The sequence below is a fragment of the Lontra canadensis genome, unplaced genomic scaffold (genome assembly GCF_010015895.1).
Source record: "Lontra canadensis isolate GAN:19392208 unplaced genomic scaffold, GSC_riverotter_1.0 scaffold5, whole genome shotgun sequence".
NCBI lineage: Eukaryota > Metazoa > Chordata > Mammalia > Carnivora > Mustelidae > Lontra > Lontra canadensis.
In genome coordinates, this window is record NW_022630999.1 from 25,504,212 (window position 1) to 25,576,300 (window position 72,089).

The following is a 72,089-nucleotide window of genomic DNA, read 5'->3' on the forward strand; positions in this document are numbered from 1 at the left end:
TTCTACTTTTTATTTTATTTTGTTTATTTAAGAGAGAGAGAGAGAGAGAACACAATGGAGGTGGGTGGAGTGTGTGCAGGGGGAGGGGCAGAAGGAGAAGCAGACCCCCTGCTGAGTAGGGAGCCCAACATGGGGCTTGACCTGAGCTGAAAGCAGATGCTTAACTGACTGAGCCACCCAGGTGCCCCAGGAGCATGGAACTTTTAGATGCTTCTTCTTGAACTAGTGATATGTGGGACCATTTCAGAACATACTATGTTGGAATAATGGGAGCACAGTTTTCTTGATCTTCCACTTAGAAGGGTTGCTCGAGGAAGGTGGAAAAGGATTATTAAGGTAATAAGTATAGAAGAATGGTCAAGTAGAAAGTTGAGTGAAGATTCCAATTGATGACAGAAAGTGCACATAGTGAGGTAACTATTTAATAAAATAGGCCCTTGAGAAACCTAAATAATGGAGAAATTGAGAATTTCATGGAGAACTTTTCATGATGCAAATTACTATAATGTCAAAGCAGAATCTTGTTGATCAGTCAGAGTTATGACTTTGAATTGAAATTGTAAGTAATTACGTGTGATGAGATTGATCAGGCCAGACAGTCCCCATCCTCTGAAGTTTCATGCTTCAGGCAGCAATGATTTTCAGGGTTAGGGGCAGGCCCATAATGGGGATGAATTATTGGCCCACGTTGTGCTCTCCTGTTCTCCAATCATTTCCACGCCTCCCTCAGTCCTTTGTCCTTGCTTTTGCACTTCTTTACTAAACTCTAATCTTGAAAACAGGGAGTCAAAACTCTCTGGGCTCTGTTGACAGACAGCTGATGCATCGATTAGATGGCCAGGAGTGATAGAAACAAAGCAATTGTTGGGAGTGCAATGAGAGGTGTAGATAAGTGCAGAGAGGGAGGGAACTAGAAAAAGAGACAGAAAACCAATGTTATGGAGTAGGAGAGCTCTTCTGTACTCACTGGAGCCAAGCTGCAGGGAAATTTATTTACAAAGCTTTGTGAATCAGGATTGAACAATAAACATGGGGTGAGAAATACTGGAGGGAAGCACAAAATTTGAAGAGATAAAAAGTGTTAAGTAATCTTTTTCTGACAGTTTCAAAAAGAAACATGTATTTAATTTTTTTTTCTCCTCATGACTATTACAAATTTGAGAGCAAAATGTTGACACTTCCTGTCAAGAAATAAAATAAAGATATATTTTATAGCAGACGTGACAGGTTTAAAAGCCTAGAAAGTCCAAGTAGATGATGTCAGTGGTTGGAGTTGGACAGAGATAAACTGGGGAGATAGGGGATAGTGGTGAGTGAACCCGAAGGCACAGGTCCCATCAAAAGCACTGAAAGCGAGGGAGTAATCTGTAGGTAATTGTTGCCTTGCTACAATGGGGATCCAGAGTCACCAAATGTTCTAATTTATTAAAAAATAATAAAAGTCATAAATGCACATCTTTTGTGTAAATTAATACCCCTTTGGGCATCCTATGTGGGTCTAACTAAACCATCATTCAGTAGTGTGTGAACTCTGTCTCAGAAGACTATAGGGAGGCAAGATTGGGAATGTCAGCCTTGGAGTCAAAACCTAGACTTAGATCCTGGTGACCTGGAAGTTACTTAATAACTAACTTAACATTATCAGTAGGATGGGGGGTGTGTGATAATATCTACACCACAGATTTAAGTGGCTTCATAATCAGTCAGTCACTACAGCAGAGTAAGGTTTTGCTGTTCTTCTTTGGGGTATAATCATTTCTGGGTAGTGGTTTTCCTACAGTGACTACATTTTCTAGTTCCTGCTTATAACCAGATGTGGCCTGGTGAGTAGTTCTCAATGATGGAGTCAGAGCAGAAGTGACACATATCAGTTCTGGACCAAGGCTGTCAGGAAGTAGGGATGTCTTCTTCCGCCTCTTTCTGTCATCTGAATGCATGTGATGCTGAGGGTGGCTGAGACACAAGATAAAAGAAAGCTGGGTCTCACTATTACCACGTGGAGGTCAGGATGTTCCTGCCACCAGGAACATCCACTTGTACTATTAGATGAATAGTAAATGAATTTCTATTTTGTTTTGAACTTCTAGACACTTTGAGACCAATTTGTCACTGTAGCCTGGCCTAGCTTAATAGTATTATCCTTGATACATAGCAGGTGCTGTGTGAATGTGAATTCCTTTTCCTTGAATTATGCTCATAATTATGCTCAGTTACCTTCTCTTCTGCATGTATTATGTGTGCAACACACTCTCAGTCTCTTTACCCACACAATGTCATTCCTCACTACCGTTTTGCTAGGTGGATAATATCACTTAAATTTTATAGATGCAGAATCAGCAACTTCGAGAGGGGAAGTTATGTACTCAAGGTGACCCAGCTAGTAAGTACTAGAGCCGTGTAAACTATGTCTGTCTAATTCCATACCTGGGCTCTTCCTTGTGAACCACACTGCGGCATTGGAGATGAATGACCCTAGAGATGAATGGAGTATAATGGAGGAAAGATTCCACATGTCCCTAAATAGCATGCTCAGAGCTTTTAGTCCCTTTTCTTTCTTTACCAATAAATAGAGCATAGACAGCTTCAGGAAACATTTCAATAATTTAGACAGATCTGTGTGACTCCTTGCTGGAACCTAAAGAAAGTACTTTTGCTTATCCAAATTAAACAAAGGATGTGACTTTCCAAAGAAACTTCACGCTGAATTACTCTATGACAATAGTATCAGACTGGACTTGCTCAGCCACATTTAAGATAAGTGAAAAGAAAAGACTTTTCAATGTACCAGAGAGAGTATGGTCTCATCTCAAGTTTATCTGTGTATCCCTGGGGCCTGTGCAGTCTCTAACATAACCAGGCACTCAATTATGATTTGGAAGGGAGGGGAGAAAGGAGGGAGAAAGGGATGAAAAGTGGCAAGAGAAGGAAGAGGTCAGAGAGATTAGGGAAGGAAGGAGAGGATGGAGGAATAGAAGAGAAAAAGTCAGAACAGGCATCATAGTGCTAAACCACAGTCGTGTGTTCTATTTTTGGTTGAAGTCCCAGCGCTCGCAGTAACCAGCTTTATAAACTCCTAACATAAATTTAGTATTGAAAGTCACCTTGAGTGTCTTGTCTGAGCTTGTCTTTGAAGACAAGGAATTTGAGATTCAGAGGTTAGACAAACTTTACAAGGTTTTTCAGCTAGTTAATTGTAGAACCACTATTAAAACCTCATTCTCTTGACTCTCACTTATACCAATTTTTAAAAACCATCATCATACAATTGCTATGATGATAAATGTGGTTGAAATGAAAGCACAGGGACTTTTGGGCAGAGAAATCAGGAAGAAAAAGTACATATGTTTATATAAGTAGTTTCGTTATTCCCAGTCAGTGATTTATAATAAGCAATCTGACTAAATTTCACAGGCAAATTCAGTGAAGTTCCAACAAACATTGAATTTTGACAATTTTAACTCCAGAAGCTCAGCAATGAAAGTCAGAAGCAAAGAGGGAGGTTAGAGTTTAAATAATGCGGGTGACTTGCCTATTACTCTAACATACAGCCCAGGCAGCCTGACACAGGAGGTATGGATCTGCTGTTCTTCCCTTAATACTAAGTTCTCTCATGCTTCCCATGGAGTGAGCATCTCACTCTGCTGAGTGTTTGGTGTTTAAAGATACATATTTTTCATACAACATTGCCCCTGAATGCAAGCCAACTCACCACTTCATCTGGTGCTCAACTGAAGAAAGAGCAATCTGTTTCAAAATAGGAGCAAATGTAGTCTGTGTTGGATATGCTTTTAGTATTACGATCGCTAAGGTAGTGCCTCTTGTGGGGTGTTGAAGGATGATTTTGACTATTTTTGGTGTTTGCTTTAGAAGCTAATCCTCTGTTGAGATGGGATGTCCTTGTATTGATCTCTACAAGGGGCATTCAGTGTCCATCTGCTTGCTACTCTGACTTTAACATGGACAAACATTATGTGTTTTAATTACAAAATTAGTGACTTTTTAACTTTGACTCAAACTGTATTATCAGAATACATGTTTGGATGATGGGAAATATTTAAGATTCCTAAAATACTGGGGACCTATAACACAAAACTGGTAGGTCTTTTTTTTTTTTTTTCTAATAGTAATATTTAAGATTTCTCTCATTGTAAGGACTAACAACAAATAGTACCCCCTCCCCAAGAAAGGAATTGTATAGACTTAAAAGAGCAATGGATAAGAGATCTAAGACCACGAGTTTGAATCTTCGTCTGCCATTAATAGATAGGTGGTACCAAGCATGTCAATGATACTGTCTGGGATTTGATTTTACCACTTAAAATATGTGTAGGTTCTTCTAAGAAATGGTGACCAAGAAGAGTTAATGTCTCTTCAAAATCAGAGAAAAAAACACTATGATCTTGAGCTTGTCTTTTCTTCTCCCTAGGCAAGAACAGTAATGAAAACCTTCTGTTCTAGCCAAAACACAATATAGAAACATAACATCATACCACCTTTTGAATTAAACAAGGAAAAAAATCATCAAGGAAAGGGCAAAGATGAGAGGACACAAACACTAAGGAATGGGGAGGAGAAATGAAAGATACCAATAGTTGAAAGATTAAAAAAGGAGAACAAAGCTTCAGATGAATGAAATGGCCTCTCTTTTTTTGGAAGACCTCCAAAGAGATGAGTGGACACCAAATGAAAGAGAATGGAAACTCATGAAGGGAAAAAAAAAAAAAAACCCAAAAACAAAAAACGAAAGTATAGTTGATTCTAATAAGAAGACACATTTGCAGATCTCTGAACTTTGTTTGAGCTATTAATATGGAGGATGCCTCGCCTTAGGACCAAGACATGGACATGCTTTCTCATGTCATAGTGGAGTATGTTCTTTGTGTCTGTCCTCTTCACCTAACTGAGAGAACTTGAGGGCTCATACCAGGCACATAGTACATGTTTTCCTTTATTAAACATTATTCTAGAATATATCTACTTTAACTGTCCTCATCTTAAGATAGTAAACTAGTTTTTCTTTTGTAGGCACAGAAACAGGATAGAAGAGAAGGTGAAGTTTAAGGTCCTCTGTTATAAATATATTTATAAAGAGTAATTTTAAGTGGAAAATCCAATACAGACAAGAGCAAAGATTATAGGCACAGCTGAGCAAACTAAACAGAATGATATTAAGTTAAAAGACAAGCAAGAGTCAAGCAATTCCAAGTGAAAGAAGGAACATAATAAGAATTCAGAGATAGGGATGAGGACTGTGGGTTGGAGCTTTGTGTGGCGTTCAGCTGCCAGAGTCCTGAGGAGAAGAGAACATCCTACATAACAGTAGCTGTAGTGTGAGAAGCTGGGAGGCTCTTATACTTGCACTGCCCTGGTCTTAGGCTAGAAGAGCCAAAAGGGCCCAAATCTCCTTCTTCCATCAGGGGGAGCCATGTTGCCTCAATAGACCATCTCTGGCCCCTGGAGTATAGAGGAGAAAATACAAGGACTTCAGAGATTAATGTACTCACTTGCTGTATTTAAAAGCCCTGATGCTTCATAATAATTAGTTTATCAGAAGTACCTCCACCATTTGTTTAATAACAAACAAGCGTAAGTGCAAGCAATATTCCAAGTGCAAAAGGGATGTGGTGATTAAAAAAAATGATAGTGTATAATATATTTAATTTAATTTTTAAAAGATTTTATTTATTTATTTTAGAGAGAGAGAGAGCACTTGTGAGTAGGGCAGGAGGGCGCTAGACAGAGTGAGAGGGGTGCAATCTCGAGCAGACTCTGTGTTCTGTGTGGAGCCTGATGCAGAGCTCCATCCCATGACCCAGAGATTGTGACCTGAGCTGGAACCAAGAGTCAGACATTCAACTGACTGAACCACACAGGCATCCCAATATTTAGTTAACTTTAAAAAGCCAAAATATATTTCTGAAAGACTGAGAAGATTCAGACGATCTATATTCTGTCTGGGGTATGAATTTTGCCTTGAATAAGAGGGCAATGGAGAATTTTGCTGAAGTTTTACTGTGGGCCAGACATACACTTTTCTAAGAAATTTTTAGGGCTTGTTACCTTCAATCCTCACAAAACTATACATTATAGACTGGACTATTGTCGGACTGATGTTTAAAGATGTAGAAATGATACAAAATGAAGTTATAAAAAACTGCCGATAAGTACAGGAGACAACACAAAAACCTGGATGGACTGAGTTCAGTGTCCATATTTTCAGGAACTGTTCATAAAGAGAGCTATCTCTTATTGTGACAACTATTATATTGGATGTTTTAAATGTATCTTATTTAAATAACTCCCTGCCAAAACACTAAAACCGAGGGAAGTGATTTGCCTAATATCATGTAGCTAATTAGTAGATGAGACAAGTCATTTATGTCAAAGCCATATTTTTGATATAGGAACTGGGTGGGGGGAGGATATAGAAAAAGAATAGATCTTGATTCCTCTCCTCTAGAACTTTATAGTATCATAGAGGATACAAAAAGCAATGGATAGAAAACAGCAAAAATTAGGTTAAAATTCTAGTTCAAAATATGAGGTTTAGCAGTTGATTGTGAGGGCCAGGAGGAGTGAGGGACAATAGGGCCTCGGGGGCCTAAAATCTCCTGGAAGAGAAAGCCTAGTTCTGGAACTGCAGAAAGCCTTGTCAGTCTCATTCTAATCATCGCCACAATCTATCTGTTTCTTCTCTATGGATCTTGAAATAAACCTCTTGTCTATTTTCAGCTGAATGATGCCATGGAGACAGGCCTGGTGTCCAGGAAGTAGAGATCTAAGCAGTCTGTCCTGGAGTGCCTCATGACTCCCAATCCAGGGCCATGGGAAGAGCTGTCTGTGTTGCAGGGAGCCAGCTTGTGTGTGGTTGGAGTTAGCAGTGCAGCTGTGAGATGCGAGGCAGGTCTCAGGTATGGGTTTTGGAAACTGGAAATAAAGGCTACCAATTACTACCATTTTGTCTGAAGAGACTTCCGCAACAAACACTTGTAGAGAAATATATTCAGTGCAATTGTGTGGAAAGATGGACCAAAAAGATGATCGTAAGACAGAAGAAAAAGACACGTCTATTACATATTTTCACACATTTTTTTAGTTTCATAGAAAACTATATGAAGTACTTTGTGTTGAGTATGTACTATGTGCCAGGTACTCTAAATACCTGATCTCTATAGAATTCCTATTTAACAAAGGGTACAGATGGAAAATTTAAAGAAGTTAAAGTAAAATCACCTATCTTTGAGCCCAGATTGGCCTGAATCCAAAGCCCATGCTTTTTGACCAGACGTTCAAATATCCTACACGTGTTCCCAGAATCCGTTATCTCAGAACTTCTTCTTAAATCCAGGAGCAAGTCTGTGTTGTAATGTATATATACATATACATATATACATACACACACACACGCATGCACACACACACACACATAGATGTGTGTGTGGGGGGGAGAAAATAAGAGGTGGTAGCTATGTACATTGAGATTGGATCTTCTTGCAGACACTATAGTGGAGGCTCTCCTGGAGCAGCTGGGTGAAACTTCTACTCTCTATCTCCATCATCATTGGTCTAATTTGTGGTTGATACTTGCAGTAGAGCTTCCATAGCACAGCACATGGGATGACTGGACTTTTCTCTTAATTGCATTTGATCCTGATTTAGTAGCATCCCAGTATGGTTCCCAGAAATCATGTAAGCTTATAATAACCCTTTTCTGTTTGAACTAGCCAAAATGAACTCTGTGGTTTCCAAAGGACTCTACAACTTATTCTATAGTCCATTTGTTAACTGGGGAAATGAAGCCTCAAATGATATGATTTGCGAAACATTCCTTCCATCATATTCTTTTTGCGTAGATATATGTTTCTTATACAAGTCCTCTATGGATTAGCCTGTCTACATGGCTTTTACCTCAGTGACTGTTACCATGTGGTATTATTTTAGGCAACATATGGAATTCTCTTTCTGACCTAACTTTAAAGGAATAAGAATCCTTAAAAATACTATATGACAGGAGGCAATATATGGTGCACTAAAAATGTAGGTTGTAGGGATATGTGTTGTTTTGCCAATTCAGCAGACTTCTTTTTTTGGTAAGAGCTGCCTGCTCTTCCGTTAGATAACTGTTTTTCCTCCCTCCAAGTGATTTTGATGGGAATGAATCAAGAGATCCCTGCCAAAGGGCCAGCATGTTTCTCAGATTGGCCAACCAGGGTGCCAGCAGGGTCCACATGAGGGCATATGGCCCAAGTGAAGTCAACCAGAGCCAGTTTTGTGGTTTGTTTCGACTTTTGAGAGAGAAGGAAAGAGGGAGGGAGAAAGAGGGATATTCCCAACACACTCTATGTTTCCATAAGCTGGGAAGCTTGAAACTTCAAGGGATGATCTTGCTACCATATGGAACAAACTAATCTGAGAATGAAGTTTAAATAGATGGAAATAGAGCTGATAACAGAAAGAGGAGATCTAGATGGGGCAAAACATCTAGAGAAAGAGAGGCAGAGACTGAGAGACAGAAAAAGGCAGAAGGAGCCAAAGGAAGACAGAGAAAGAAGAATTACTTTAGGCATCACACAGATACAAACACACAGAGACAGGGAGAAACACACACACACACACATACACACACACATGCAGAAATATATATACAGGGACTCCATGACACTATCACTTGATATCATTTGAAGTCCTGTGGCCATCTCTGCCTAAGACAATATCTGTTCTGTGTACTTCCTGGGTTTAAGAGCCAACATTGCTTAAGCCAACTGAGGTTGGAGTCCTGAAGAATACAAACTAGGAATCTGCTGTTTCTGTTTCCATTTCTGTCACTTAGCCAGCTATGTGACCTTACTGTGTCTCAGATTCCTCCATTTTCTCATCTTTAAAAATGAAACAGTGATACAGCTTTGTCTTCCTCCAGTGTTGAGAGAGCTGATAGGATAAGGCTATGGAAGGGGTTTGAAAGAAAAACAATGTTATACAGATACATGGTCATCATCATGGAATGTCTGTTCATGACAAAATTGCCATGGTAGGAGTTTGAATGTTGTTTTTTGATGCTGCAGTTTTCATAGTGGACAAGGCTGGAAAAAAAGCTAATTCACCCAGGTGATGCTTTTTGAGGTAACAGAAAGCAGCTATTAAAAGGTGTCAAACATTGGGGAGCTGATGTGTCTAATGGGAGAGAACTGCTTTGAACAGAGATGATTGTTACTTTTAAGGACACCTTGAGGAAATGACCCAGAAAATTAGCATGATCACCTACTGCAAAGTGGTTCTTGCATCTTCATTTGCTTTCGGAAGATAAGAAAATGGAGGGAGGACACGTAATTCCATTTCAAATCCATTTTTTAAAACTGATTTTGCAGAGAGTTAAAATCTTTGGTTAAAGATAAAATAAAATTTTATCCTCATGTCTCTCTGATGAGAGATGTTTTCTTTGTGATCTGTTGGGTTCCTATAGGCGCAATAATGATGTACTATTTTTTGTGTTAAAGAAACAAAGGATACATGGTAGTTATGTTAAATAGGTTACCACCTAAAAGCAAGCTGAAATTTTCTGTAGAAAATCATCTCCAAAATATTAATCCAATTACTATATTGTACAGCTGAAATTAATATAAATACTATATGTTAAAAATAAAATTTATTAATTCAAAGAGAATATTTAGTATGTACTGAATGCAGTTCAGTAAAATAGGTATTTCATATCCTTTATCTTCTTCAGTACTCATACATGAAATAGGAATTGGACCACATCTTACAGATGAGGACACTGAGGTATAGAGAATATGGGGCAGAGGCTCTCAAACCTAGTAGCACATCAGCATCTGAAGTATTTGTTTAAAAAGAGATTCTTTGGCTGAAGTGCAAGTGACTCTGATGTGTGAGGTCAGGTTGGGAAAAAATCATGTTCAGTGAAGGCTAACATTGTACTGATAGTTGATGGGGCCAGTATTTGATCTAAGTCTGTCTGTCTGACTCTAAATTCCACATTCTTTCTGTTTCACCATCTTTGTTAATGATCTTTCAAGGTGGCTTAAACAAACAAAAGGAATAGTAGACATTCTTTGTGTTGTTCCCCATTCCTAAAACATTTCATCAAGACATAGGAAATAACAAATCCTATTGAGTCTGCACTTCTGGAACAATTTTTCCTCTAGTGATGGTCTTGTCTATTTTAGACTCAACACAGGGCTAATTAAATGCTTGCTGTCTTTTGCCAGATTTGGCGAGTGACATTGGAGTGGCTATCTGTTTGCTGGCGAAATTAAGAGAACAAAAACACATTGACTTGAGTGTGGAAGGTCAGTTCTCCTTAATAAAGGGTTTGTAGCTTTGCGAAATTGGAAAAGAAATGATGTATTCTGAAGCTATTTTCATCCCATTAACTTAAGTCAAGAAGAATAAAGGCAAATGCAGTTTCAAAGATTAGCCTCCAAATCTGATGTGCACTTAAGAGGCATAACTGACTTTTTTCTCCTACCACCTCTACTTTCTCTGTTCCCCCCAGCTTAGAAACTTGAAACTGGAACATTCACAAATGCTGAGTATACTTGTACTTTTCATGTTTTTCTTTGACAAGACATAGATTTTCTGAGCTCAGGGTCTATAAATCTGTTGATCCTTAGGGAAGGAATGAATTCTGTTTCCTTCTCTAAGACCAGAAACCCCCTGCACCATTTATCTTTAGGACAGAAACCAAATAAATATGGGACCCTGATGCCTTCTAACATTTAATTCAGAGTTGGTGGCAAACTTGTTTTAATTCACGTAATCAGGTTAATCCAACTGGTCTATGTTATGATTTGGGACATTCTTCCCTAGAGGTTATGGCTTTTTGAGGGCACCAAAATAACAGAGAAGGGGATTTGAACTAGGGAAAGCATGACCATAGCTCAAGCCCTTCTCACAAGAGTAGAGACCATAATACCCTCTAGTTCCGCAAAAGCGCACAAGGCACAAGGGAGGAGAGGCATTTCCAGAAAGTGATATTATCCAAAATGGCATATACATACTTTATGTATACATAATCTTTCTGGTATTCACAGTGAACAGCAGAAATTTAAGATTTTTCCAACTACCCGATATTCTAAGATGAAGACAAGAATTTCACTTTTAAAGACCCTGTGTTGTCTAGTTTTTTGTTTTGTTTTATTTTGTGTTTTAAACTTGAGAAGTAAATATGGATCCTCATCAGAGGAACAAAAAGGTCAAGGTAGAAGAATGAGAGAGAGAGGAAAGGGAAGCCTCAAAATGTGCAGATGGGATTTTTGACCAATCTGTCTTTAGCAGTGAAATTCCTAGTGGTACGTGGGATGTGGGTGAATGGGGAGAGTGCTGCATTATGAAGGATGCTATTTGTCTGAATGAATTATTCCTCTTGATTTTAGTAGAATGCCTCAATTATTTTAAGACCCATTACTCTTGTAAAGAGGAATCCAAAGCTATCTCTGATAAAAATGGTGCTTTTAAACCAGCCCAATGAATCCATCTTCCAGGCAGTTCACGTTCCATAAGAAGGGGTACCCCAATGGTATGATCATGAAAACTCTATTCCTTGCTGGGCCTTCCCTGGCTTCTTACTTTGTCTCAAGCTTAATGGGAATTTTCTCCCACCTCCAACCACCTAAGTTAGGCAGATTTGATTTTCTCAGGTTGTTCCTCTTTTCCATAGAATCTACACTTGATCTCTGACTTTTCTCACACTAAGACATTCTGGGAAACCACTTGGTTCACTCCAAACCCAGCTTCCAGGATGCTTCCAGATGTAACAGCTGATTTAGTTGGCATTCATTTATTCTTGAGATTTTTATGAGAGGCATCATTTCACTCCATTTTCTATCAGTTAACCAGATAACCAGATCTCAAACTCCATCTGACTAATTTGCTTTGTGGCAAATGCCTGTTGGAAATGAATCTGAGATAAAAGTTAACGGTGTTGGGTCTCTGATGGCAAAACCCCAAATCACCAAATATTTGATCATCTTTTAAGCATAGTTACTACTAACCGTATCACCCTATCTCTCTTATTCATCGAGGAAGACATGCTGAAGTTAATTCAGGCAAATACTTTAAAAAAAAAAAAAAGTTTCTGAAGATAATGTGGCCTTTTAAAAAAATTAACATATAATGTATTATTTGTTTCAGGGACACAAGTCTGTGATTCATCAGTCTTAAACAATTCACAACACTCACCATAGCACATACTCCCCTCAGTGTCCATCCCCCAGTCACCCCATCCCTCCCACCCCCTCCACTCCAGCAACGCTGGCTGTTTGTTTCCTGAATTGTTTCCTGGTTTGTCTCCCTCTCTGGTTTCATCTTTTTTTTCATTTTTCCCTCCCTTCCCCTATGATCCTCTGTCTTGTTTCTCAAATTCCTCATATCAGTGAGATCATATGATAATTGTCTTTGTCTGACTGACTTATTTTGCTTAGCATAATACCCTCTAGTTCCATCCATGTCTTTGCAAAAGGCAAGATTTCATTTTTTTGGTGCCTGGATAATATTCCATTGTGTATATATATACCATATCTTCCTTATCCATTCATCTGTTGATGGACATCTGGGCTCTTTCCATAGTTTGGCTATTATGGACATTGCTGTTATAAACTAGGGTTTATAACTACATTTGTATTTTGGGGGTAAATACCCAGTAGTGTAATTGCTGGGTCATAGGGTAGCTTTATTTTCAACTTTTTGAGGAACCTCCATAGTGTTTTCCAGAGTGTCTGCACCAGCTTGCATTCCCACCAATAGTGTAGGAGTACAGACAAATACTCTTCATTAGTAATTTTCAGTCTCTGATTCCAACTCCTTTGTATTCTATATATCTTTTGAAAGGGCCTAAAACCAACCAGTGGACATACCTTTTACCTACATCAGTGGCTGGCCCAAGTGTTTCCTTCAGTAGTATCCTGCTTTCTTCAGGTTGAGAGTAAGAAATCCTTTAGGCTTCTAGAAGGAGGAACTGGGTCTCTAACTTCACAGGACCAAAAAGAATTAAACAATACCAAGAGGGAAAATGTCAAGAGAAAATTCCATTCCCCCTTTAGTTCTATTTACAATCTACTCCCTCTATTTTCTCCATCTTGTTCTTAAATCCCGTCATGGCACCACCTTTACCTTGATGGGGAAGTGAGGTGTGGAGGCAGTGTGTGTGTGTTTCTGTGTGTTTGTGTTGGGGACTCTCCATTAGGGTTAGAATGGACAGCAAATAATGGCCCTTAGGGCATTCGGTGACAAAGAGAACTGGATGGTGAAGCTATAGGGAAATCAGTCATTATTGAACTCGGCTGGCTGAAGGCAAACTGATAAAACCCTGCTTGAGGAAAATCTGTTAGTATGTATCAATTATGTTAAAAATGTATAGTCTGTTCTTTAGGAATCTATTTTTAAAGAAATAAGAAATGCAGAAAAGTATTTGTGCCCAAAGATCTGAATCTCAGCATCATTTACATCACTGAAAAAAACTCAAGAATTTATGTTATGATAAATTATGAGTTATGAAATATCCACACAATGGAAATCTGTCATTAAAAATACCATTTCTGAAGAATATTTAATGATGGGGAAATTATTACACTAAGTGAAAAGGATAAATCTAAAACTGTGATTATAATAGTGTTTTACCAAAAATGAAATATTGAAAAAGATTCTGTACAAAATGTTATTTGAATTCTAGGTGATTTTTTTTTCATCTTTATATTTTCTGTATTTAAACACATACACACACACACACACACACACACACACACCTCCAAACAATAGTCACTAGGTAACAAAAGACAGAAATAAGACAAAGGTTTAGTAAACCAAATGAAGGCCAACATTTGATGCCAAGTATGTCTGGGAAGTTCCCAACTGCAAGAAATAAAAGCTGATCCTGATGTAATAAGTAAAAAGAGATTGTTGAAAAGCACCCTAGGGCTTACAGAATTGATGAGGAGCCTGAAGATAAAGCTGGAGAAGGGCAAGGCTATCCAGGCTATCCAGAACATTTGAGATGCCAGTGCAAGAGTACAAATGGAGGTTCATATACTTTATGTTTAAATATTTATGAGTTATAAATAAAACTAATAAATGATTATATGAAATATGTTCTATCTTTTGCTCTTGACAAATAAGTTTTCTTAAAAAAAATATGTGCAGAGCAATAGCAACTTCTAAGTAACTGTGGATGGCCTGCACATTTTCTCTGGGGATATGCAGACACAGCAGAGGCCAGACAGGAATGGAGAGACATGACTGAAAAGAATTTTTCCCTGCCTTGCTGGCTCCATCCTCAGTCTCTACTTCTGATGGCTCAGGAAATCCCTGAGATAAGCTTCTACATTTTTCTCCCTCTTTGAGCTGTTCTGTGGGGATAAGGAAGCTCTTACTGCTCAAACTTGGCTGCTTGTCCACTGAAAACCCCTTTCCCCTGATTCTAAGCGCTTCATAAGCCACAAGGTTTCTCTTCACCCTACCAAGTTCAAACTGGGCAACATGTGTCCACAAAGTGCCCCAGCACCCCTGGCCTCTGATTGCTCTTCAAGGTTTCTCTGAAGAACCTCCCTTTCTTCTCTTTGTACACATTTGTAGGCCATAGAAGGGCATTGCCAGTACACATATGGATACCTCACATCATTATATTAGCATCCTACCACCTTACAAAAATCATCCCATGACCAGGAATGTGTGCACCAGTGGCAGTATGGTCTACCCTCATGAGTGTAAATATGAGGAAGAATTGAATGTAGGCTGTAGCCTGTGAGCAGGGAATTTTGGACCCTGGACATGAAAAATAGGGTGGGTGGGCTCCAAGTGAGGATACCTCTTTGGTCCCACTGGAAACAGTAACAAGAAAGAAAAAGAAAAGGGTTCAGGAAACCAAGGCTGTCTGGTCACCAGAAGAACGTGGTCAGGAAGGACTGGTTACCGTCATTGCCATCTTTGCTATTGGCACTAGGTTAGGATTCAATATCCAGGCAGAGGTCTTCTGATTGGACACTCGTGGGTCTCCTGACAGGTCCTAACTGAACTAGATAGCTATTGTGCTACCATAGTTGGAGGGTGATACTAGAAAATGTCCTTTTGCCAAGACAGTATACAATATAAGAGGAATTCTCCACATGGATATAATGAGGCCACTCAGAAGGGCAATAAATGCTGCAGAATCACCTAGAAAACAGATAATTTATTTATAAAATTACTTACACGGGAGAAGGTACAGCCACAGCTTTTCTCTGAGAAGATTAATTAGGTTATAATACATGCTATGGTCTAAAAGTCTATGTCCTCCCAAATTAATATGCTGAAATCCTAACCCCCAAGATGATACTATTAGGTGAGGCCTCTGGGAGTTGTTTAAGTCATACAAGGGGAGTTCTCATGATTGAGATTTGTGTTTTATAGAAGAGACCCAGAGAAATCTCTTGCCCCTTTCAATATGTGAAGACTCAGAGAGGGTGCTGGCTAAGAAACAGGAAGAGGGCCCCTATGTTGGTGACTATGTTGGTGCCTAGATCTTGGACTTCCCCAGCCTTCCAAACTGTGGTATTTTGATATAGTAGCCTGAATGGACTAAGGCAGTGGAGAAGATGAATGGAGGTAGGAAGGTAAGTTAGGAATGCTCTCTACTTTGAAGTAAGTATTCATGGTTACTTCTGAAACCAGTGGTTATTTAAGACAATGACCTTCACATTCCATTTGGGGCCTGGGATTCCAAGTATTTCCTTACAATCCTCTGTGGGTTATGGAGTGACTATCTTGATCATCTGTCTGGACTGTATGTGATGTTGGGTGAGGTAGCTTTCTGCTTGCCTCCAGCCAAGAAATACATTTAGAGCCACAGAGGCGGAGAGTGTTGTGTATAGAAGAACTACTCTTTGCCAGAAGAACGAACATTGGGCCCCACTATGTCTGGGAGTACTTGCCAATGAAGGATTCAGTGGTTCCCTCTGAGAATAGGTCTGTCACACACACACACACACACACACACTCATCCAGAAGGAGAAAGAGAGAGAGAATACATATGCTGAGGGGACCTAGAACACATAACTGCAATGAAAGAATTTATGTGTCCAACTCCTTTTACATCAACTATCTCAACACTTGTATGTGAATAAATGTAGGGAAAATGGGTTGAGGAAGAACACTTTATTTCATACCTCTATTTGAGAGTATAATGCTTAGCTTCTGGTTAAGTCCTTCTGAAAATCAAAACAGCAGATCTCTGGGATAGGAATTACAAATTATCTCCTTCATGATCCATTATTTCAAAAGTTGTAACTTTTGTTATTATAACTCAAGTGTGTAAATGTCTGTGTTTCTGGTTTGAATGAACATGGACTCTAGTATAGGTTTCTCTTTAGAAGAAGCAATGATGATGTCTTATACTTTATTAATCTCTTCTAGCTTCTCATTCTTTGTCTTTCCACGCAAGTCTTGCTCTTTTTTCTCTAGCTTCCCTCTTGTTCCAAATTAACTACCTTCTCAGACTTTGCCATTTATGTCAATAGGGTAATTATTATCTTATTCAGAATCAGTACATGGTTGACATAATCAATGCCTCCATTTTCCTCATATCTACTCGGTCACAATTCCTGTCAGTCCTGTCAGTGTGTCCATATGACATCTCTGACATGCCTACCATTCACCCATTTTCTATCATCATATGGCCTCCACAATTACTCATTCTTATCTATACTATGAGGTTAATTATCTCCCTTTTTTTTGAATTTCTCTCGATTCACTCAAGTTTGTATCTGTGTTCTGTTAGGAGATTAATATGCTATTACTAAGAACTACTTTAAAACTGCCAAGGAATTTCCAAGTCTTAATTATAAATTACAAATTCCTTAACTTGGCATTCAAGGCTTTTGCTCTGTCAGCTACCTACATTTTTTTTCATCTTACCTCCTACAGAATTAGTAGCTACAATGTCCCCTAAGTGTTTCTAAGAACGTGATGCACATTTTTACCTGATTATCTTTGTTTCTGCTAATCAACCTGCCTAAAATTCTCTCCCTTACTCTATTGCATTACTTAAAGATGGTCTCAAAACTGACCTTTGCTCTGGAATATTTTCTGAGTGCCCAATTTAGAATATTTTCTTTTCCTCTAATAACTTATATGAACTTGCTCTTTACCATTCTCTCATTTTAGTTAATGCTAGCTAGCTGTAATGTTATTTTTCTCTTAATAGAAATACCCTGTCTTCCAGCTAGGTTGTATATTCCTTGAGTGTATAACCTTCTTTTATATATTTTTTGACTCGAAACTCTAACAACAACAATTAATAAAAAGAATAACAGCAACAATGATTAGGTGCTTACTACATGCCTGACACTGGGCTCGGAGTTTTATGTTTATGATCTCACTTAACTCCTTACATCACTGAATGAGGTAGGCACTGTTAATCTTTCCCCTTCACACATAAGGAAGCTGAAGCTTAGAGAAGGAAAGTCACTTGTCTGAGGTCACAAAACTAGGAAGTCATAAAGTCAGCATTTGAACCTAGATCTTTCTTGCAGCAAAGCCTAAACTCATAAACCTGTTTTCTACTGAACCCTTACTTTTTCATTCCGTGTGGTACATTCAAAGAAATTTCAAGGGTCAACCAAATACAAAGCATTGTTTTTATAAGTTATCCACTGATATGATAACTTATAAATAGCTAAAAGTAGCTCAAAGTAGCCTGCCCAAAAGGGCTCCTTCCTATGGAGGCACACAACATTCAGAAATCCAAACATTGCCAGCTACCATGCAGGATTAAGGATGGCTGCCAATTCCTTTCTACTCTTTTCATCAAGAGGTCAAGTCTAATTTTTCACCTCTTGAAATTAAACTGCACTTAATGAATTTCTTTGGAATTAATGAATAGATTTGGGGCAGAAGAGAAAGTAGTGGTAGTTTTTAGCCTGGGACCTTAATGGATTTTCAGTTTTCACTTCCTCTCTTGGAATGCTTTCTGGAGGGGAATTCTGAGTCACTCTGAAATGAGTCTGACTAGGAGTGCTGTGCTGCAGAGGTCACCTGGAAAGGGTCAGGCTGACAGGTTCAGTTGAGCCCAGGCTTCCTGCCAGCTTCACCAAGGTACCACATATATGAGTGGAGACCATCATAGGCACTCTAGACTGGTCTGTCTGCCGGCTGAAGTAACTTCAGTCAATGACATATAAAGCAGGAGACCCACTTACCCAAGCCCTGCCTTAATTCCTAACCCACAAAATCATGAAGTGTACTAAAATCATTGTTTAAAGCCCTAAGTTTTGAGTAAGTCTGCAGAGCAAGTGGTAACTGGAGCTAACTAAAACCGGGGGCTGTTAACCATAAATTGCTCTATGAGCCTACCAGGGCTTCCATCCCTTTTCCTTGCTAAGTGCTTATGTCATTCTTCTCCCTTTCTGTGGAATGACTTCCTGTTTTCCTGTACATATCGCTGGAACTGGTCATAGCATAGTTCCCTAGTTTATATATCCTTCTGGTTCAAGAGATAATGGAAATTGAATAGTATCTGTATTCAGTTATGAGTCTTATTAGTCTGAGAAGGGAGGGCACAGGGCAAATTGCTGTCCCCAAGATTGGAGAGACAGGTGAATACAGGGAGACACAGATTACCAGAGCAGAGACTCAGGAGTGGAAACTGCCTTGGAAACCAGTAGTAGGGTAGGAAAACCTGAACTGCAGTTGACAAATTTCTGGAGGCTCAATGTGGCCAATTCTGTGAGCTAAAACCAGGATCCTAAGTCATGGTAGGAGGCACCCTTTTGTGGGTTTTTCCTCCTGGAAAATCTTGGCTTTTCTGTAGTTTCAAAATGATATGGTTAGGTATAGCCTTTGTATTTCCTTTTGTTTTTGTTGTTGATTGGTATTTATATTGCTCAGTGTTCTCTCAGCCTCCTGTGGTTTGGTGTCTGACATTAATTTGGGCAAAATTTCTGTTGTTATTGTTTCAAATAGCTCTTCTGTTCTCTCTTCTCTTCTTCTTCTGGTATTCTTATTATGCAAATGTTACGCATTTTGCAGTTGTCACACTGGAGTTGTCACACATTTCTATTTTGTTTTCTAGTCTTGATTCTCTTTGCTTTTCAGTTTTGGAGGTAACAATAAAAAAAAAATCCTCAAGCTAAAAGATTCTTGCCTTGGATATGTCCAGTCTACCAGTATGCCCATTGAAGGAAGGCAGTCTTCATTTTTGTTGGTGTTTTTGTTCTGAAGCAGTTCTTTTCTTTCTTGGGATTTTTATCTCTGTTTACCTTTCTTATCTGTTCTTACATGCTTTCTACTTAATGAAAGCCCTACTATATTGCACTCATTTAAATTCCTAGTCTGAGAATCCAATATCCCTGCCATAACTAGTTCTGATATTTGCTCTGTCTTTTCAAACTGTGGTTTTGTCTTTTGGTATGACTTGTAACATTTTCTTGATAGTCAGATATGATGTACCAGGTAAAATAAAGTACTATGAGTAGGACTTTAATGATGTGGAGAGGTATATGTGTGTGAGGCACGTGTTCTATAGTCCTATGAATAGGTCTTAGCCTTTTAGTAAGGCTGTGCCTCTGAATTGAACTTCACATATGTTTTTTCACATTTTTCCCCTCTTCGGTAGGACAGATTAACTACAGTGAGCTGGAGTTGGTATTTCCCTCCTCACACATGGATCACTAGAGTAGATAGGAATTTAATATTTCCTTTATCCTATATGGAAGGTAGAGCTGGTTATAGATAGTTATTTCCTTTTCCTTTTGCCTAGGTCAGGTAGGCTCTGATAATACTTGAGCATGTTCCAGGCTCTGGTTGACTCATTTCTTCTGAGGGTAAATGGAGCACTATGGTGTATTTGATTCCTTCCTCCCTCCCCCTGTGGGAATCTTGAGGAGATTTTTGTTTCATATTTACTGTGAGAACATGGAAAACCTAGAAGAAGTAGATAAATTCCTAGAAACATAAATCTTCCAAAACAGAATGAGAAAGAAGTAGAAAATTTGCACAGACCAATTACTAGTAACAAAATTTGAACTGGTAATCAAAACTTTCAAAAAACATAAATACATAACCAGATGATTTCATGAATGGACTTTACCAAACATTTAAAAGAGTTGATGCCACATCTTCTTTCTCCATGAGCATAGGATGATGTATGGAACTGCTGAATTACTATATTATACACCTGAAACTAATATAACATTGTATGTTAACTAACTGGAATTAAAAAAAGAGTTATTGCCTAGTTTTCCTAAACTATTCTTAAAAAAGAGGAAGAAAGACTTCCAAATTTATTGTCTGAGGCCAGCATTATCCTGATACAAAAAAACAGACAAAACACTACAAACAAAGTACAGGACAATATTCCTCCTGAATATAGATGCAAAAATCTTCAACAAAATATTAGCAAACCAAATTCAACAATAAACTAAAAGGATCATTCACCATGACTAAGTGGAGTGTAGTTCAGGGATGCAAGGGTGATTCAATATTCACAAATCAGTGTAATACATCACATTGCAAGAGGAAGGATAAGACATCATATGATCATTTCAAAATATACAGAAAATGTATTTGACAAAGTACAGCATCTTTTCATGATAAAAACTATCAACAAAATGGATTTAGTGGGAATGTAGCTCAAAAAATAAAAGCTATATATGAAAAACCCACAGCTAACATATTACTCAATGGTGAAAACTGAAAGTTTCTTCTCTAAGATCAGGAACAAGATAGGATGCCCAATCTCAACATTTTCATTCAGGACTAGAATTCTTGTCTATGCAATCAGACAAGAAAGAGAAATAAAAGTCATCCAAATTGATAAAGAAGAAGTAAAACTGCCATTATTTGCAGAAGACATGATGTTATATATAGACATCCCTAAAGATTGTACAAAAAAAAAAAAAACCCACAAAAAACTATTAGAATAAGTGATTTCCATGAAGTTACAAGATACAAAATTAATATTCAGAAATCTGTTTCCATACACTAATAACAAAGTAGTGGAAAGAGAAATTATAAGAAAACAATCCCGTTTAGAATTGTACCAAAGAGAATAAAATAACCAAAAAAATTAACTAAGGAGGTGAAAAATCCATACTCTGAAAACTATAAGACATTAATAAAAGAAATAGAAGATATTATAATGAATGCAAAGATATAGCATGTTTACAAATTGGATGAATATTGTTAAAATGTCCACACTACCCAAAGGAATTTGCACACTCAATGTAATTTCTATCAAAATACAATTTTTCTTTTTTCTAAACAGAACTAGAAATATCTTAAAATTTGCATGGAACCATAAAAGATGTCAAATAGCTGAAGCAATCTTGAGGAAAAACTGGAGGTATCACAATACCACACAAATATTGTGAAATATGACAATATTTCAATATCTTGAAATATAGATTTCAAGCTATACTACAAAGATAAAGTATTCAAAACAGCAAGATCCTGACAGGAAAAGAGACATACCGATCAATGGAACAGGATAGACAGGCCCAAATAGTCCCATATTTAAATGACCAATCTACAACAAAGGAAACAAGAATATACAACAAGGAAAAGACTGTCTTTTCAATAAATGGTATTGGGAAAGCTAGGCAGCTCTATGCAAAAGAATGAAACTGAACTGCTTTCTTATACTACACACAAAAATAATCTTAAGCCAGATTAAGGACCTAAATGGGACACCTGAAAACATAAAATTCCTAAAAGAAAATATAGAGAGTAATCTCTTGGACATAAACAACATATCTATGGATATTCCCTCTCAGGGAAGGGAAACAAAAGCAAAAAAAGAAAAGAAAAGAAAAGAATAGAAAAGAAAAGAACTATTGGGACTCTACCAAAATAAGAAGCTTTTGCATAGCAAATAAAATCAACAAAACAAAAAGGCAAATGTGATAAGGTAAATGGGAGAAAATATCTGCAAATGATATGTCAAGTGGTTGATATCCAAAATATATAACAAGTTTATACAACTCAACACCAAAAGGAGAAAAAAAAAGCCAAGTAAAATGAGAAAAATAGACATTTTTCCAAAGAAGACACACAGTTGGCCAACAAACACATGGAAAAATGCTCAGTACCACTAGTTATCAGGGAACTGCAAATCAAAACCATAATGAACTATTACCCCACACCTGTGAGAATGGTTATCATAGAAAAGATAAGAAATAACAAGTACTGGTGAGGATGTGGAGAAAAGGAAACCTTCATGCACTATTAGTGGGAATCTAAATTGGTACACCACTGTGGAAGACAATAGGAAGATTCCTCAAAATATTAAAAATAGAAATACCAGTAACTCTACTACTCTAATCTAATCTAATACAATAATAACTCTAATATAATCCAGTAGCTCTACTACCAGATATTTATCCAAAAAAACCCCAAATATGCTAATTAGAAAAGATCTATGCACTCCTATGTTTATTGTAGCATTACTTACAATAGCCAAGATATGTAAACAGTCTAAGTATCCATCAGTAGATGAATGGATAAAGATGTGGGGTGTGGTGTGTGTGTGTGTGTGTGTGTGTGTGTGTGTGTGTGTGTATATATATATATATATGCATATTTATATACATGTGTATATTTATATATGTTTATAATAAGTGTATGTTTACATGTGTGTATATAGGAATATTACTCAGCCATAAGAAAGAATGATATTTTCTATTTGCAAAGACATAGATGGACCTATTCAATATTATGCTAAGTTAAATAAGTCAAAGAAAGACAACTACCGTATCATTTCACTTATATGTAGAATCTAAAAATCAAAACAAATGGACAAAGAAAAACAAAAGACCCATAAATACAGACAACTAGTAGTTGCCAGAGGGGATGAAATGGGTGAAGGGGAGTAGGAAGTACAGGCTTCTAGTTATGGAGTGAATAAGTCACAGAAATGAAAAGTACAGCATAGGGAATATAGTCAGTAGTATTGTAACAGCATTGTATTGTGACAGATGGTAGCTACACTGGTGGTGAGCCTAACATAATATATAGAGTTGTTGAATCACGATGTTGTAAGTCTGAAACTCATGCAATATTGTATGTCATCTACATTAGAAAGTAAAACAAAAACAAAAACAAAAATAAAAAAAATCCACAAAAACTCAAGGAAAAAAATTATTTTTTTTGTTTTTTAATGAGAAATCTGCTCATTGTCAAATCATATGAGGGATAAAGAGAATAATTCTGGGAGAGATGATTATTTTGAGCGAAAAAGTCAAATGCTGTTAAAAGTATGTTCTATTTGAATTTCTGCTAACATTCCATGTGAAGTACATTGTGCTGAAAAATTGGTGGATAATTTTTCCACTGGAACAAAAAATTCCAAGCCAAAGGTTGGTTTCTGGTTAAAAATAAAGAAGGAAAGGGTTGCCTGGGTGGCTCAGTGAGTTAAAGCCTCTGCCTTCAGCGCAGGTCATGATCTCAGGGTCCTGGGATTGAGCCCCATATCAGGCTCTCTGCTTGGTGGAGAGCCTGCTTCCTACTCCCCGACCTCTGCCTGCCTCTCGGCCTACTTGTGAGCTCTCTCTGTCAAATAAATAAATTAATTAAAGAAAAATAAAGAAGGCAACAACTAGTTTAAATAAAATTTCCAGTTTAACAAAAAAAAAATATGAGATATGCAAAGAAACAAGAATGTATGAGCCATACTCAAGAAAAAAGCAGTCAATATAGTCAATGGCAAACATGCTCCTAAACTGAATTTAGCAAAGACCTCACAGCAGTTATTACAAATATATTCAAAGAACTAAAGGGAAGCATTTTTAAAGAATTAAATGAAAGTATGTTGATCAATAATAAAAATAAAAATTTCAGTAAGAAAAATTATAAAAAAGACCAAACAGAAAGTCTTGATTAAAAAAGTACAGCAAGAAGGAAAAATTCACTAGAACATCCAATGGAACATTTGAGCTGGCAGAAGAAATCAGTTGAATTTGAAGCAAGATCAGCAGAAATTATCTAAAGGAGATAGAAAAAAATACTATAAAGAAGAAATGGGCAAAACCTCTGAACTGTGAGATAATATCATGAGTACTAACCTGCATGTAATAAGAATGCAAAGAAAACTAGAACGTGGAGAATTTGAAGAAATCATGGGCAATTTTCCCTAAATTGAAGAAAAGCAGTAATCTACATATCTAATATGCTAAGTGAATCCCAAGTAGAATAAACACAAAGAGATTCATATCAAGACACAGCATAGTCAAGTTGATGAAAACCAAAGACAAATGAAAAAGAGGCCATTGATATCTGAGGGTTTCACAATCTTTATCAAAATGCTGGACAAAACCACATCTGTGATTTTTATTCTTTAGTTGGCATATGATTAAGTCTCTTATCCAAGTAACTTGAACTGAAATTCTCTTGTGCAGAAGAAACCTATGAGCATTTGTACGTGGTGTTTCATCTCTGACTGTGGAACAGAGTAATAGTAATGGAACACGGAAGTTTAATTATGAAAACTACACAACTTGGCCATATTCAGAGCAGCTTCCCTGACTGGATAGAATATGTCTAGAATGGACATTTTGTCTCAGAGGAAAATGTCAGTTGCCTCTTGACTTTTTAGGCATATTAGTTTCCCCAGAGAAGGTGAGGAGGATTTTCTAGCTTTTCTGAAAATGGTGACAGGAACATTTATACCTGGGGTCTGTTAAAAGACATAACTAGTAAGAGCTCATCAAGACGTAGCTGTTGATGCCTGGTTTCTTTTCCCAGACTCCCCAGTTGCTCATCCTCTCTCCTCAGAGAGTCTCTAGATTCAGGGTGATATCTTTTTTTTTTTTTTTTTTTTTTAAGATTTTATCCATTTATTTGACAGAGATTACAAGTAGGCAGAGAAGCAGGCAGAGAGAGAGAAATGAGGAAGCAGGCTCCCTGAAGAGCAGAGAGCCCAATGCAGGACTCGATCCCAGGACCCTGGGATCATGACCTGAGCCAAAGGCAGAGGCTTAACCCACTGAGCTACCCAGGCATCCCAGGGTGATATCTTTAGGCAGGAATTCCTAACAGCACGTTTGAGAACTTAATGTTCAAATCAAAGCATGGATCATTCAGGGAACAATAAAACTCCAGCTCCAATGCCATCCATTCCGTCCCATGTCCCTAACTTCTTGGAACAATAAATCTGTTTTCACTGTGTATCTGCAGTCCAGACAATGATTTCTTGGAAGTTATGAAGCTTCACATCAACTTATCTGCCAGTATATCATGAATGGTGGGTCTTGCTCTGCCTTGGCACATGAAGATAATACAATTTTTTCTACTCTAATCTTTTTGCTTCCTTTATCCTCAAATTGTATTTCATTTGCAAGATTAAAAGGGCTTCTTACTGGGCACCTGGGGCTCAGTTGGTTAAGCAACTACTTCCCGCTCAGGTCATGGTCCCAGAGTCCCAGGATAGAGTCCCGGGATGGAGTCCCACATCATGCTGCCAGCTCCGTGGGGAGTCTGCTTCTCCCTCTGACCTTCTCCCCGCTCACCCTTTCTCTCTCTCTCTCTCTCTCAAATAAGTAAATAAAATCTTAAAATAAATAAATAAATAAAAGGGCCTCTTACTGTCCTCCAAGCTCTGGGAGGTAGAAAGAAAAATAAGTAGCAAACCCAAGACTGAACTCAGCTCATAGGGGAAATTTAAATCATCTAATTTCCAGCAGTGATATTGTAACATCCTTACTAGATTTAAGGAGTTACTTAAAGGTAGGAAACAAGTCTTGTCTTTTAATAACAATACATAATGGGCTCTCAACCTCAATGTTGAAAGTTGCAGAATCACTGTTTTGAGATATAATAATCAGGCATCATCTTTTTTTTTTTTTTTTTCTTTCTTTGGCTTGTGATTTAAACCAATTCACTGGTCTCTGGGCAGTATTGGTTATAGAGTTGTGGAACCTCTTAAATATATATTTACTTAACCTCACTGGATCTTGAAGCTTCATTAATGTTTAGAATCTATTCAGTTTCTTTTTTATGATTCCCGTGAAAGATCTATTTGTAGTGCAGTCAGGACATTTCACAGTGCAATCATATATATTGGTGCATTTTTTCCCAACATTACATTATTTATAAAAGTGCAGTACAAATAGCACAATTTAAATGTACATATTGACAATTAGTTTCACTTTGCCAAAGTGAAAATTTTAACAAATGCTTAATTTCTTTAATGTCTTATAAACCAAATTCATTAAATGTTCACTTTTCTGTTCTTTCCTGTTTTCTTACCCATTATGTGTTAGTCTTTCTAGCTGGTTTCTCTCCTCCAACTGGAAGATAAGAGAGATAGGTAGGGAGGGATTAGAACCACAAAATATTATTTCATACACAAGTATTTTCCTTGAAGTTTCTTTTGTAGTGACTGCCTCTGGTCCCAAGATGATGTATTAGCTTTTGCTATCAATTTGAGTTATAAGAGTATTTACAATTTTTATTTTCCTCCAGTCTTTTAAAGATATTTTCTAGGGTCTTTATTCCACAAGCCATAGATGGGCAACATCAGTGTCATCTGGGAACTTGTTGAAACTATGCTATGTGGAGTCCCATTACAGACAGAGTTTTCATCTTATCAAGAACAAAAGGGATTCCTATAAACATTAAGGTTTGAAAAGCACTGCTCTAACTCACTGGTTTGCAAACTTGGCTTCATATTGGAAACATCTGAGGGGTTTTCAAAAATATTGATTTTAGGTCTAATCCTCAGAATTCTGTTTAAATAGGGACATTGTTATTCAAGAAAAACCCACAGAAACCACAGGTGATTTTTAGTATGCAACAATGTTTGAGAACTACTGCTGTCACATATATGTTATATTTACAGATATACAATGATACTATAAATAAACTTTCAGTCATATGTCTATGTTCTCCTCTCAGTACACTGGGAGATCAGCAGGTAGGTTATTAATATGCCCATCTTACAGCTGGAAACAATAAGATTCAGGATGAATAAGTGATACATGAGGGATAATTATGATGGAATCTACAATGCACTCTTCTGATGCTTTTTCTGTACCGTCACATTGTGTTTTAGATTAGTGAGACATAAAGTACTATTTTCAAAATCTAAACAATGTGTACTTCATCTGTGATTGTTTCCGACCCTACCATCAAAAGCCAATTTTGTTAAAATAACTTGCTTTTTCTGTATAGATTATTCTAGAAAGCTTGTTAAGTTGCAATAAAAGGAATACCAACATGATCTTATCATTATTTAAGCAGTTTACTTACTATTTTTGAAATTGGAGATCAAAGTTATTGAGGTCCACCGGCCAAAACCCACTAGGAAAACCCAGCAAAAAGTTTGATTTATTTCACTTGCATAGAGCACCTTCCAGATAAACCATGGGGGCGTGTTTGGGGAAGGAGGCTAGGAAGACTTGTTCAGGCTTGTGCTGGATGAGTCTCAGGAGAGATGAAGGAAGAAGGGACAGGTTATTGATTGGAAACTGTATGTTTTATTGAGGAGGTGGGAGGATTATGAGGGCTATTGTTGTCACTGGTAAAGAAGCATCAGCATCACGTATGTCAGTCAGAAGTTGTGGTATGTAGTCAATTGTGGTTGCAGAGTGGCCTTATCTCTATTGTATTCCAAATATGATCCTAACGTGGTCTTATCTGAGCCTTATTCATATTCTGTGACATGTCACAATCTGGCTACAAGGCTATTACCTTTTACTTTATACAAGTTTTATTTCATATGCTGTTAAGTTCTGATAACTCTTGAAAATTCTAATAAGAAAAAGAAAAAGAATATAAATTCCCATGTCCTATTACTACTGAGGGCTGAAAATAGACATAGTAAGGATTTCCTTTGGAAGTAGGTTATAAAATATTATAAATCAAACAGATTAAGCATTTATAATCCATCAGCTTTTTACAAAATTACCAACAGCTTTTTAAAAAGAGTGCATTTGGATAGTTGAGAAAGTTTTTTGCTGTTGTTTTGTTGGTTTTTTGTTATTGTTGTTGTTCTGTTGGTTAAATTCTAGGTGTATTTGTGGTAAAATGTTATGGATAAGAGAATAAAAACAGAGTATTTAATTACCAACAAATTAAAGGAGGGAAGTGGAATTGGAAAACAAATATCTCTCTCAGTCAGTAAAAAAAAAGGAGATAGATTAAAAGGAGAGAAAAAAATAGAAAGCACCAAATAAAATGGTAGAAATCAGTTCAAATATATTAATAACCACAATGAATTAAAATGGATTATGCCTGTCAATAAGGAAATAGATTATAATATAAAATTTTTAAAAATCCAATTCTCTTATATTTAAAAGACACTAGACTGTGGGAAGCTTGAAAGAAAAATGATGGAAACAGGCATAACTGCCAAGTACAAACCAAGAGAAACCTAAGTGATAAGATGGATTATACTTTATGATCAATAAAGAACATGATTAGGTATAAAGTAAATTAATATGAAATTCTGATATGATGAAATGCTGATATGAGGGGTTCAACTTACCAGGAAGTCATAATAATTATAAAATTACATATATATATATATATATGAGACATTATATATATTACATGTAATATATATAGCATATATAAAACATTATATATATGAGCATATAATATATATAGCATATATAGAGCATTATATCTTTAGCATAAGAACTACATGGCACACTGATAGATCCACCATTATGATGGAAATTTTCAATATATCTTTCTCAATTTTAAGACAATCTGGTGAAAAATTAGTAAGATACACAAATTTGAATACACCTGTAACAAGCCTGATAAAGTAAATGTAAAGAACATTGCCTCTAACAACTAGAGAATTTTTTTTTTTAGGCACATATGGCACATTTATAAAGCATACCTAAAACTAGCTCATAAAACAATTATTAATAAATTTTAGAACATGTGTATTATTAGAACACATTTTATAATCACAATGCACTTAGAAATACCTTTTTATATTTATTTACTTAAAGATTATTTATTTTTAGAGCGAGAGAAAGCATGAGTAGGGGGATGGACAGTGGGAGAAGGAGAGAATCTCAAGCAGACTCTATGCTGAGCATGATTCTTGATGTGGGACTCAATCTCATGACACTAAGCTGAAATCAAGAGTCAGACACTTGACCAACTGAACCACCAGGTGCCCATACCTTTTTATAGATAAATTTAAAGAAATAACTAACACTAAAAGAAAATTTAAAACAAAAGCCCTCTAAAGTTTTTATCTTGAGAAAAATTATAATGGAAATAAAAACTACAACTCAATTAAAATATTAAAAATACTACGTTACAGTCACATAATGGTATACCATAGAGTAATGAAATTGACAAATTATGGTAATATGGAACCATGTGGATGAATCTCACCAACATAAAACTGAGTAAAAAAGCCAAATATAGAAGTTTATACAATGTTTCCATTTTCATAAAGATAAAAAAGGCAAAACTAATAGATGGTAACAGATATCAGAATCATACATTCTTTCATGAAAGGACAGTGACCTGGGGAGCATGTATTCTGAGGTCCTGACAGTGTTCTGTAGTGTGATCTGGGTAGTGATCACATGGGGACAATACCTCTGCTACTACCACAACCCTGCAAAACTACTTACACTTTGGAAATATCCTGCATGCTGCAGACTTAAGGCTTGTGCATTTCTCTGTGTCCTTCAGTAGAGAACTTCCTTTAAAAAGGCAAACAAATCTGTGTAAAATACTATAAATACTTATGTGCTAAAACTTTTCTCTTTAAATAAACAAGATAATGCTACACCCAAATTCAGAATAGCAGTTACCTCCGAGGAGCGGTGGGAGGTTGACATGTGCCTGGAGAGGAATGAAGGACATCAGTAGAACTGGTGATGCTCCAGGCTGGGGTTGGCAAACTCTGTCAAGAGACAGATAGTAAATGTTCTTTGCTTTTGCAGGACATACAGTCACTGTTGCAACTATTCATCTGTGTTATTGTCACAGAGGTAGCCACAGACAACACACGAATAAATGGGCTTGGCTGTATTTCAATAACCTTATTTACAAAAATAAATGGTGGACTGAATTTGGTCCACAAGGCGAAGTTTGCTGATACTTATTCTCGTTCTTCACAGTAGATCAAATGGCCTTATTCGCAGTTCACATTGTTCTCTTTTTATGCTTTATAATTTATATCTGCTTTATTTATATTTATTTTTGCATATTTCGGAAAATATGCAACCACCGAACTCACATAGGATAGTATGAGGGCATTTAATGTGACAACGCTTTTTTTTTTTATGACAATGCTTTTAAGATGGAGTTGGTACTTAAGGTTTCAGTTGTAAATACTGTGCAAATATGGTAGTGTCATAACCTCTTAGGTAATTGACCTTGAACAAGTTATCCAACCTCTGTTTCTTCACCTATAAAATGAAGATAAAAATTCCGTGTTTGTTGCTGCCACCACTGCCCCTGCCATCAAGGCTTCTGCTACTACTCTATTGCTACTATTAACCTCTAGGGCCCAGTTCTGTTTGGTAGAAAATAAGACAAAGTAAACTCTAAAGGTACTTCTAGCTCAGTGTCACAGGCAGATAGGAATGGAGTTAGGATTCCCCTGTGTTTGTCCAGTTGAGGTGACCTGATATAATGGATAAATAAGAACAAGGATATTCAGCCTATGTGTTTGACTGAGTATTTTATAACGCCCTTGGGAATGCCTGAGGCAGTTTGGTTTCTTAAGTAGTTCAAACACATTCCTGCACCATTCATTTATACCGGATATGAAGAAGATATTTGCTGAGTCTGTGTACTGTTAGCCTCAACATCAGAATGTTGATAAATCCCTAATGAGTTAGGCTTTACTGTAGAAAAGATACTAAAAAGAGGTCAAGAGGGGGTGTGGGAGCAGGATAAATGAGGCTATGCAGCCAAGAATTTAGTGCTGCTGAAAAGTGCCACCATTGAGTATATTGGCTCTCCTGGTAGACCTGGATTCTATCCTGATTCTGCCACTTCCTGACTAGGTCACTGATGGAGTTACTTAAAGTTAGAGCCTCAGTCTCTTAATCTGTAAAAAGGAAGTGATCATGAAAAGTACCTTTTAAAGTTGAATGCATGTCAATCACTTTCCTTCATTAGTAAGTGCTCAACAAAGGGTCTTAGTATCAATAAATACTAGACTGTTTCTTTCAAACATGGAGGGCAGAGGAAAAATTTTAAAATCTCCAACGCTTTGAAAGAATGGTGTTTCCCCCACAAGGTTTTAAGAATCAAAGAAGTTACCATGCATTTGTTCACGCTCTGTACCAAAAATCAGTCTAGGGATTTTATGTGTCTTACTCACTTAATCCTCACAAAATCCTGCTGAGGTGGACAGTACTATCCCCTTTTACAGAAAAATAAGGTCATGTTGAGAAAGGATGATAATTTATTCCAGGTCACATAACTAGGAGCTTAATCAAGTTCTCTGACTTTAAACCCAGTACTTTCATCAGCTCATCACGTTGTCTCTTTTTCACCAGATCCCTCTGTTCTGCAATGTTTTTAGTGGTTCAAATTGCATGCATATTTTTGCATCTGTCACTTGGGTATTGGCCTCCGACCTACTAGGCTCTCTTGTGCCAGGGGTCTGAGGTTACCACCTTCCTCTCAGTCCAGAAGTTAACTTTTAAGAATAAGAAATCTCCCTGTTTCTAGTTCCCTCATATGTGCAGATACCTCCTGGAGGAAAGAGTCATTTGTGTATTTATTCAGGATACACTTCTTAATGCAACCGAAGACTGCATGTGTTCTGCAAAATTGACTCCTCTTTTCCCAAGGGCCATTACAACTATATTTTTATATAAATCTAGCATAGAAACATTTTTGATATTTTGAATAATATGAATTTTTATTATTAATTAAATTAATAATAAATTATTAATTATTATTAAACCAGATTTAAGTGCACATACATTTTCATAATCTCATGCTTCCTCTCACCTATAAATTTTGCATTTTCATCTTCATGTGAACTTTTGAGGTAAGTACCTCAAAATATTATTATTATTAGTCATTATTCATAATAATGAATGACAATTACCTATTACCAATTGAAGAATTATGTCAAATAACTTTATACTTAAAGGAGAATAAAATAACTGAAAATAGTGGGAAATATTTTGTCAACTATAGGACCTTGAGGTCCTGGTAGAAGAGCCCCAGTTTAAGAAGGGTAGACACAGCAGGGCACTACTTGCCCCCAGCAAATGTCCCATCTCCTCAGAATAGACTTGGCTTTGAAGTGACCCTTATTCCAGCTAAGTAGAATCAAGAGAAAAACCACACTACTCTGTACATATAGGATCAACATGTTGTGCTGTTATCCTCTCCTCAGCACTCATGAGCTGTTTTTGTGACTGAAGGTTCTTACCTTTCCACTGCACCATTTTGCTCAGTCCTACTTCTGACCCATATGTTTTGTGTGGCTGGAGTTACAGCACCTAACTTCAAGAGTTGAGAGAAACTAATTGGTCTGCAAAGATATCAGACCCACTGAGTGACTTTCATCTTCGACAACCTAATTAATGAATATTCCCTTCTCTACTGACTTGGTAAGTCATCTAGTGTATATGTGTGTGAAAAAAATTAAGAAGTTAAAATATGAATGCTTGTCAACATAGGAAACTATACTGACTGAGCAACTTTTCTGTGCCAAATGTTGCATGAGGTGATATATATATATATATATATATATGTATATACATATACATATATATATACACACATGCATACATACATATATATAATGTCATTTAGGTTTTTTAATTAAAGATTTTATTCATTTACTTATTTGAGAGAGAGAGGAACAGAGGGAGAGGGACAAGCCGATTCCATGTTGAGCGTGGAGCTGGATTCCACGATCCTGAGATCATGACCTGAACTGAAATCAAAAGTCGGCTACTTAACCTAGTGAGCTACGCAGGTGCCCTAATCATTTAGTTCTTAACACAACCCTTACAGCAGTGTTATTATTCCCATCTAAAGGCCAAGAGCAGGACGCCTGGGTGGCTCAGTCGGTTAAGCAGCTCCCTTTGGTTCAGGTCATGATCCCAAGGTCCTGGGATCGAGTCCCGCTTCGAGCTCCCTGCTCAACAGAGAGCTTGCTTCTTCCTCTTCCTCCACCTGCTGCTCTGCCTACTTGTGCTTTCTAGCTCTATGTCAAATAAATAAATAAAATTTAAAAAAAAATAAAGGCAAAGAACATGGACCCACAGACACAGGGTGACTTCTTCCAATGTCTTGAAGTCTCAGAAACCAGATTTAAATGCACATACATTTTCATAATCTCGTGCTTCCTCTCCCCTATAAATTTTGCATTTTCATCTTCATATGAGCTTTTGAGGTAAGTACTAGTATTATTTCAATTTTTCCAATGAGGATACTGATGCTGAAAAAGCTTAAGTAAATTGTTCAAGATGACAGTTTGTATATACAAAAAATAGTATTCTCATTCATGTATGTATGAGTGCAACAAATTATAAACATTAGCAGTGGCACTTAGTTTTTAGTGTTTGTTTTTTTAATAAAATACTATATCCAACTAAGCCAGCTGACCATTGACTTGCAAATTTCAGAAAGAAAGACTGGGACTGAATCAAACTGGAATTATTCTGCATGGATGGAGAAGACGGTAGTCTGAAAAGTCTGCTTTGATTAGCCACTCAGCAAAATCCTTTTTCCTATTTTGCCTAATCAAGGAGTCACTGACTTCTTCACAGCTTGGGTAAGAGCTACTGTGTTTTAATTGAGCAGTGGAAGGAAAACTGCAAAGAAAAAACACAGCAGAAAGTGTTTTGCTTGCTAACTCATTACTACTTCTCAGAAAGCAGAGTGATGCCTGGGGTGTGGAGAACAGGGTCCTGGGAAGGGACTGTGAAACCTGATGGTAAATTCTCAGGTTGAGCAGAGATTTGAGGGGGTAAATCCAATTCTGCTCAACTGCTCACCTGCTGAATGACCAGCCAGGGTGTGGGGTGGGGACGGGTGTTAGTTAAGCTCCTGGGATGTTGAAAAGATTAAATAAGTTTATGCAGGTGATGTATTTGGCATAGATCCTGGTACATAGTAATAAGAATACCATAATTATCCATTATTATCATAGTGTCAGCTAGAGCAGAGGCTTAATATCAGTCCAGACTAGAGTCTATCTTGGTTCATTCATGGGCTTATCCTTTCTTCTTGTTTCTGAAAAGCAGAGGGGGTGGTGAGGGGCATGATGAGGGCACGCAGGATCCTCTTGAGATGCTGCCTGCAGCTTTTCAGAGTAGTTGCTCTGCAGACCAGGTGTTCCAGTCACCAAATCTTTTGCAGGTACTTAGCAAATCAAAGCTGACAGCAGGAGGCTGTCAGCCTGACATATGATAAGCACACTCTGTAATTTAGCACTTTAACACAAGGAATGTGCTCACAGGATGAGTTAATTGCCAAGTTATCAACAACTGAGCACCCTGGAAGCCAGCTGAGAAAGGTCTAAGAAACTTGGGGTAGTGCAAGGTTTCTAAGCCTGAAGAGAAAGTTGGGTGGGTATGGCCAGTAAAGGGTTTGGCTGGTGGTAATACAAACTATATCAACTCCCAACAATATGATTATCTACATGCAAATTAAAAAAACAAAACAAAACAAAACAAAAAAAAACAACAACAAAAAACTGAACCAAAAGAATAGGAATCAGAAAGAGCCCTAGAAATAAGGCAATAAAAGGCATTCATTTTACAGGTAGAGAGTGAGACCAGGGGAGACGCAGGGTTTGAGGGACCAGGAACGGCCTGAAAGCTAGAGAGTCAGAGACAAAGCTGGCTGATCTTTTGGGTCCGAATTCAGTTTTCATGCAATCATATGGTTGTTTTCTATGCAATTAGATTTTTATGCTGTGTTTTTTTTTCTTGCTATTAAAATTTTCTTCTGGAATGGACAATGGGCAGCATAGTGTAGACTCTGGCATATCTTGGCCTGGCCATTACTAGTTCTGTCATCTTGGGCAAATTATTTAGTCTTTCTTGTGCTTCATTTTCCTCAACTCTAAAATGGGTTAATATCAGTACCCATTCCAAAGGATTATTATGACAATTAAATGAGATAATACATGTTAAAGGTTTGAGTTTGTGAAGGTGTGAGTAAACTTCATCTAATGCTATTATTATTGGTCCCAGATTATTGGTTTAATTTCTTGGTGATGGGTTTGGCTGGGATTTTTGTAGTGATTGAGGACATGGCAGAGACACCAGCTTTCTGATAATTTCCACCAAAGTCCTCTCTTGTAATTCTCAAATTCATATTGAGGGAATAAAGCTATCAAGAGAAAAAAAGCCCTGGATCAGTATTGCAGAATTTGGTTCTGGTCTCAGCTGTGGGTTTATTATTGGGTCTACAATGGACCATCCACTTGATTCCTTTGAGTCTTTTTATCTGTAAAGGGGATAAGAATGTCAATCCCATTGTGTAATTGTAAGAATCAAAATAATATAATACATGTTAAAGTATTTTGTGTGAAATCTGTATAAACAAAATATAAGCTTTGTATTTTTTAACCCCAAACTTCTGATACTTCCTTTTCTCTCAGATCGCTGTTTGTTCTACCACTAAGTCCTACCAATTCTACCTTTAAAACAGATCTCAAATCCAACCAGTTATCTACCTCCACAGCTACCACCTTAATCCAAGTCCTTGTCATTTTTCACATGGTCATTTTCAATAGCCTCCTAATCCATCCCCCTGTGTTCAGTTTTTCTCTTCCAACTCAGTCTCCAAAAAGCAAACTGGCACTTCACTGTGTCACCTGGCCTCCTACACTAGTCTCCTTTCATGACACACTCCTCACTTAGGCTTGCATGTTTTCAAATACTTGATGAAAACATCTTTCTGTATGAGAAAAAGTCCATCTTCCATCTCTTGCATTTCCCTTACTGCTCACACAAAACACTTCTGGTCACCAAATACATAGGTGGGTCCCCCACCCCCATACCACATAGTGCTTCCTGACTCCAGCTAGGTGTCAGGGCTGGAGTCAGGGCTGACACTATTTACCTGGAGGTAGCATCAGTTCCCCACAATCTAAGGACTCATTCCCAACAGACCTTCCCCAACCTCCTTCCGATGCCCAGCATGGGCCCAGTTTATCACCTGTCCTTCTGACCAACCAGCCTTAGATTAAAGGTTCCACAATACTCTGAAAAACATTACACTTACTTGATTACTGGTTTGTTATGAAAGTATGTACTCAAAGATAGCCAGGTGGAAGAGATGCATAAGGCAAAGTATGAGAAAGGTCATGGACCATCTATGCCTCTCTGAATGCACCACTCTCCCCAGACTTCATGGTTCACCAACCTGGAATTTCTCCCAGCCTCTCCTTTTGAGTCTTTATCGAGGCTTCATTACACAGGCATGAATGATTAACTTGTTAGGCATACATGCCTGAACTCAATTGCCAGTTGTCTCCCCTCCCTGGAGGTCAAGGGGTAGGGTTGAAAGTTGCAACCTCTAATCACTTGTTGGTTATCCAGCACCCATCCTTAGGTGCCTTCTATAAATCACTTCATTAACACAACAAAAAAACACTTTGACCACTCCCACCATAGGAAATCCAAGGGTTTTGGTAGCTCTGTGCCAGAAACAGGAGGATAAAATAAATGCATATATATTCATGTGCATATGCATATATAAGATATATATATATATGTATCTCACTACAAATCATAATGTCATACTTTCCCACTTCACAATATTACATACAATGTTTCTTCCCTTTGAAATGATCTTGTTTCCATTCTTTTCTGGAATAATTTCTTATTTTTGAGGTCTCAATTTAATTGTTGCCTTAGGGAGGATTGACATGACCCTGCAATCTGAATCAATTGCCTTTAAGGGGCACCTGGGTGGCTCAGTGGGTTAAAGCCTCTGCCTTCGGTCAGGTAAGGATCCCAGGGTCCTGGGATCCAGCCAGGGTCAGGCTCTCTGCTCAGCAGGGAGCCTGATTCCCCACCCTGCCTCTCTGCCTATTTGTGGCCTCTGTCTGTCAAAAAAATAAATAAATAATCTTTATTAAAAAAAAAAAAATCAACCGCCTTTTTTTTTTAAACTTATGCACTTTTACCTCATTCTTTTCCTTTGTAGCACTTACCTTTTAAATTGTACGCTGATTTTTTTTAATGTAATGTAATTTTTTAATGTAATTCTCCCACTCAGTTTTAAGCTCTATAATGGCAAGGACCATATATGTATTACACATGTTTGTATCACTTGAAGCTAGTACAGTATCTGGTATTAAGTTAAGGACTCACTGTGATTTTCAAGATGGAGAGCTGGTGAAGGAATGAGAGGAAGGTTGTCGAGAAATTTCCCATCTCAAATTCATCCCCAAAATTCTATGTCCAAGTAGGATAAAGTAAGTACTAAGAAGCTCTTGCTTCTACCTAGAAACCACATATAACAGAATCAAAATTTAGAAATATTGGAAAAAAATACATTGGAAAAAGTATGGTAGCATAGATAGATAATTAATATTCCTGAGAGGGAATAGATCCTTCTAGGTGGGCTTTTTCTAGAGACATTTGCCAAATCTGAGAGTAGGGTGTCAGTCTGGCTTGCTATTACCAACAGGACACTTCTAGGAGAAGGAGAAACCCATGGAGTTTCAGAAGGTTATGGTAGCTGCTGTGGCAATGTGAAACCTAGAACACTTCTCTAATTCCATGCTTGGTATTGATACCAGCATAGTTCCGTACCCACGCACCGCCCCCCCTCCAGCTTTATTGAGGAATAGTGAACAAATAAAAAAAAATTTTTTTGAGATTTCATTTATTTATTTGAAAGAGAGAGTGTTAGTGCATGAGCAGGGGGAGGGGGAGACAGAGAGGGAGATCATCTCAAGCAGACTCTCCCCTGCACACCGAGCCCAACACGGGCTCAATCCCACAATCCTCAGATCAAGAACTGAGCTGAAATCAAGAGTTGGATGCTTAACCAACCAAGCCACCCAGGTGCCCATGAACAAATAAAAATTTTATATATTTAAAGGGTGCAAAGTAATGTTTTGATATACTTTTATGCTATTAAATGACTACCACAATCAGGCTAATTAACATACTCATCACCTCACAAAGTTAGTTTCTTTCTTTCTTCCCTTTTTTTTTTTTTTTTGGTGGTGAGAATAGTTGAGATCTACTTTTCTAGAAAATTTCAATACAGTAATATTAACTATACTCACCATGCTTTACTTGAATCTCTACGTTTTATTCATATAATAACCAAAAGTTTGTACCATTTGACCAACATCTTTCCAACCCTCCTTCTGCCCCCACTCACTGGTAACCACTATTCTAATCTCTGTGACTATTACTTTGACATTTGTAGATTCCACATATAGAAGAAATCATGCAGTGTTTATCTTTCTGTGTCTGGCTTATTTCACTAAGCATAATGTCCTCTGGGTTAATCCAAGTTGTTGCAAATAGAAGGATTTCCTCCTTTTTTAAAAGGCTGGATAATATTCCAGTGTGTGTATGTATTTTATATTTTCTTTATCCATTCATACAACCGTGGACACTTAGGGTGTTTTCAGATCTTGGCTATTATGAATAATGATTAGATGAACATAAGAATGCAGATATCTCTTCAATATACTGATTTCATTTTTCCAGGATATATACCCAAAAGTGGGATTGTTGCATTATATGATACTTTGATTTCTTTTTTAATGATTTATTTATTGGGCACCTAGGTGGCTCAGTCATTAAGCATTTGCCTTTGGCTCAGGTCATGATTCCAGGGTCCTGGGATCGGGCCACACATCGGGCTCCCTGCTCAGTGGGAAGCTTGCTTCTCCCACTCCCACTCTCCCTGCTTGTGTTCCCTCTCTCGCTGTCTCTCTATCTGTGAAATAAATAAAAATCTTTAAAGATTTATTTATTTATTTTAGGAAGAGGGGGAAGGGGTAAAGGAAGAGAGAGAGATAATCTCAAGCAGACTCCTTGCTGAGCAAGGCACCTGACGTGGGACTCAGTCTCACAAACCTGAGGTCATGATCTGAACCAAAAGCAAGAGTTGGAAGCTTAACAAACTAAGCCACCCAGGCACGGTGATACTTTGATTTTTAATTCTTTGAGGACATTTCTGGGTGTGCCAATTTACATTTTGGGTGTGCCAATTTACATTTCCACCAACTATAAACATGGTTCCATTTCTCCACATCCTCAACATTTGTTATCCCTTTTTGAGGATAGCCGTTCTCACAAATATGAGCTTATATTTGTTTCACTGTCGTTTTGATTTGTATTTCCCTGATGATTAGCAATATTGGGCATCTTTTTCCATGTATCTGTTAGCCATTTCTATGCTTTCTTTGGAAAAATTTCTATTTTCTGCCTATTTTTAAATTGGACTTCATATTTATTTTATTTTTTTGGTATAGAGTTTTATGAATACTTTATATATTTTAAACATTAACCTTTTTTCAGATATATGATTTGAAAATAGTTTTTCCCACTCCACAGATCGCCTTTTTATTTTGCTGATGGGTTTTTTTTTTTTTTTTTTTTTTTTTACTGTGCAGAGCTTTTTAGTTTAATACAGTCAGACTTAATTAATATTTACTTTTGTTGATTGTACTTTTGGTGTCAGATCCAGAAAATCATTACCAAGATCAGTGTCAAGGAGCCTTTTCACTATGTTTTCTTCTAGGAGGTTTCCGATTTCAGATTTTATGTTTCGCTGTAAAGCACTTTGGGTTAATTTCTGGGAGTGGTATAAGATGGGGGTCCAGATTTTTTTGCATGTGGATATTCAGTTGTCCCGATTCCATTTAAGAGATTATTCTTTCCCCATTGTGTATTATTAGTGTCTTTGGAAAAGATTAGTTGACAATATATGCATGGCTTATTTGGGGGCTCCATTCTGTTCCATTGGTCAGTGTGTATATTTTCATACCAGTACCATATTGTTTTGTTCTGTTTTGTTTTAGAAAGAGAGAAAGCCCAAGCGGTGGGAAGGGAGGAGCAGAGAGAGAGGGAGGGAGAGAATCTTAAGCAGGCTCCACACTCAGTGTAGGTTCCATCATGGGTTCAATCTCATGACTCTGATATCATTACCTGATACAAAATCAAGAGTTAAGGGGCACCTGGGTGGTTCTGTTGTTAAGTGTCTGCCTTCGGCTCAGGTCATGATCCCAGGATCCAGGGATCAAGCCCAGCATCGGGCTCCCTGCTCAACGGGAAGCCTGCTTCTTCCTCTCCAACTCCCCCTACTTGTATCCCCTCTCTCACTGTGTCTTTCTCTGTCAAATGAATAAATAAAATCTTTAAAAAAAAAAAAACCCAAAAAACAAAATCAAGAGTTAGAAGCCTACCTTGCTGAGCCACCCAAGTACCTCAGTACCATTGTGTTTTGATTACTATTACTATTTGATTACGTATTACTAAAATATGCTTTGAAATCAGGAAGTTTGATGCTTCCAGCTTTGTTCTTGCTAAATATTGCTTTACCTACTCAAGGTTGTTTGAAGTTCCATACAGATTTCAGAATTGTCTGTTCTATTGCTGTGAAAAATACCATAGGAATTTTGATAGGAATTGCAGTGAATCTGTAGATTGCTTTTGGGTAGTATGCACATTTTAACAGTATTAAATATTTTAACCCACAAACATAGGATATATTTCCATTTATGTCTTCAGTTTCATTCATAATATTTTACAATTTTCAGTATATGGATCTTTCACCTTTTTGGTTAAATTTATTTATGTTTTATTCTATTTGATATTACTATAAATGGGATTATTTCCTTAATTCATTTTTTGATAACTCACTGTTGGTGGATAGAAATACTACTGATTTTTATATGTTAATTTTGTATCCCACAACTGTGCTGAATTTGTATATTAGTTCTGTCAGTTTTTTGAAGGAGTCTTTAGGTATTTCTATATATAAAATTATATCATCTACAATTTTATTTCTTCCTTTCTTCTGGATGCCTTTTATTTCTTTTTCTTGCCTTTTTGCTCTGGTGAGGACTTCCAGATCTATGTTGAATATGAGTGGTAAGAGTGGGCACACTTATCTTTTTCCTGAACTTACAGGAAAAGCTTTCAATCATTCACCATTGAGTATAATGTTATCTGTAGGTTTATCATATATTGTCTGTATTATGTTGAGGTAACTGTCTTCTATATCCAATTTTTCAAAGAGTTTTAAATCATGTTGAATTTTGTCAGATATTTTTTTTGAATCTATAGAGATAATCATGTGATTTTTATCTTTCTATTAATGTGGCATATCATATTTATTGATTTGTGTATGTTGAATCATGCTTCCTTCCCAGGGACGAGTCCCTCTTGATCACGGTTTAAGATCCTTTTAATGTGCTGTTGAATTCAGTTTGCTATTATTTTGTTAAGGATTTTTGCATCCAGGATCATCAGAAATATGAGGTGCAATTTTCTTTTTTTCTTTCTATAGTGCCCTTGCTTCACTTAAGGTAATGTGGTCTCCTAAAATAAGTTTGGAAGAATACCTTTCTCTTTCATTTTTTGGAATAATTTGAAAAGGATTGGTGTTAATTCTATTTTAAATGTTTGTTAGAATTCACCAGTGAAATCACCTGGTCCTGGGATTTTCCTTTCTAGCACTTTTTTTCTTTCTTCTTTAAAAAAAAAAAAATTACTGATTTGGGGGTGCCTGGGTGACTTAGTGGGTTTAAGCCTCTGCCTTTGGCTCAGGTCATGATCTCAGGGTCCTGGGATGGAGCCCCGCATCAGGCTCTCTGCTCAGCAGGGAGCCTGCTTCCCTCTGTCTCTCTCTGCCTGCCTCTCTGCATACTTGCCATCTCTGTCAAATAAATAAATAAATAATCTTTTAAAAAATTACTGATTCAATCATACTACTTGCTATTGGTCTGTTTAGGTCTTCTTTTTCTTTGTGATTCAGACTTGGTAGGTTATTTGTTTCCAGATATTTATCCATTTTATCTAGATTATCCAATTTGTTGCTCTATAATTGTTCATAGCAACCTCGTGATTTTTAGTATGCCTACAGTATTAGTGGTAATGTCTCCTCTTCCATTTCTGTTTTATTTGAATTTTCCCTTGTATTTTTCTTGGTTAGTCTACCTAAAGAGTTGTCAATTTTGTTTGTATTTTAAAAATCCAGCTTAGTTTGATCTTCCATATTGTTTTCCTGATATCTGTTTTCTTTATTTAAATTCTTAACTTTGTTATTTCCTTCCTTCTGCTAACTTTGAGGTTAGTTTGTTCTTTTTCTAGTTCTTTAAGGTCTTCATTTGAGATAGGTTGTTTACTTGAGATATTTCTTTTTTCTTCAAATAAGTAGTTACCACTATAAACTTTCCTCTTAGAAATGCTTTGTTACATTCCATAAGAGGTTCAGGAAAACAAAGTCTTATTGCTTCTCTTATACTGTGTTTTCATTTTCATTTGTCTCAAGATATTTTAAAATTTCTATTTCTTTTTTGAGTAAGTATTTAACAGTGTGATGTTTAATTTCCATCTATTTGTGACTTTTCCAGTTTTTCTTCTAATACTAATTTCTAGTTTTATATTATTGTGGTTGGAAAAGATACTTGATACAATTTTAATCTTCTTTAATTTGTTAATACTTGTTTTGTTACCTAACAAATGATCTATTCCTTAGAATGTTCCACATGCACTTAGAAAGAATGTGTATTCTGCCACTTAGATGGACTCTTCTGTGTGTCTATTAGGTTCTTTTGGTCTAAAATTTAGTTCAAATCCAATAATTCCTTATTAATTTTGTCCAAATAATTTATCCATTGTTGAAAGTGATATATTAAAATTCTCTAATATTACTGTATTTTGTCTATTTCTCCCTTTAGATTTGTTAATATTGGTTTTCTATATTTAGGTACTCTAATATTGGGTTCATACATACTTACAATATTTTTATCCTCTTGATGATTTTTCATCCCTTCACTCGTCCTGTATGTGTTGTTAAATCTGAAGTGAGTCTTGTATAGGCAACATGTAGTGGAGTCTTGCTTTTCATACATTTAAGCATTGTATGTTTTTTGATTGGAGAATTTAATTCATTTACATTTAAAGGAATTGCTAATAGGTAAGTCCTTATTGACATTTTGTTAATTGTTTCTGCCATTTTGTAGTTCTTTTATTTATTCTCTCTCTATTGTCTTCTTGTGTGCTGTAACTGTCCCTCAGAACAACGTACTGACCAAACATGCTTGAACACGTACCAACAACAGGCCTCTGGAGGAGAGGATGTTATACATCCTTGAAGCCCAGCAGCTGAGAAGGCCCGGCCAGCTCAGGGTGGAATACCACCTACTTCTTTTTTCTGTTATCTCCCCTTCTCCAGAGATCACCTGTAGTTAATTAGGTGATTCCTTTAAATGTGTTTACTCAACCACAAATCCTATATTACTTGATCAGACATATCTTGTTTATCTATAATCTCCTTCAACTCCTTTGTTGACTGTTATTTGTATCTAATAAATCCAGACTGAGGAGTTGTTCTGAGCAGTGGTCTTCTCAACTGCCAACCCCTGCTCCCATTCTCTTGAAGCTGACTTGTTTGTGCCTCATTCTCCTGTGTGGCTGTTGGAAAGTGGCAAGTGATCGTTGAAAAGTAGCAGTGTCCTTTGATGACTTTCTATAATAATATGCTTTAATTTCTCTCTCTTTTGCTTTTGTATATTCAATAGGATATTTGTAGTAGAAATAAAATACATAAAAATAATAGCTCAGAGGTTTGAAAGGGTTAAAAAAATAAACTGTGACAAGGTTCCTACAATATTTGAGAAGTACCAACAATTTAAGGTAGAATATTTAAGTTCAGGATATCTATTGTAATCTCCAGGGTAACCACTAAAATAATAAGGCAAAACAGTTTACCCAAGAAGTTAATGGAAGAAATAAAATCATGTGAAATGTTAAAATAATATGGAATAATAAAAACACTTCATAAAAAAAGAATGTAGAACAGAAGGAATAAAAAAATAAGAAACATGGAACAGAAAAAATAAATAAAAGAAAATGAACTAAGATAGTAGGCTTAAACAAATTATACCAATAATTATATTATATGTGATTGGACTTAGCAGTCCAAGTAAATGACAAAGGTTGTTGACTTACTAAGACAAACAAACAACAAAAAACAAACCAACAAGTATATCTGCTTATAAAGAGCCATATTGTAAAAATAAGGTCTTTGAATGCTTGGCATTAAATATGTGAGAAGATATACCTCTTTTAGTATGTGATAAAAAAAAGCAGACAAAAAAAGCAGAATATAGAATTATTGTTTACAAAAACATAACACTCAGCAAGTACAGAATACAAGTTATTTTTTAATGCATATGGACCACTTACTAAAATAGACATTTGTCTAAGCCAAAAACAATACATTTCAAAATATTGAAATTGTAGAGTATATGTTCTCTTACCACAGTAGAATTATAGAAGTCAACAAGATAATTAGATTATTCCCAAATGTCCAAATATTAAGTAGCATACTACTTAATAGCCTATTGGTCAAAGAAGCCACATGAAAATTAGAAAATATTTTGAAATTGAGTAAAATAGAAAAAATGACATAAATTCATTTAAAATTACTTTATAGCCAGGGCCCTTGAAGTTGAAGATTTTAGAAGTAAAATAAAATTGAAAAATCTTATGGTCAGATGGCATATTTATTTGTCAGAGCTGCCATAAAAAAGTACCAAAGACTGGGTGGCTTAAACAACAGAAACTTATTTTCTCACAGTTCTGGAGGCTAGAAGTCCAAGATCAAGGTTTCAGCAATTTTGGTTCTTTTGAGGCCTCTCTCTCTGGCTTGCAGATGGCCGCTTTTTTGCTATGGCTCCACATGGTCTTTCATCTGTGTGCACACACACCCCTGATATCTTTTCTTATAGGGACATCTAATATTGGATGAGGGCCCAATCATACAACCTCAGTTAACCTTAATTGCCACCTCTTTAAAGTCCTGGTCTCTAAATATAGGCACACTGGAGGTTAATACTTAAACATATGTCCTTTGACAGGGGAGATAATTTAGTCCATAAAAGATGAAAACAGCTTGGCCAGGCTTCTCTACATCATTAAGGCTGGAAAAAGAGAAGAGGCAGAGATGAAGATAAAAGGGAAACACTTGGGTCTTCTGGGTGGCTCAGTGAGTTAAAGCCTCTGCCTTCGGCTCAGGTCATGATCCCAGGGTCCTGGGATCGAGTCCCATATCGGGCTCTCTGTTTAGCGGGGAGCCTGCTTCCTCCTCTCTCTCTCTGCCTGCCTCTCTGCCTACTAGTGATCTCTGCCTGTCAAATAAATAAAATCTTAAAAAAAAAAAAAAGGGAAACACTTCTTAGAAAAATAGAGGTTCAGGAAAGGAAAACCTTTAATAAATGAGCTATTGTCTGCAGTCAAAAGGCTACAAAGAATGACAACTATAATATCACTAGCCATTAACATTTGTTACCTGCTTATTGTTAGAATTTTCTTGATGATTAAATAAAATAATCTATAACACTCCAACAAAATTCAGAGCATATACCAAGCATTCAATAAATGCCACACGTTTGTTATTATTTCTGAGCTTTGTTCTTGCCAGTGGAAGAAAGGGGCATGCAGTGTCTCAGGAGTTGAATTGTGTTTAAAATGTAGCTATTAAAATGTATGGGGCAGTGTTATCAAGTTTTTTTCAAGAAGCATAATGGCAAATGGAGGTTAAAAGAAGTCTGCTGATGTATAATAGAAAGTATTGGTTTTCATGGTGAATCAAACCTTGAAGTACGCAGAACATGTTTCATTTTATTTTAATTCTTATCCAAATGTCTATAAAAGTATTCTCTCATTTGGAAAAGAATACAAGTAAGCAACAAAAAATTGATTTCTCACTAAGAGGATATTTGGTAAATACGATGTAAATATGTATAAGCAGGAGAGCAAAAATGGTTTTGTTTTATTTTAGTTGAGAGTAAAAGGAGACAGGATAGAATTATACCGTGGACAAGTTTCTGTATTTTGTCCTCCAAAGTCTCCACCACCCTTTCCATTTCAAGGGAAAGCCTGTGATACAGTTAACAACAAGCACCCTTTATTGAACACTTACTGTATGCCACTGTAATGAAGTGCCACAGTACTGCTGAGTACAGACCTGGAGTTTTCAGAACTGTCACTTTGTCCTCTGCAGGAGGAGGCCAGCTTGGGTACCCCACCCTTAACCCTCCCATCCATTCCTCTTTCCCTGCCCTCTAGTGCCATTCCCATTATTCAAACCTCTAGATCCAATCTCATGACTTCAGTAAAAACATCCTAAGAATGTCCCTATTTCTGGTCAGTCCCCAATCAAAGTTATCCTCCATATACACTGCTGCCATACTTTGGTTTTCTGAAACACAGCCTGGAATTTGTTACTTCTTTGCTAAAACTGCAGCAACAACAAAATCATGCCTCTGGATCATAATTCAGAATGAAATCTTAATTCACCCTAAGCTGCCTTTCCTACCTTCCCTTCCAATTTACTCTCACAGTTATTGGTGTCCAGCCATTGGAGATCACTACCTTGTATTACGTAAGTATGTCCTATAATTCCTCACATCCATGCCTTGGCTTATGCTGCTCTTTGGTCTATCCTCCCATATGATATATCCCCATCTATCAAAATTCCTCTATATACTTTGAGGCCAATATCAGTGCAGCATCTCTTTCCAGAAATGTTAAAATCTTTCCAGGGATGCAGAGTTCCATTTCTCCCAGAGCATTCTTTGTCTTTACTGTCACATTTGACATGGCTACCTTATTGGTTTCCCAGAAGGTGAGCAGTTTAAAGACACTGACCATGGACTATTTCTGTTTCCACTGCTTTATAGTAGCCTCTCCTCAAAAACTATTTGCTTTGGTTGAAGAGATAATTCTGTGATACATGTACTTCACAGTCATACTATTTACTAAATATGACTACTATAGCATTTGGGCAGAAAGGTTCGCTATGACCCTGCAATTGTACTACTGGGTATTTACCCCAAATATACAGATGCAGTGAAAAGAAGGGCATCTGTACCCCAATGTTTATAGCAGCAATGGCCACAGTCGCCAGACTGTGGAAAGAACCAAGATGCCCTTCAACGGAAGAATGGATAGAGAAGATGTGGTCCATATACACTATGGAGTATTATGCCTCCATCAGAAAGGATGAATACCCAACTTTTGTAGCAACATGGACGGGACTGGAAGAGATTATGCTGAGTGAAATAAGTCAAGCAGAGAGAGTCAATTATCATATGGTTTCACTTATTTGTGGAGCATAACAAATAGCATGGAGGACAAGGGGAGTTAGAGAGGAGAGGGGAGTTGAGGGAAATTGGAGGGGGAGGTGAACCATGAGAGACTATGGACTCTGAAAAACAATCTGAGGGGATTGAAGGCGCGAAGGGTGGGAGGTTGGGGGAACCAGGTGGTGGGTATTGGAGAGGGCACAGATTGCATAGAACACTGGGTGTGGTGCAAAAACAATGAATACTGTTATGCTGAAAATAAATAAAAAAAAATAAAAAAAAAGAATTTGGGCAGAAAGGAAGGGAAGTAGCTTAGTTTTAAAATCTTATTTGGTCTAAGTCTGTGTAACTTTAGAGTCAGAATTCCTTTCTCCTCTTGAAAGAATATTGGAATGATTTATTTGGAAAGTTTGTGTTGTGAAAATCAAAGTGAAGATTACAGAGGTGTTTTTTTTTTTTTCCCCCTCTCTAATAAAAAACTACCTCACAAATCATAGCTGAAACAAACAAAAAATGGGACAAGGGCAGGCAAGTGTGGGAAACAGAGAAGGTTAGAATTCCCATTTATTTTATACACAAGGAAACTAAGGCAAGAGATATTTTTAGGGCATATTCTTTATGATATTGTAATAGTGGATGCATGACACTATGAATTTGGTTAAGTACCCAAAACTTTAGAGCACAAAAGTGAACCTTAATATGTATAAATTATACACAATTTAGAAGATTGGGGGATCTCAGAATGGAATACAGAGTAAGACAAAATACTTTAACTATTACAAATATATGAAATGATCTTACTTAAGGGGAAGGGGGCAAAAGGTCCTGGCCTAAATAACTTTGGACATGAGTATAATCTGTTAGGACCAAAGGCAAAAGAAACAGTGCATAGGCACTGTATTCTAGATGATCAGGTTTTTCCCCAAGGGAACATAGTTAACAGTTCTGACAACACTTTACATGTCTACTGAAACTGAACACAACAACTAAATGGTGGGTGGTGGGAGCCAGGTTTCTCACTATTGGAGTAAGAAGTTAGAGATGAGCAAGGTAGAAAGGCTAAAATAACCCATGTGGTAATGGATTATAGTTGGAAACATAAGTATGAACTCATAGATTTAATATAGGTACTAATGGTGTCATATAGAAATATTTATAGATAAGTGAATGCATATATAATATATATATTATGCACACTTATATTTCCTTATTCAGTCAGCTGAGAGGTCCTACATGCAAGCAACCCCCATGGAAACCCGAATAACTAATGCAAAAAAGAAATGGAGCTCCATGGAGAAATGGCTGATTTTAGAATTGTGGTAGGAGAGGTATAAGATGGGCCTAGAGCATTTTGTGCCAGAAAGTAGTGCAAAAAACAAAACAAAAACAACAACAACAAAAAAATCCACAATGATTATGTCAAAGGGACACAGGGACCAGCTGAAAGGACCCTTAATAGCCAAAGCCAGAGTAGTTTTGTTACAGGATTTCTTCTCCTTCGGTGCCCATGGTTTTTTGTCAAGCTGCTTCGAAGAATGATGAGGTGGACCAGACAGAGCGGTGGGCAGCAAAGCAACGTTTATTGATTGATAGCAAAGTGATCTTACAAAGCTCCTGAAGAGGGAGGGGACCCAACAGGGTTGCGGCTGGTATTTTTAAGTCTAGGGGTTTTCATGGGCTTGTTGGCAGGCTGTTTTAATCTGATCAACCCTCCCTGCACCTCATCCAGTCAGTTTTTTGTCACATGGAAAAGGGTGGAGGGCTCCTTCCAAGGTGAGGTAAAATCCTTTTAAAGGTGGTTTCCTCTTAGGGTGGGGGGCACCTTGCCCCTGCCTGCCTGCCTTCCAAATATCTTTCATCAGTTCCAACAAAATATAAATAAATTAGTATTTGATTATAATCCAAAGTATAAAGTAAATATCCATGAGTCCATACTGATATAAGCAAATAAACAATGATATAAATGATAAATAAAAAGTGCTTAAATAAATAAATAACTGAAGGTAAAGAGACAAGTCTCTTGGCCAGAAGGATTTCAATGAATTTATTTACATACTCTACCCTCAACATTATCAATATTGGTTCATCAGTTGTAACAAATATAGTAATTAACATAAGATGTTTGTAATAGGGGCAACTGGATGTACGGCATATGGACCCTCTCTGTACTATTTTAGCAATTTTCTGTAAATCTAAAACTACTGGAAAATTAAAAGTTTATTTAAAATAGGATGGAAATATATTCCTAACTGAAGTGAAAATCTGGTTTTATACTGCTCTTGCTTCAGAGACATCTGTTAGCGTATTTGGACTTGCTCATGTTCAGATATGCACTCGATGCCAAGAAAATGCTTCCAAAATAATGGCCCCTGAACAAAAAGTCAGCTTTAGTAAAACAGTTTCGTGGTTTACAGTTTAATGGGCTGGAGCCAGCTCCTGTAGTTGGTAACTAGAATCCCTCTCCTATTTAACTTGTCCAATTACAGCAAAAACAGCTCACCAACATAGGAACGGTTTTGTAAGAAAAGAAAAAAATGAGGATTGTGTAACTTAGTACCTGTCTCAGCTGTATTGGCTTTAAGGTTTTAAGTTTTTCACTGAGGAGAGAGGAAAAACACTTTGGAATAGTGAGCTGCTTGTATATTTTTGTACCTTGTATATCACCTTTACCCTATGTTTCACTATATTACCAGGGTTTGTATTTATTGGAAAGGGGACACACCAACTGTGATTAGAGATCTGATTTAGAATCTTTTTCATATGATGCGTATTGTAAAAGACAGTGCCCATTAATCCTTTGGCTTATGGGTTTGTGTGCATATTTGAAATGCATCTTTTCTGTTTCTGTAATTTAATCTTGAAATGACTGTTTCTAATAAATATAATGTTTAAATGCATCTAATACTTCAATAAGTTACTGAAAGCATGAGACTTGGAGCTTTAATATAATAAGTAAACATTTAATACAGGATTATTGAGGTACTTTTCTTTGTAATTAATGCCTTGATTGAATCAGTAATTATAATCTCTCAGCAAATTAGTGTATTAACATGTGCATTTAAACAGAAAAATTTATGCTTTAAAATAACTAAATATTTATTCAGTGTATCAGGATTATTTGAATAATTTAAAATTGGTATTTTCTCCCATTAATTTAGACAGGAATTTCATACACTTTGTTAAAGTGTTCTATTTTACTTTAAATTGAGGGGAGTGGGGTGAGGGAGAAAAAAAGATACAAAAATTATAAAATAAAAACTTACATTTTTTTGCAGTTTTGGAATTTTATCCTTTTTTGAATTACCATTCTCAATTCTGCATATCAAAATCTTATTCATCTTTAAAGTCCAGTCTGTTGGGGCACCTGGGTGACTCAATCCATTAAGTGTCTGCCTTTGACTCAGGTCATGATCCCAATGTCATGAGATTGAGCCCCAAGGGTTCTAGGATCCAACTGAGCATCTAGTTCCCTGCTTATCAGTCTACTTCTCCTTCTGCCCTTCCCTCCTGCTTGTGCATGCTCTTTCTCTCTCTCAAATAAATAAATCAAATATTTTTTAAAAAGCCCATTAACTATATTTTCTCAAAGGTCTTATATTTATCCAGATAGACATGTAATGTCTCCCTCTTCAGAAACTCTGTTAACCTCTTAGATAAACTGCTTATAAACATGTGAAGAAGACATATCCAGCTAACCTCAAGGGAAGAGACTCCAGAGAAAACTAAGTCAAATATTTTTGTCTTATGGCCAAATACAGAAAATAATGTAAAATAATGGAAAGGAATGTCCAGTTAAAGATTATTATCTGCATGATATCATTGTATCTTTAAAGTTCTGGTTTGAGACTGTTAGATAGTATATACAAAGGGAGTGGGTAGCTTTCACTTTTCTTAGGGAGTTATTAATTAGATCATTGTTCAGGAATTTTATCAAGAATTCTAGTTACTTTGTAAGAGGGGTTGTAGATTTTGTCATGCAAAAAAAAACTTTCTCAGATGGGATTTAGGAAAATTTCCTTTTTTGCACTGGATGACTCATCCCAAACCAGACTGTATAAAACAGGAAGCAGAGAAATAAACATGGAAGATTTCTTACCCTGTAAGTTTTATTAGAAGAATATTTAAAGGGAACAAAATTTCTTTTTCTCTTTTAAGGGGATTTACCATAGATATGGATAGGTAAATCAACAACATTTCTTTCCTTTTTTTTTTTTTTTTTTTCCACTGACCATTATTCTTTTCACCCTTGGGTTCCATGCAAGCCCAAGGAACAGAATACTTACTGCACGTTTAACTAGAGAATTTTACTCTTGTGTGCTTTCAGAACATTGTATTGTTTGTGCTACATTAAATCAAAGTGAGAGAATGAAGGAGATCAAAGTTCTAGTCATAAAATAGCATTCCAGTGTCACAACTAGCTACAATAGATGAGCAAAGACTGCTGTTTTCTCAAACTTTCTTTGCCATCTTAGAAATTTGGGCTGCTTTTTGCCCTCTAGTACTAATTACAAATACAAAAAAGCACAGGCTTTCACAAATCAATTCAACTTCCTGGATATACTTTCAAATGTTTCATTCACAAACAAGGGAGTATATTTAATTTCAGTTCCTATGTAACAAAAGAACTCTCAAATTTCTGGGTATTGATGTTTTCATTTTCTTCTTTCTTTGTCTGAAATGAAGACAATTTCACTTGCAACAAGGAACACAAATTGTTCATTAAGAGAATATTTGAAGCATAGGCTTACCGCCAGTGAAATTATGCAAGGCAATGAGAGGAATTCAGAATAATCTTGAGTCACTAATGCCTTTGATGAAAACAATATTGATGTTGAAGATACCACAATGAACTTAACAGAGAAAAAGATGATAGCAATCTCAACTACAATTATAACTCCGTGCACTCCACTCTGAGTAATTGGTATACTGAGCAGCAAAAGTCAGAAAGGATACTGAAGATTTAAGAGCAAAAAATGATGTTTGTATAAATTGTAATTATACCCAGAATTTGAGAATATGTATTTTTCTCAAGCACATAATGAGCATTTAAAATAAACATATGCTATACCATAAGTATCAACAAACTTCAAAGAATTAATATTATCCAGATCACATTCTTTGAATATAATCCAATTTATTAGGAAACAAATAGTAAGAAAAGTAGGAACAATCCCTTATGATTAGAAATTAAAAACAAAATATGTACTTTTTAACAATGGATGGGGTCACAAAAGAAATCTTAAAGGAAAATAGAATATATTTATAATTTAACTGTAATAAAAGTACTACATATCAACCTGTAAAGCATAGATAATTAAAGTTTAATTTGCACAATTGAATGTTTAATTTTGAAAAACAAAGGAAAGCCAAATATCAATAAACAAATAATCTAACTAAAACATTAGAAAAATAAAAAGGAATAAACACAAAGAAATTTGATACTGAAATCAGTAATATAGAGAGAATAGAATGTAGTGAAATAAAAGATACAAAATACAAAATACAAAACTAAAGTTTGGTTGTTGGGAAATTAATAAAATTGACACATTTCTCTTGGGACACATCTAAACAGAGAAGAGGACAAATAAACAAAATAAAAATGGGAAAAAGAACATAATCATAAATCCTACAGATGTTAAAAATATATTATTTAAGGGGCACCTGGGTGGCTCACTGGGTTAAGGCCTCTGCCTTCAACTCAGGTCATGATCCCAGGGTCCTGGGACCGAGCCCTGCATCGGGTTCTCTGCTCAGTGGGGAGCCTGCTTCCCCCTCTCTCTCTGCCTACTTGTGATCTCTCTCTGTCAAATAAATAAATACAATCTTAAATATATATATATATATAACTATAGGAACAACTTTATGTAAACAAATTTGAAATGGACAAATTCCTAGAAAAGCTTACTTAGTCAAACCAACTAAAGAAAGACGATATTTGCTTAGTTCTATAACCAACAAATAAATATGTAGTGAAAAATTTTCCCTCAAAAAAAAGACAAAAAATACCTCAGGTCATCTAGGCAAGTTCTAAAGTTCTAATAATTATCCAAGGAATAGTTGATCCCAATCCCATGCAACTAACTCCAATTAATAGAAAAGAAGGACCTCAACTACAGGTCTATTTATTTAAAGCTGATATAACCTTATTCCAAAGGCTGATGAAGAAGGAAGAGAAAGGAAACTTACAGTCCAGTTTCACCCTTGAACACTGATGGAAAAATTCTAAACTAGGGGTGCCTGAATTGCTCAGTTGGTTAAGCGACTGCCTTCGGCTCAGGTCATGATCTCCAGGTCCTGGGATCGTGCTCCACATTGGGCTCCCTGATCAGCAGGGAGTCTGCTTCTCCCTCTGCCTCTGCCCATTCCCTGCTCTTGCTCTCTCTCACTATCTCCCTCTCTCAAATAAATAAAATCTTTAAGAAGAAAAATTCCTAAACTACATAGTAGTAACAGAATCCATGAGAGCACAAGAAAAGATAATACAATGTTAAAAAGTTAGGTCTACCACACCTCTATAGTCAACTAATGTTCAACAAAGCAGGAAAGAATATCCAGTGGGGAAAAAGACAGTCTCTTCAACAAATAATATTGGGAAACCTGGGCCACTTTCTTACATCATACACAAAAGTACATTCAAAATGGATGAAAGGAATCCATCAAAATTCTAGAGGAGAACATAGGTGGCAGTTTCTTTGACCTCAGCTATAACAACTTCTTACTAGACACATCACCAGAAGCAAGGGAAACAAAAGCAAAAATGAATTATTGGGACTTTGTCAAGAGATTAAAAGCTTCTGTGCTATGCAGGAAACAATCAATAAAACTAAAATTCAGCTGATGGAATAGGAGAAGATATTGCAAATGACATATCTGATAAAGGGTTAGTATCCAAAATCTACAAGAAACTTATCAAACTCAACACCCATAAACCAAATAATCCAGTTAAGAAAAGGGCAAAAGACATGAATAGACATTTTTCCAAAGAAGACATCCAGATGTTCAACAGCATTCATCATCAGGGAAATACAAATCAAAACCACAATGAGATATCACCTTGCACCTCTCAGAATGGCTAAAATTAACAACACAGGAAACATTGGGTGTTGGTGAGGATGTGGAGAAAGGGGAGCTTTCTTACACTGTTGGTGAGAATGAAAATTGGAGGAGGCACTCTGGAACACAGTATAGGGGTTCCTTAAAAGGTTAAAAATAGAACTACCTTGGGGTGCCTGGGCGGCTCAGTGGTTTAACCCTCTGCCTTCAGCTCAGGTCATGATCTCAGGGTCCTGGGATTGAGCCCCGCATGGGGCTCTCTGCTCAGCAGGGAGCATGCTTCCCCCTCTCTCTCTGCCTGCCTCTCTGCCTACTTGTGATCTCTCTTTCTCTCTGTCAAATAAATAAATAAAATATTTTAAAAAATAGAACTACCTTATGAGTCAGCAATTGTATTACTAAATATTTTTCTACAGGTTACAAAAATACAGATTTGAAGGGGTACAGGCCCCCCAATATTTATAACAGCATTATCAACAATAGTCAAACTATGGAAAGACCCCAAATGTCCATTGACTGATGAATGGATAAAGAAAGTGTGATACACACACACACACACACACACACACACACACGAATGCACGCACTGGAATATTTCTCAGCCAACAAAAAGAACGATATCTTGCCATTTGCAATGATGTGGACACAACATGGATGGAGCTAGAGTGTATTATGCTATGTGAAGTAAGTCAGTCAGAGAAAGGCAAATACCATATGATTTCACTCATATGGGAAATTTAAGAAACAAAACAAATGAACATATGGGAAGGAAAAAATAAGAGAGGGAAGCAAACCATAAGAGACTCAACTATAGAGAATAAACTGAGGATTGATGGAGGGAGATGGGCAGAGGATGGGCTAAAAGGATGATGGGTATTAAGGAACGCAATTGTGATGAGCACTTGGTATTATATTAAGTGATGAATCACTAAATTCTACACCTGGAACCAATTTTACCATATATGTTAACCAACTAGAATTTAAATGAAAAATTGAAAAAAAAAGTTAGGTCAACCAAAGATGCAAAATTGATTTAATAACTTTAAAATCCAATTGCTATAAGCACATCAAATATTAAGGAGAAAAAATTGCCATCTTATGAAGAAAATATGTTTAATAAAATTCAACTTCCATAGATTAGAAAAAAATGTAGCAACTAAAAGTACATGAGAACTTTTTAACCAGATAAGTTTATCTACACAAATATCTATAATGAGAACTATATAATAATGAGATACTTAAAACACTATTTTAAGATTAGGGAAAAATACAAAGATGCTGCAAAATTTTCTGTTCAACATTATATGGTAGCTCAAGCTCTAGAAGCAAGGCAGGGAAAATAAGATACAAATATTGGGAAAAAAATAAAAAATTCTATCATTATATGCAGTTGATAAAATTATCTACATAGAAAACCAAAAAGAATGTACAGACATATTATTAGAATTTATAAAAGCACTTAACAGTTGCTGGATTAAAAAATTAATGAACAAATTCCAAATAAATTTCTTTACATCTCCAACAAACAGAAATATAATTAAAAAATGTGTCACTTACTTGGGTATTACCTGGAGATAATATACTTAAATTATAAATCTAAAAAGATGTAAAGTCCATAATGCAGAAAAAAAGTAAAAACTTCATTCAAAGACATTTAAAAAGACATAAGTAAATGGAGAATTACACCATGTTTGTGAATTAGAAGCCAGATATCACAAAGACATTAATGCTTCTCAAATTGACCTAATCTGATGTAATTCTAATAAATATCCCAATAGCATGTTTTGTGGAACTGGATAAGTTGATTATGAAATTTATATGTAAGAACAAAGGATCTGAATATAGCCAAGGTATTTCTGAAGATGAATAAGATGGGACAACTATGCTATCTGAAATAAAGATTTATAATCAAACTCTAAGTCTTAACACTATTATAGTGGAACATGAGAAATGGATCAATCAAACATAATAAAAACCCAGGCATAAGACTGCATATAAGGAAATTTGATTTTGACAAACATGAAGTAACACTTCATGGGGGAAAGAATAGAGTATTTAAAAAAAAATTGTGGAACAATTTGTTATCCATAAGGAAACAGTTGAACTCTCAAACCACATCTTACAAAAATTCAATTCTAAAGGCAAACATTAATGTTTATAGGAGAAAATACAGAAGAATATCTTATAAGGCTAAGTAAGGATCTTAAAAACACAAAAACGCAACTGTAAAAGATTGACAAATTTAACTTCATTAACAATAAAAATGTATGTTCAGCAAAAACATGATAAGGATATGGAAATACAAACTACCTGTTGCAAGGAGAGAATTAATAAAGTAGTTTTTTTTTCTGAATATGTTATGAAATTTTACAAGAATTAACAAGAAAAGACAAATAATGTTATCAAATTGATAAAGGACTTAAGAGACACTTTAGAGAAGGAATAAAAATGACTAATAAGTATATGAAAATATGTTCAACATCATTAGTGGTCTTCAAAATACAAATGCAAATGACAATGAACTTATGTTTTACACCCATCAGATAGGCATACTGAAAGCTGGACAATAACGAGTATTGGCAATATTGTGGATCAATGGGACTGCTTACATTCTGATGGCATTATTAATAATATAAATTAGTACAACTACTTTAGAAACAATTTGGTAATGTTTATGAAGCTGAAATGTCTATTCACCACAAACCAGTAATTTTTGGAGAAATCTTGTATATGTGTTTTAGGAGTTATGCCTAAGTATGTTCACTGGGACAGCAGAGAAACATGGAACCACCCAAACATTGATTGAAGGGAAAATGGAAAAATAAAATGGTGTCTATTAAAGTAATTCTAGACAGAACTGAAAACAAGTGAATTAAAGCTGTATCCATCAACATGAATGACTCTCAAGAATATACTATTGAAAGAAAAGTTACCAGAGAATTCCTACACTATTATTTCATATACATCAATTTCAAAAACATGAAAAATGAAATGATCTGTTTGGTGATGTATATACATGGCAAAAGCTTAAAACATAAAGTCATAGAATAGCAGAAGTGAAATTCAGGACAATGGTTAACTTAGGTGGTTGTGCAAGGGGAAAATAGGATAGAGCTTATATGTGGTTATAAAGTTTTGACCCTTAAGCTGGTGATGGGTATATAGGTGTTTGAATTATTGTTATTCCAAATAATTTGCACATATTATAAATACTATTTTGTGTATATATCCAATCTTTAACATTAAAAAACAACAAAGAAAGAAAATTCATTCCTATAATATTAGATCTTACCAGAGGCCTTGCCTGAAAACAAAATAAAAGTAATACATTGTATGTTAATAAAAAAATTAATTAATTTAAAAAGTAACAGAATTTTAAAAATATTAATAATCTATTTTATAATCATTTGAAAATGTGATAAGGACCAGATAACACAAAATTTAGCAATGTTCTGCTTGATAGAAGTTTGGAGTTGAAAGGTAGCGGTCAATCTTGAAAAGTTTCTCTTACTCCAAATATTAAATGGCACATTTCAACATATATGCAATATATAATATACTTCATCAACTGTTTGGGAGGCTGAAGTTTATCTAATTCTTTCCTTAACTATTATTTAAAAACAAGAAAATAAGTGCCTTCATGATGTCATTTTGTCACTTTATAAAGGTGTCTTAAGCAGCCTCAGAGTGATGAAGTCTGAAATTATGTTAATGTGCAAAGTGATTCATGATAAGATAATTAATGAAAATATTTCATCCCAAATATAAATGTTTTAGTGCACATGTGATTGACTGGAATGCTGACTAGACATGAGTAAATGAGGCCAACCTGTTGTTAACAGGCTGCACAAGAAGAATGGGGAACTTGATCATGGCTTCTAGGCTTTCTAAACTCACCCATGGACTTCATTGCTTCAGTTTCTTTTCTGATGTTTTAGAGAGTACAATGGGCTACTTTGAAATAGTTTTGAACCATAAGAAACTATGGACTCCAGGAAACAAACTGAGGGTTTTAGAGGGGAGGGAAGGGGAGTTGTGTTAGTCTAGTGATGGGTATTAAGGAGGGCGTGTATTGCATGGACCACTAGGTGTTATAAGCAAACAATGAATCATGGAACATTACATCAAAAAAACAAAACAAAACAAAACAAACAAACAAAAAAACAGAAACTACCTTCACAGGGGAAAGAAATGTATTTTGAACACAAGTCTTTTTAGAAAAATTTATAACCAAAGACCTCATTTTTCACTCCATTATTTTCTTCCTTAGCCAGTAGAAGGAGCTGATGAGGGTAAACATAGTAAGGGATTGAATTTGTTTTACTCTAGGAGAAGAAATAAAATGGATCATGAAACAAAGAGAAAGGAACTGGATTGAGTGAATTTTTTCAGTTTAAAAATCAAGAAAGACTTACAGTTTTGGTTTATGAAGTAGGTGTTTTCTCAAGCCTGCACACTTTTAACAATAATTGCAAGGCAAAGAGTGTAAATTTTTTTTACGAAAGCATAAAATGATTACTGCAATATAAAACAAGTTTGAGCAGTGGAAGAAGCAGACTGGCCATGGAGAGACTGCAAGAAATTTTAGACTCTTGACTCATTAAGGTGTGATGAAAATAAAAAACCCACCCCTCAGAAGTAACTTTTAATCTCTGTCTCTCTGTCTCTCTGTTTCTCTCTCTCTCTCTCACACACACACACACACACACACACACACACACACACACACACCCCTTTTGGTAGCGACTCTGCTGAGAAAGTAAAATCAACTACTTCAGCCTCAGATATGGCATGATGTTTAGTCTATGAGAAAAGAAGGTGCTCGTGGAAAGTTTCATCAAACTTTGCTGATTCTTTAGCAGCATTCTGATCACACTGGTATAGCTCCTGAAAGAGTCAAAGTACCGTTTTGATTTGTACCCACAGGCCTATTTCTGCACCTACTAAAATGTTTGCTCAAGTCTAGCATTGTCACTATCTTGTCTCAAACTATCTTGTCTCTACTCAGAGAGTAGAACTTATAATTTTGGACCAACTTTAACAATTTTCTTCAGAAAATGTTAGAAATGAAAGAGAATTTAGGAGACAGACCCACACTTTCTTCCCTCATTTTATGTAAGTGGAAGGTCCAGAGAAGTGAAGATGAGCTCAAGGCAACATACTCTTGTTTCAGGTTCAATCACTGGTTTATCAACTTCCTTTATATAGAGAAGGAATGGGGAAGGGAGAGGAAGTTTTATAAAGCAGAAATAGGATATCAAAACAACTCAAACCTCAGCATATTCTGAGAGCTGGGGATTTGAATAATGATGGGGGGAAAGTAAGGAAAAAATACCAGGTGGGAATCACCCTGCTTCTTTACATATTCTGTGTACATTTCCTGCCCTGATGCCAGCACAAGGGACATTGATTTATAATGTGTGCTGTCTTGTGGCTCTCTCTAATGTCTGAATCTGCCAAATCATTACCCATTCCTACAGTTGCTATCTCTTAAGTAGTATAGATATATCATTGATGAAAGAAAGAAGAGGGAAGGAAGGAAAGAAGCAAGGAAGGAAGGAAAGAAGGGAGGGAAAAGAAGGAAAGGAAAGAAGAAAGGAAGGAAGGAAGGCAAAGAAAGATATATGGAAATTTTTGAAATATATTGGGAAATTCACTGTCTCTATTTAGATCCTGGAAAAAACCCACAATCAGGGTGCAGATCATTTAACTTAAATTTCAAGAAACATATAGCCACAACAGTATTCTCTCTGGAACTGCTGGAAGTGACTCCCTTATTCACAATACACTGATGGAACTCCAGGTACTTGCCACCTTACTCACTGGGCAGGGATAAAACAGGAACCCAACTTTAGAATGAAGATGATAAGGCACTTTTCAGATCATGGCAGCTTTTCAGTCATTGGAAATTCCCTCACATGGAAACCATTGCAGCTGTTATGGATATTTTGACAATAGATTGAAAGTGCTAGCATAAATAGAATCAAATCAAAAAGAAATCTGACATAGAAAATATTAACTGTTTTATTAATTTGTAAGAACAGGATTTTTAAAAAGATGTATAAAATTTTTGAATTTTAAATATAATAATTCAGATTTTTAAAAAATCTAACAAATTAGAGATCTCACATTCTTCTATAGCTACACTATTAATTTTAATAACATTTTACCCATGTTTGGATGAGTCCTTAATTGCAATAATTTGGTTTCAGAAGATAGCATTAAAAAAAACAGGTGAAAATAGTTGTGAACATTCTTGTGAAGATACTTCATTTACCTTATTTATAGATTGTAATAGATTATTTCTAATCAACTCCCTGGGTACTGAAGAGGACATTTTGTTATCTCCATGGTATGTATATTAAAATTCTATTTCAAGTTTCATTTTTGATGGCAGGCTATCAGGGTGACGAATGCACATGCTAGATATAGTTTTCTAACTTCCTGATGATGAGGATGTATGAAGATCTTCATGGTCATAGTAGAATATTCTTTGTATCATAAAACTTCAGTACAAAGTACAGAGCTAGCAAGTCTCCAAAAGATAACTGAAATTTTGTTGGAATGAAAACCATTGGATATGGTATTGAAAGGCTATCAAGAATGACCAAAAATCACCAAAAATATGTCTTAGCTTTAAAACCAAGTTTCTCTTCCTTTGGAAGTTACACGCGGGGTTTTTGATTAGTAGGTCTGCAATAATGTTTTCTCATATTTGATGGCACAACTTTTAGGTTGTGCATTAGGTTATATTAATTTGCATGGATTTGCCAAAACAAAAGCAAAGCAAAAACTGTAGCACAACCTTCCCTTCCATTATTAAGCATTTGTACTAAAGGGAGAGGGAAGCAAGAGAAGTAAATTTGCTTTTTTTCTGTCAGAGCTTATGTACCTCTTTGGATAGCTCCTCACCTCACTGAGTGTAAGTCTATTTGAAGGTGAATTTTTTATACAATCGACTGTTAAGCTAATTTTCTCTGCCTGGTTCTTCAATGAAGAAACAGATTTGTTCCAAGACTGGAGAAAAGCCAACCATATTGGACTGAAAGATGATCTTATTAGCTCTTTTATGGTAAGTGAGTGTGGCCATGAATTAGGGATATCAGGTAAAATGCAAGATACCCAATTAAAATTGAAATCTGGAGTAATAGAAAAAAAATTTTAGTGTAAATTTGTTTGTTTTACTAAATTTGTCAATGCTACCATAAATCCTGTATTTTAGGGAATATTTCAAGGACATTTTTCTCCCCACAGGTGATTTTGATTAAACTGATTTTCATTTCCTGTATTGATATTTTAACCTAACCCTCTTGTAAAATGAGACCATGCTGCTGTTTTATCAAATTCCTTTATAGCTATTGTCTCATTTAGATCTCCATGATGATCCTCATGGAGACCTGAAGTCTCTCTCATGAAAGCCCATTTTCCTGATGAGAATGTTGATATTCAGGGTAATTCTGTTAATCAAGGCCATTTGGAGAGTTAAGAGGCAGAGTTTGAACTCTCTTTCAGCCCCATGTTCTCTTACAAACTCATTCCTATGTGGGAGTGGATAATAAGGATATAATCTTGTGAAACTATTGGGGTGCCTGTGTGGCTCAGTTGGTTAAGCAACTGCCTTTGGCTCAGATCATGATCCTGGAGTCCTGGGATCAAGTCCCACACTGGGCTCCCTGCTCAGCAGGGAGTCTGTTTTTCCCTCTGACCCTCGTGCTTCTTGTGCTCTCTCTCATGCTCACCCGCTCAAATAAGTAAATAAATGAATAAAATCTTTTTAAAAAGTTTTATGAATATATTTCAGTTACTTCATTATAGTTACCCCTGCCCCCTCTTTCTCTCTCTATAATGTACTATAGTATATAAATATAATACCATATAATAAAATTATATAATACTGCCTCATTGATGGCATTGTGTTTTAACCTAATAAAAATGTTTGCTTTCCTTCAAGATTCTAAATATACGTGATTGGGGGGTGGGGGGGCACCTGGGTGGCTCAGTGGGTTAAATAAAGCCTCTGCCTTCGGCTTGGGTCATGATCCCAGGTCCTGTGATCCAGCCCCACATCGGGCTCTCTGCTCAGCAGGGAGCCTGCTTCCTCCTCTCTCTGACTGCCTCTCTGCCTACTTGTAATCTCTGTCTGTCAAATAAATAAATAAATAAAATCTTTAAAAAAAATAAATGTACGTGGTTTGGGACAGTATTGTCTTCTACTAAGAGATTCAACAGGCCTATCCGAACACCTTAACATTTTTATTTTTACCGCATAGATTACCACCTCCAGAAACTATTCAATGGCATAAAAAATAGTGCATAAACTATAGAAATAAGATTTTTTAGAAGAATAGTTCTTTAAATGGTTAAGTGTTCTGAGGCACTCCTGCCCTAGTCCACACATAATAAGCATTCACTGTTTATGCCTTTGTTTGAAACATATCTCTAAACCTTCTCTCTTGAAATCACTTTCATATAGTCTGTCGAATTGAGTTTTATGGTTTTAATGGTATAACCTTCTTTCCTTCCATGGTCTGTTTCCATTTCTGGAACTAGAAGAAGTTGCACAGTGACAATATAAAGCAATAATTATGTTGTTACACACTAAAATGTTCTAGATGGTTAATAACGCATACCAAGGCATGTAGTCATAACCAGACCAGTTTTCATCTTTGCCACATCTCTGGTATAATTTCCTCCCTCAATCATTTCAGATCTTCTTGGTAAAAAGTGGAGAGTTAATAGTATCAGGAGGAGAACATTTTGAGTGAATAGTTTCTTCAATGTTTAAAATGCCCTGAGCATAATCTTCACAGTATTGTCAATTATGGGTTCTCAAAATGTCACATTTTCAAAGAATGTAACAAACATGTGTCAACCTAAATGTAGCTCGTCATGGCATACTGGAGTGGGGAAATTAGTAAGGGATTAATATATATGAAAAAATGTGGCTGAAGCTTTCCTACCCCATGCATTTGTTGGTGGGTGAGTTCATTTTCTGGATTCTTTATTTTTCTCAAGGTAATCTCACCAAATCTATTTTCAGCTAAATCCTCAGTACTTTATCTAGTAGACAAATTTATCTTCTTCATTGAGGGTAGATGGTAACACACAGGTGCACAGTGACTTTAATGAAGAAATCTAAGGAATATGGGAATAGAAAAAAACTAAGAAAGAGAGGAGAAGCTGGGTGATGGTGGGGAAACCGTCAAAGTGGGGGAGAGCACTTATAAGAAAAATATGGAAATTGAGACTTTAAATCCTTTTGAATAGTAGAAAATCATGCCCTTCTTTGTTCAAAGGAAACTAAAGGCTTTATGAGTTCTTTGGACATCAAATATACTTCAGTGAGGGAGAAACATGCCACTTAAAGTCCCTTTGAAATTCACATTTGATATAAATCTCAAGTCTAAAAATGGTTTTAGCATAAATAAATTTATAGAAGGACAGCTCTAGAAGAACATGCAAATAGATTAAAATACAACCCTATGGCTTCCCAGTTTTCTCTCTCTCTGGTACTGGCATGGAGAAGATACTTTGATTTTTCTTATTTATAAAGGAACAGTGGCTAAAAAGAAGCATTGAGTACAGATTCAAATGAACAGAACTGATGAAGTGGAAATGAATATGCTTGAATTAATCATAATGCTTTAATCAGGGTTTTGTAATGCTAGCTAATTGCATCCACAAAATATAGCACCAAATGAGCTTGGTGAGTTGTAAAAGAGAGACTCAGAGACTCTGAATAGGATCCTGTTTTGAACAGAGAGGTGTGGAAAAATTGACCAATGGCCACTGAAGCTGTTAGGTGCCCAAGTGGCTGAATAAACTTGGTATCAGTCAACTCAATTAAATTATAGGCCTAAATTAAACTTATATCATAGGGCTACCATATTAAATTTCATTTGTTTTTCTAAGTCATCCCATTCCCAAGAGACACTAGACATCTCTCATGACTGAAAATAAATTATCTTTCTTTTCCAGTGTGGTTTCCATTAATTTAATTATGCTGCATAATAATTAAAACAGTTTGGCCTCTGTGGCATTGAAATATCTATGTATTCAGAATGACTGTTGTCCCCAACAATATCAGAGCAGGAGACTCTACAAACTCTGCCCCCAACTCCTTCAGAAACATCACTCTGGTCTCTCTGACAGGACCAAAAGTTTTTATCACTAATTCTCCTCTTTGGCTTAGGACATAAATGATTTTAATTTCATCCTGCCTGTGTGACTTAAAGGACCATATCTTAAATACTATTTTTGTTTTTGCCAACAGACCATTTCAATAATTAAAACCAATCTATTTTTCCCTTTCAGTGGCATATTCATTCAACTATCTGGCAAAGACTCTCTGATGGAATGTGTTATTAGAATTTATAAACTCTAAGATCTCTGCAACTTCTCTGTCTCTCTTGCCTCAACATCTGAATCCATGAGAGCCAGCTTATTCTGAGAAAAGCCAATTTTAATGAGAACATGAAGTTTTGAATCAACAAACATCTACTAATCTTTCAGAACTCCTTACAAGCCTTATGCTTTCAGATCTTTGAGGCTAGTAGTAATAGTTTTACAACCCACATTTCTAATATGTTGCTTTTTCTTTTTTTGAGTCTCTGAAGGGAAATACTTCATTTATAAACTTCTCTGGGTTGATAAATTGGATGATGTCTTGTTGGGGGTGAATAGACAAGTAAGAAAGTTAATTTATGGTGAAGTTTGTGTGGGGTGGGGAAATGCATGGTTGGGGTGGAGAGTGGAAATTATCCAGTGAAGATGAATTATGCAAACCAAAGCAATTCTTTCCCTAGCTACATTCCTGGGCCACTGAGATTTATCATTCCACACATATCTATCTACTTGACTTATCTAAAAAATAATTTAAACTGCTTTGTTTGCTTTTTTGTTTATAATATCTGCTGTTTCTGTGTATTGTTTCTTCAAAGTCAGGACACCGCAGGTAAATGTTTGTTGGTCACTTGTATTGAGCAACTTACTCAACAAATTTATCTGTGTTTCATTAACTTATTAATTGGTCTCAAAAGCCTAGGCTTTGTTTTCTAGTAGATGTCTGGTTTCCTCTTGATCGATACTCCTTTATGCTAAAAAACACAGTGGGTTCTAGTCTAATCATGAAGTGGGAAGACTGTTTCCCTAATCATCCATCTGCTTGCTCTTACTTTTTCAATAAGCCTTTTTTGTCACCTTAATTCTAATTAATTAAGCATGTCTCACTGAGGTGAGCCCAGCAGGTTAGGACAGAATTCTATGAAGGGATATTTTCTATTAAGTGGCAAGGAGTGTCAACAGGTTAACCTCAGTCTCCTCATCTGTAAATTCACAATGTATCTCTTCAGAGAGAAGTCACAAGATCAAAATAAAAATAAAATTTTCATGATATATTAAAAAAAGAACAGAGCAAACCAACCTCCTCTTTTCCATTTCACTCATTTACAGTATTATTAATAGCAACAGGTAACACTGGAGTATGAGACAGATCATTTGCAAACACAGCTGCTACAATTACCCCTATGTTTTGCAACATAAATTGGAAGCTAATCCCGTCGAAGGGTGAAGCCTAGTTTTCCCAACCCGTACGGAGGTGGACTTGTGATTTGCTTTGACCAAAAGAATGTTGAGGATGACTTCTGAAGCCAGAGCATATGAAGATTTGTAGGTTTTGTTTTTATCCTCTTAGAACGATGTCCCAAGATCATTGTGCCATAATGAAAGCTGGAAGGATGATCACGTGGAGAAAGGAATCTAGATACCTCAGTTATCTCAGATGAGTCCAGCCCTCAGTTGATTCTCTAGCAGAGAGCATTCATGAGTGAGCCCAGGGGAGACTGCTCAACCAACAGCCAGAATTATAGACAATAATAAAATGTTTCTTAAAGCTATTAAGCTTTAGGATAGTTTGTTTTACAGCAATAGATAATCAATAGAATTATTGTGGTAAGGATTAGCAGTGAACAACAGAGAAGATCCTTGCTTCATAAATGTATATTCTAGACTCAAAGGTTACAAAAATTGTATTGTAATTGAAACATATATTATGCACTTTTTATTTATGTTACATAAAGGGATGGTATGTAAAAGCATGAGTTTAATATTTTGCTGAGGGTTGTTTGTGATGCTTAGTAGGAAACATACTGGAGTTAATGGCTAAATTTTTTAAAGCTTACTATATAATAGGTTTACAGGTATTTTTACAAGTGTTAACTCACTAAATATGTACAATAATCCTATGTGATATATACCATATATATGTGTGTATATACACTTTGCATTAAAGGAAGCTGAGGCACAGAGGATGATAGCATTATCTAAGTTCACACAGATTGTAAGTATTGGAGTTGGAATTCCAATTCAAGCAATCTAGCTCCAGAGTCTACACCCTTAACTTACGCACACTGTTGAACTAAGCCAACTATTGCATTTACATAGAAATTCTCCCACTTAATTTGGGGAAGGCTAATTTTTATTATAATGTATGAGATAAAAGATAAAGCTGATTAGAGCATAAATCTCTCAGAAATCCCCATTGAATTGTCCCAAGGATGGATATAAGGATTTTTAGTCTTTTTAAACACCACTCAGACTTACCTTCAAGGTGATAAATAAAGTAGAAATTATATTTATTTAAAGCAGACAAATGACACTGGACATTATTATACCAGAGATCAAATAAATCAAATTTTTTTCTGAATAGAGTAATATTTAATGCACTTATTTTGCTCACTCAAAGTCAGTAAACCTGTAAAATGTACACAGTTTTCTACACTATAATCTAGTGACTATTTTGATTAAAGCACAGTACTTACTTCTATCTTAAAGTGAGTTTTGTTGGAACTTAGCTCCCCTAAACGTTTTTTGTTTTTTGTTTTTAATGAGTTTGTTTTCAGCATCATGGACAGAAACCATCTAGGGGGATGATTAGGATTTGCCTGCACCAACCTTAAAGAGCCTACTAAATAGTTGAATTAACTATGGCCCTGCTAGGGGAGGCAAAAAATCTACTGAATTGTAATCTCCAAAAATGGGGATTAGGAACACTAAGCATGTGAATATGTTCCTAAGGTAATTCTGAACATCAGCCAAGTATGGAACACCTGACCTGGCTATTGGTTTTATGAAAAAGTCTTACTTTTCTGCATTACCTATACACTCCCTTTCAACTCTCTGAGGTTATGGAGTTATGCAGAAAAGTTATTATTTTTTTTTAATGTAATGATAGACTTCCAAAAAAGAAGTTCTTGAGGTTTGTAGTCAGTGTCTTGCCTTCCAGTTTATGGTTCTTCCTGTTTGGTTATCCTTTTCTCTTAACTCAGGGACTTATCTGCATGTTATAGTCATTTATTTTAACCCACTCCTGAATACACTAAAATAAGCTATTGATGAACAATTGACATAAACTAAAAGTTCACAGAAGAGGATTACAAGTGGCCAAAAATAAAAATAAATAAATAAATAAATAAATATGCTCAACCACTTAGATTATAAGGTAAATGAAAAAATAAAAAAAAATCAGTTATGTCTTTTTGTAACATATCAGATGGTTAAGAAGCCTGAATTTTCTAGTGTTAGCAAGAAATTGACATTTCCAGTCACTTCTGGGCATTTAACGAACACTGATTATTTTGCTAACCTACACTCATTTCCTATCACTACCTCAACTTAGAGACTACAAATGTAAATACTCATTTCCCTAGCCTTCTTTGTAGCTGTGGTGGTCATATAACATGGTTCTAATTGATAAACATATATTAAAAAGTCTGTTGTGGAGGTATATGAGAAAGTGAGTATTTATTGATAAGAAAATAGAATTGCAGTAAATTCCTCCCGTTTCTGCCTCATTATGTTTTGAATGTAGACATGATACCTGGAGGAATGGTTTTCATTTTGTTATCATAAGGGAAAGGCCAAGGAACTCACCCATAGCAGCTATAATATTTTTAGGTTCTTGAACAAATGCCAGCAGCTGTCCACATACTACTTTTTGAGACAAATAAATCCCCATCTATGTAGATTTCTTTAATTTGATTTTTTTTAATTTAAAGAATTCCTAATTGATACAATGGGATTATAAAGTGATGAAATGTTTTTGGAAGGCAATTTGACATAATCTATCAAATTTTAAATACTCTAAGTATTATTATTGCAATTTAATGTCTACAGTATACAACTTTATCCTGAAGATATATTCACCCATGTATGCAAAGATTAAAGATGTGTGTATATATATATGTATATACATATATATATATATAAACATTCATTTAAGCATTCTTACAATAGCAAATAATTATAAATTGTAAATAACTTGGATGTTTATCATTAAGAAGAATGGTTAAATAAAACATGGGTACTATGCAGCTATTAAAATAAAGAATACACAAACACAGAAAGACCATTAAAATTCAGCGTTAGTTTAAAAAATACATTTAAGAACAATATGTATAATATTGATACCACTTTATACCAGTTAGAATGGCTAAAATTAACAAAGCAGGAAACAACAAATGTTGGTGAGGTTGTGGAGAAAGGGGAATCCTCTTCCAGTGTTGATGGGAATGCAAGGTGGTACAGCCACTCTGGAAACAGCATGGAGAGTCCTCAAGAAGTTAAAAATAGAACTACACTATGACTCATCAATTGCACTACTGGATATTTACCCCAAAGATAGAGATGTAGTGAAAAAAAGGGGTATCTGCACCCCAATGTTCTCAGTAGCAATGTCCACAATACCCGAACTGTGGAAAGAGCTAAGATGTCCTTCAATAGGTAAATGGGTAAATAAGATATGCTTCATATATACAATGGAATATTAGTCAGTTATCAGAAAGGATAAATACTTAACATTTACATCAGTGTGGACGGAACTGGAGGGTATTATGCTAAGTAAAATAAGTCAGTTAGAGAAAGACAATCATCATATGGTTTCACTCATATGTGGAATGTAAGAAATAGCACAGAGGATTATAGGGGAAGGGAGGAAAACTGAATGGGAAGAAATCAGAGTGGGAGACAAATGGTGAGAGACACTGGATTCTGGGAAACAAACTGAGGGTTGTGGAAAAGGAGGTGGGGGGGGATGTGGTAACTGGGGGATGACCATTAAAGAGGACATGTGATGAGATGAGCCCTAGATGTTATAAACAGCTAATGAATCATTGAACACTACATCAAAAACTATATGTTGGGGGGGGGCAAGATGGCAGAGGAGTAGGAGAACTAAATTTCACCAGGAATTCAGCTAGATAGTTATTAAACCCTTCTGGACACCTACAAACTGAACAGAAGATAGAAAAGAATAGCGGCAATTCCAGGAATAGAAAAGTGACCACTTTACAGAAGGTAGGACATGTGGAGAAGTGAATCTGAGGTGATATATGGGAAAACAGACAGCAGGGGGAGGGGCCAGCTCCCAGCATGCGATATAGCAGTGGAGTACAAAGTTGAAACTTTCAGAAGTCTGCTCCATGGAGGAAACTCACTCCAGTGACTAAGGGGGTGGGAGGACCCTCATTGGGTCAGTGTGGTCTCAGGACCCTTGGGGTCACAGAATGACCAGGGGTGCCTGAGTATTGCAAAGCTCCCAGGTATCAGAGCAGGGAAGCCAGCTGCAAAGATGGAGCTGAGGAGGGGGCTTTCAGCTCAGGGTTGCATAAACTGATCCAAGGCAAAGTCAGACCACTAATCTTTGAGCAGGGACCCCACAAGTGGCAGATCCAGGGAGACTCCCCCTTCCTCCACTGGGAGGAATAGCACAGGAGTTTGCTGCAGGATTCTGCTGGATTTGGAGACTCCAAATGGGGCTGTGTGCCAGAGATAGAAATGCTCAGTCACAGGCTGGGTGAGCTTTGGGTGTAGCTGGAGACCAGGGAGACAGGCATGATTGTTATTCTCTGAGGCTCACTGAAGAGGCAGGACTCTGAGCTCTCAGCTCCTCTGGGGCTGGTTTGGGAGTTCACCATTTTCATTCTCATCCTCCAAAGTTATACAGAAAGTTACAGGGAACAAAAGCTACTGAGAGCAAACCGGAGCAGATTGCTTAGCCTGGCCCCTGGCAAAGGACAGTGTAACTCCACCTCAGGCAAAGAAATTTGAGAATCATTGCAACAAGCCCCTCCCCCAGAAAGTCAGCAAAAACATCCAGCCAAGACCAAGTTTACTGATCAATAAGAACTGCAAAACATCAGTGCTAGGGGAATACAGCACATAGAATTCACAGCTTTTGTCCCGTGATTCTTTAGTATTTCAAAGTTAATTTTTAAAAATTTTTGTCATTTTTTTCTATTTCTTTTGAATTTTCCCTCTTTCCTATTTTATCCTGTTTTAACTATTTTAACTTATCAATACCTTTCTAAAAATCTTTTTACATTTTCATTGTTATAGTCATATTCTATCTCTTCATTGTATTTAACCTTATTTTTTGTATATAAAAGTTTTTCTTTCTTTAAAATTTTGGGATATAGTTTCTTTTAACAGATCAAAATATACTCTAAATCTAGCATATGGCTTTGTTCTAGTCTCCAGCCTGATCATATTGTCTCTCTCTTTCTTTTTTAAACCAACTTCTTATCAATTCCTTTTTTTTTTTTTTTTTAGTATATTTTGAGAGAGAGAGATCACAAGTAGGCAGAGAGGCAGGCAGAGAGAGAGGGAAGCAGGCTCCCCACTGAGCAGAGAGCCCGATGTGGGGCTTGATCCCAGGACCCTGAGACCACGACCTGAGCCGAAGGCAGAGGCTTTAACCCACTGAGCCACCCAGGTGCCCCATCAATTCCTTTTTTAAAATCTTTTAAAATTTTCATCTTTACAGTCATATTCTATCCCTTCATCATGTTTACCCTTATATTCATATATATGTAAGTTTTTCTTTCTTTAAAATTTTGGGAGGCAATTTGTTCTAACAGACCAAATACACCCAAAATCAAGTGTGTGGCTCTGTTCGAGTCACCAGCTTAAATATATATATATATATTTTTTTCTTCCCCCTTCCCTCCCCCCCGCCCCTTTCAGGTCTCTTCTGATTTGGTTAATGTATATTTCTCTGGGGTCATTGTTACCCTTTTAGCATTTTGTTCTCTCATTCATCTATTCTTCTCTGGATAAAATGACAAGGCAGAAAAAAAAAACAAGAGGTAGTACCAACGGCTGGACACTTAATCAATATGGGCATTAGTAAGGTGTCAGAACTAGAGTTCAGAATGACAATTATAAAGATGCTAGCTGTACTTGAAAAAACATAGAAGATACTAGAGAATCCCTTTCTGGAGAAATAAAAGAACTAAAATCTAACAAAGTTGAAATTAAAAAAAACTATTAATGAGGTGCAATAAAAAATGGAGGCTCTTACTGCAAGGATAAATGAGGCAGAAGAGAGAATTAGTGATATAGAAGACCAAATAATGGGCAATAAAGAAGTTGAGCAAAAGAGAGACAAACAACTACTGGACCACAAGGGGAGAATTCAAGAGATAAGTGATGCCATAAGATGGAACACTATTACATCAATTATTATGGGATAACAATTATCATGGGATATTTGGGATCCCAGAAGAAGAAAGAGAGAGAGGGGCAGAAAGCATATTGGAACAAATTATAGTAGAGAAGTTTCCTAATTTGGTGAAGGGAACAAACATCAAAATCCAGGAAGCACAGAGAACCCCCCTCAAAATCAATAAAAATAGGTCCACACCCCTTCATCTAATAGTAAATCTTACTAGTCTTAGTGACAAAGAAAATCCTGAAAGCAGCTTGGGACAAGAGGTTCTAACATACAATGGTAGAAATATGAGAT